This window comes from Carcharhinus amblyrhynchos, unplaced genomic scaffold (assembly GCF_965287045.1).
Source record: "Carcharhinus amblyrhynchos unplaced genomic scaffold, sCarAmb.v2.hapA chromosome_361, whole genome shotgun sequence".
NCBI classification, from domain to species: Eukaryota; Metazoa; Chordata; class Chondrichthyes; order Carcharhiniformes; family Carcharhinidae; genus Carcharhinus; species Carcharhinus amblyrhynchos.
In genome coordinates this window covers 46989-116992 of record NW_027650101.1, presented here as the reverse complement: position 1 = coordinate 116992, position 70004 = coordinate 46989, and the positions used below count along the sequence as shown (strand labels likewise).

Sequence of the window (70004 nt, the reverse complement as noted above, 5' to 3'; positions counted from 1 at the left end):
GTGCTCTGGTTTCCTCCCACAGTTTGAAAGATGTGCTGGTTAGGGTGCATCAGCTGTGCTAAGTTCTCCCTCAGTGTATCCAAACAGGTGCCAGAGTGTGGCATAGGGAATTTTCACAGTAACTTCATTGCAGTGTTAATGTAAGGCTACTTGTGACACTGATAAATAAATTTAAACCTCATCTCAGCCACATACTTACTGTCAACAACATCACGTGTCTGTCCTTGGATGTGCAGGTACAAAGCTCGATCTCTGTAGGGGAGAAATAAGAAACAGAATTGCAAATACAATCTCAGAATCTCTGCAGTACAAAAGGAGGCCATTCAGCCCATCAAATCTGCACCAGCTCTCCGACAGAGCATCCTACCCAGGCTCTAGCCCTGTATCCCTCCTTATTTACCCTGCCAATCCCCCTAACCTGGCAACTAGGGGATTTTCACAGCACCTTCATTACACTGGTAATGTAAGCCTACACCTGACACTGATAAATTAACTTTAAACTATCTAACCTACACATCGTGGGACACTAAAGGGGAAGTTTAACGTGGCTAATCCATGTCTTTGTGGGCCTAGAATGCAGGACTGAGTGGCATAGTGGGTTAGCACTGCTGCCTCACAGCACCCGGGTTCAATTCCTGGTTTGGGATCACTGTGTGCAGAGTCTGCACATTCTCCCCGTGTCTGTGTGGGTTCCTCCGGATGCTCCGGTTTTCTCCCACAGTCCGAAAGACGTGAGTTAGGGTGCATCAAGTGTGACGACTAGGGGAATATCACAGTAAGTTGTTGCAGTGTTAGTGTAAGTCTAACTGCCAGCGAGCAAGTTTTACGATAGTCGGGGTGGTACTGAGGTAGAGCAGTTTCCAAAGAGTCAGTTACAACCAGCCCAAGTACGGGAAGGGAGAGCACTGAAGCACAATGCTCTCTGCTGCCAAACGTGTCCTATTCCCTGTCAGGAATCAGACACAGAACAGCGGCTCAGTATCAGCAGCACACCGAGGGCCCCCGGCACGGCAGCGGCACAGCGAGGGCCCCCGGCAGCCAGAGTCAGCACCTCTCTTCCCCCAGGAGAAACAGCAATCTCATCAGCTCAGGACCTGGCCACAGTGGGTGAAGAACATTGTGAAGTATCACACTGAAGGAGGCCTGGCAACCAAATTCCGCACAGGGAGATCCCGCAAAACACAGGGCCACCAGACAATTTGATTTTAGTAAGATCAGTGGCAGAGGAAGTAGTATTGGCCCAGGACATGGTGGATAATCTCCTGTTCTCCCTATAGTGGCCGTGGGATGATTCACATCTGCCTGAGGAAGCAGAATGGCAGAGAAATCAGCACTCTGACCATGCGCCATTCCCTCCGCGTTGCAGTGGGTGCCTCAACCCAGGGGGTCTCCAAGGTAGCCCTTACTGCCTTGAAGATGGGAGAGAGAGAAAAAGACAGAACCCCGCTCAGTAAGTCACAGTTGACAGTAAAGGGAAAATAAAGGAGAGGAATGGTGGTAGGGTCCAGGTAGTGAGGGGTGTGTTATTCACTAGTACATACCCCGGTGTAGCTTGTACTTTCTCCTCTGGAGCCATGAACCTGCCACGTGTGGAAACTGCAGCCCCAGTCAGCCGACTCACCTGTTTGAGACAGAAAACACAGCTTCATTAACAAATCTGACCAAAATATACATAAGTTCAAACTCCTAAAGCAAAGGAATTTAACCATAAAATGAGAGTCAGGAAGTGGATGTTCGACAGGATGCCACGGGGGAGGTGGTGGCATGGTGTTATTGTCACTAAACTGGAGACACAAAGGCCAACGGGGGCTCCTTACACTCCATTAGAGAACTGCTGCAGTCAGACTGAAATGTGTGTGTGTGTGTGTGTGTGGGGTGGGGGCGCAACACGGCGGGGGGGGGGGGGAACCCTCCAAGATGGCACAGCCATAACCCTGCTACCCCAGGGAGTGAGAGTGCGGTTACACAGAAGCTTCTCCCCCTGCCACACAGTGTATTATAGGGGCATTTCTCTCTCTCACCTCGTCCTGGGTCTGCCCACGGGTCAGCAGGTTCCGACAGTTGATGGGAACATCGTTGATTTCTACCTCCGCCACCACCAAGTCATCCTTGTTTTTCCCTCCAGCTGCCATCTTGCCTGGGATGGAGGTCTGTAAACAACAGGATATCAGCACAGGGTGACAGCAAGAATAACAGGAGGTGGAGAAGACGACCAGACAGCTCCTCATGCCCAGATCACCCACCACCATTCAACAACAACACCCCCTAATTCAAAGTGCAGCCTGCAGATGTGGGCCAAGAGGGACTGGCGCTGTGAGGCAGCAGTGCTAACCCACTGTGTCACCGTGCTGCTGGGAATCGAACCCGGGTCCCTGGCACTGTGAGGCAGCAGTGCTAACCCACTGTGTCACCGTGCTGCTGGGAATCGAACCCGGGTCCCTGGCACTGTGAGACAGCAGTGCTAACCCACTGTGTCACCGTGCTGCTGGGAATCGAACCCGGGTCCCTGGGGCTGTGAGGCAGCAGTGCTAACCCACTGTGTCACCATGCTGCTGGGAATCGAACCCGGGTCCCTGGTGCTGTGAGACAGCAGTGCTAACCCACTGTGTCACCGTGCTGCTGGGAATCGAACCCAGGTCCCTGGCGCTGTGAGGCAGCAGTGCTAACCCACTGTGTCACCGTGCTGCTGGGAATCGAACCCGGGTCCCTGGCGCTGTGAGACAGCAGTGCTAATCCACTGTGTCACTGTGCTGCTGGGAATCAAACCCGGGTCCCTGGCACTGTGAGACAGCAGTGCTAACCCACTGTGTCACTGTGCTGCTGGGAATCGAACCCGGGTCCCTGGCACTGTGAGGCAGCAGTGCTAACCCACTGTGTCACTGTGCTGCTGGGAATCGAATCCGGGTCCCTGGCGCTGTGAGACAGCAGTGCTAACCCACTGTGTCACTGTGCTGCTGGGAATCGAACCTGGGTCCCTGGCACTGTGAGGCAGCAGTGCTAACCCACTGTGTCACCGTGCAAGCCCTGAATAAATGAATTATACACATTCTGCTCCTCCTATCAGTCCAAATAATCAACCCCTTCATTCAGAGACTGTGATTTCAGTGTTCAGGACACTCCAGCCACAGAGAAACAGCACCCTGCTCCCCAGCACTTCAACCTGTCAAACCCTCTCAGAATCCCATGAGATCAACTCCCATTCTTTTAAACTCCAGACAGTACAGGCTCATCAATCTCAATCTCTTCCCATAGGATAACTCTTATCTAGCAATAATCTGGTAATCTCCCCCACCTGGGAGCCCCTCTCATTCTATAGATTCAGAGTGAAACTGCTCACACTACTGGAGGAGTGGTCTCACTAAAAGAGTAATATGATCACAGCAGGACTTCTTTTCATTCTTTCAATGGATTCCTTCATTTCCTTGCTGCCCACCTCCAATTGCCCTTGAACTGAGTGTTTCGCTCAGCCGTTCCAGAGAGGCAGTTAAGAGCCATCCACATTGCTGTGGCTCTGGAATCACATGTAGGCCAGACCGGGGTAAGGGCAGCAGATTCCCTTCCTAAAGGAGGCATTAGTGAAGCAGATTATCGATGACAGTGTCACAGTCACCGTTACTGAGAGTAGCTTTATACTCCAGAATTTTCATAATTTAAATTCCCACCAGCTGCCCGTGGTGGAATTTGAACCCAGGTCTCTTCCCCGCCCTGTCCCCACCGCGGCTTAGCACAAGCCTCTGGATCACTAGCCCACTGACATTACTCTAATACGCCAATCCCCTTGCAATGAAGGGTGGCATAACGTGTGCCTAAATTGTTTGAATTGTACGTTACAATGTTAGGGTACAGAAAAGATTTACCAGGATGTTGCCCTGGTATGGAGAGCATTAGCTATGAGGAGAGGTTGGAGAAACTTGGTTTGTTCTCACTGGAGCGACGGAGGTTGAGGGGAGACCTGATAGAAATCTACAAGATTATGGAGGGGCATGGACAGGATGGATAGTCAGAAGCTTTTTCCCAGGGTGGAAGAGTCAATTACTAGAGTCATAGAGGTTTACAGCATGGAAACAGGCCCTTCGGCCCAACTTGTCCATGCTGCCCTTGTTTTTTAAAACCCTTAAGCTAATCCCAATTACCCGCATTTGACCCATATCCCTCTATGCCCATCTTACCCATTTAACTGTCTAAATGCTTTTTAAAAGACAAAATTGTACCCGTCTCTACTACTGCCTCTGGCAGCTCGTTCCAGACACTCACCACTCTCTGTGTGAAAAAATTGCCCCTCTGGACCCTTTTGTATCTCTCCCCTCTCACCTTAAACCTGTGCCCTCTAGTTTTAGGCTCCCCTGCTTTGGGAAAAGATATCACTATCTAGCTGATCTGTGCCCCTCTATTTTATAGACCTCTAAAAGATCACCCCTCAGCCTTCTACGGTCCAGAGAAAAGAGTCCCAGTCTATTCAGCCTCTCCTTATAATTCAAACCATCGAGTCCTGGTAGCATCCTAGTAAATCTTTTCTGCACTCTTTCTGTTTAATAATATCCTTTCTATAATAGGGTGACCAGAACTGTACACAGTATTCCAAGTGTAGCCTTACCAATGTCTTGTACAACTTCAACAAGACGTCCCAACTCCTGTATTCAATGTTCTGACCAATGAAACCAAGCATGTCGAATGCCTTCTTCACCACTCTGTCCATCTGTGACCCCACTTTCAAGGAGCTATGAACATGTATCCCTAAATCTCTTTGTTCTGTAACTCTCTTCAACACCCTACCATTAACTCACCAAGTCCTGCCCTGGTTCAATCTACCAAAATGCATCACCTCATATTTACCTAAATTAAACTCCATCTGCCAGGATGCCCACTGGCCCAATTGATCAAGATCCCGTTGCAATTGGAGATAATTTTCTTCACTGTCCAATATGCCATCAATCTTGGTATCATCTGTAAACTTACTAACCATTCCTCCTACATTCTCATCTAAATCATTAATATAAATGACAAATAACAGTGGGCCCAGCACTGATCCCTGAGGCACACCGCTGGTCACAGGCCTCCAGTTTGAAAAACAATCCTCTACAACCACCCTCTGGCATCTGTCATCAAGCCAGTTTTGTATCCATTTAGTTACCTCACCGTGGATCCTGTGAGATTCAACTTTATGCAACAACCTACCATGTGGTACCTTGTCAAAGGACCTTGCCAACATCAACTGCGCTGCCCTCATCTACCTTCTTGGTTACCCCTTCAAAAAACTCAATCAAATTTGACAGACACAATTTTCCACTCACAAAGCCGTGCTGACTGTCCCTAATCAGTCCTTGTGTCTCTAAATACCGACTGGGGACATAGGTTTAAGGTACGAGGGACAAAGTTTAAAGGAGATGTACGAGGCACATGTTTTTTTTTACAGGGGGTGGTGGGTGCCTGGAATTTGTTGCTGGGGGAGGTAGTGGAAGCGGATACAACAGTGAGTTTTCAGGGGCATCTGGGCAAATCCATGAATAGGATGGGAATAGAAGGGTAGGGAGTTTTAGTTCATTTGGGAAGCATGGTTGGTGCAGGCTTGGCCAAAGGGCCTGTTCCTGTGCTGTAATTTTCTTCATTCTAACAAGGACACCTCTCTGCATGCCAACAACATGGGCTTCAGTCTGTCATTAGTCCCTTCCCCAGCCCACACACACCGAGCTGCGGTCTATACCTGTTCAGGCGCAATCTGACTGGGTTTCAACTTCCCTTTGGCTACCAGCATGGCGTTGATCTTGGCTGCGACAGCAGCTGCAGCATCCAGAGCCCCGGAGGCTGGGGCAAAGGCTCCAACACTCATCGACACGCCGGTAGCAGCAGCAGCTCCTGTCCCGAGGGGCAGAGAGACTGGCACTGAACCAGCAGGGAAGCTAGCTGATGGCATGGAGACTTGTGGAGGCATCACCCCAGGGAGCGAGCCATTCATGCCAGGCCCGGGCTGGTCCCACTTGCTGCGTCGTCTGCAAGACAAAGAATTATACTCAAACCATCGTGTTGTCAACATTAAGCAAGAGCAAAGGAGAGAGATGGAAATGAGGGACATGACCAAACATGCCTACTTCCTCAAATTCCTTCACCACTGGATATACCTCACTCCGAGCCCAACCCAGCGGACTTAATAAATATTCCCTCTCTCTGGGTATTTACCGCTCGCCCCCTCTCCCTCTGGGTATTTACCGCTCTCTCTCTCTCTCTCTGGGTATTTACCGCTCGCCCTCTCCCTCTCTCTCCCCCTGGGTATTTACCGCTCGCCCTCTCTCTCTCTCTGGGTATTTACCGCTCTCTCTCTCTCTCTCTGGGTATTTACCGCTCTCTCTCTCTCTCTCTCTGGGTATTTACCGCTCGCTCTCTCTCTCTCTGGGTATTTACCGCTCGCTCTCTCTCTCTGGGTATTTACCGCTCTCTCTCTCTCTGGGTATTTACCGCTCTCTCTCTCTCTGGGTATTTACCGCTCTCTCTCTCTCTGGGTATTTACCGCTCTCTCTCTCTCTGGGTATTTACCGCTCTCTCTCTCTCTGGGTATTTACCGCTCTCTCTCTCTCTGGGTATTTACCGCTCTCTCTCTCTCTCTGGGTATTTACCGCTCTCTCTCTCTCTCTCTGGGTATTTACCGCTCTCTCTCTCTCTCTCTGGGTATTTACCGCTCTCTCTCTCTGGGTATTTACCGCTCTCTCTCTCTCTGGGTATTTACCGCTCTCTCTCTCTCTCTCTCTGGGTATTTACCGCTCTCTCTCTCTCTCTCTCTGGGTATTTACCGCTCTCTCTCTCTCTCTGGGTATTTACCGCTCTCTCTCTCTCTGGGTATTTACCGCTCTCTCTCTCTCTGGGTATTTACCGCTCTCTCTCTCTCTCTCTGGGTATTTACCGCTCTCTCTCTCTGGGTATTTACCGCTCTCTCTCTCTCTCTCTGGGTATTTACCGCTCTCTCTCTCTCTCTCTCTCTGGGTATTTACCGCTCTCTCTCTCTCTCTCTGGGTATTTACCGCTCTCTCTCTCTGGGTATTTACCGCTCTCTCTCTCTCTCTCTGGGTATTTACCGCTCTCTCTCTCTCTCTGGGTATTTACCGCTCTCTCTCTCTCTCTGGGTATTTACCGCTCTCTCTCTCTCTCTGGGTATTTACCGCTCTCTCTCTCTCTGGGTATTTACCGCTCTCTCTCTCTCTCTCTGGGTATTTACCGCTCTCTCTCTCTCTCTCTCTGGGTATTTACCGCTCTCTCTCTCTCTCTCTCTGGGTATTTACCGCTCTCTCTCTCTCTCTCTGGGTATTTACCGCTCTCTCTCTCTCTCTCTCTGGGTATTTACCGCTCTCTCTCTCTCTCTCTCTGGGTATTTACCGCTCTCTCTCTCTCTCTCTCTGGGTATTTATTACTTTATTTCTCTCTCTCTGGCTATTTATTGCTGTATTGTTTTCTCTGACTCTCTCTCTCTTTAGGTATTTATTGCTTTATTTCTCTCTCTCTCTGGGTATTTAATGGTTTACTTTTCTCAGTTTCTCACCCGCTCGTCGCCGCCGCCATTTTGCCGCTCGGTCGCTTCCAGAACAATCCCTCAACGTCTCTCGGACGTCATTTCCGGCGCGGTGACGTCAGATCTCGTGTCTGTCCAATAGACGTCGTCGTTTCTACGTCACTTCAGTCCGACCAGCCCCTCTCAGGGTCGCCTGCTAACGTCACGTCCGCCCTCAATGGCGGCCTAAAATGGGCCGCGTTAACAAGTCAAGTTCGCTCAGGCTGATCCAGACTCCAAATCCGGGCTCTAGTTTCTCTTCGCTTTTGCGGTCGGACCCAGCCTTTCCTGTTTGTTTCGGCCTTCGTTTCATCCGTTGCCTGACATCAGTCCTTCCCTCCTATGGTCGAAGGCTATCTCCGTCGTCACGTCCGTCTCCGATGGGCGGAGCGTGATGACGGAACGTCAGTGGCCTGGGCGCGTTGACGTCACTTCGCCTCGCACCAGGTGGGCGGGGCGCGGTGTCGTCATCCCAGATGAGCGGGGCGCCATGACGTCACATCCGCCCAGGTGCTCAGCGTCTCTGCACTGTCGTGTGTCGTGACAAGATCCTCTTCCGGGATCTTGGGTGAATGTTACAGTATGTGTAAGCCCCACAACTTGACTGGGCTTGCAAAGTCTCAGTATTTGTCCCAGCTGGAGACAATACACATCTCTTTAACCTGTTCTTAACCCTCTCTCTGCTCACACTGTCTGTACATGTAAAGACTTGGTTACCTGTAAAGACTTGCATTGCATTCATTATTCTGTAAATTGAGTTTGTGTCTTTATGCCCTGTTTGTGAACAGAACTGCCACCCACCTGATGAAGGGGCAGTGCTCTGAAAGCGAGTGGATTTTGTGACAAATAAACCTGTTGGACTTTAACCTGGTGTTGTGAGACTTTTTACTGTGTTTATCCAAGTCCAACGCCGGCATCTCCACATCACCTCTGCACCTGGCCACCCAAATCCAAGGCAAACCCCTCACTCCCACCTTCCCCCAGGTCCACAATAAAGGCCAATTCATGTCCGCTCTCAGTGTTGGCATGTTTGGGAAGAGAGCTCACCACAGTGCCTCTGGGTGCTCCCCCCATGTAATCATGGCAGCCAATTTGTGCACAGCAATATCCCAATGGCCACATGGTCCCTCCCTTTCACCCTGGTTGGGGGAGATTTGATCGAGGGATGCAACATTACGAGATTCTGGATAGACAGAGAGGGTCTGTTCACTTTAACAGAGAATTCAGTGACTGGGTGCTTAGAATGAATGTGATTGCAGGAGGCGAGGAAACCTGCCCTTCAGCCAGAAGGTTGTGTGGATTTGGACCTCGCTGCCTGCAACTGAGCCCTCAACTCATGGAGAGGTTATCTGAATAGTCACATTGGCATGGCACAGTAGCACTGTGGTTAGCAATGCTGCCTCTCAGTGCCAGGGACCCGGGTTCGATTCCCAGCTTGGGTCACTGTCTGTGCGGAGTCTGCATGTTCTCCCCTTGTCTGCCTGGGTTTCTTCCAGGTGTTCCGGTTTCCTCCCACAGTCTGAAAGACGTGCTGGTTAGGGTGCATTAGCCGTGCTAAATTCTCCCTCAGTGTACCCAAACAGACACCAGAGTGTGGCGACTAGAGGACTTTCACGGTAACTTCATTGCTGTGTTAATTTCAGCCAACTTGTGACACTAATAAATAATTTTAACCTGCTGAGCAACAGACTAAACACTAGAAAGTGGGATCAGGCTGGCTGGCACAGAGATTCATTCAGGGTCATCTGGACTCAAAACGTCAGCTCTTTTCTCTCCTTACAGATGCTGCCAGACCTGCTGAGATTTTCCAGCATTTTCCCTTTTGGTTTCATTCATGGGCCTTGCTGGCTAGGCCAGCGTTTAATGCCTGCCCCTTGTTGCCCTTGTTCAGAGGGTATTTGAGAGTCAACTACACATTGCTAAGGCTCTGGAGTCATATGTAGGCCAGACCGGGTAAGGATGGCAGATTTCCTTCCCTAAAGGACATTCATGAATTCCTCACAGGCAGTTGGATAATTACTAGGAGAGAATAATCTGCAAGGAGATTATAAATATATGAAAAGGAGGAGGCAGGCTAGGATGAATGTTGGACCCTTAGAGGGTGAGAGGGGGGATTTAGTGGTGGGGGATGGGGAAATGGCTGAGGCCTTGAATAACTTTTTTGCTTCGGTCTTCATGGAGGAGGACGCGAATAGTTTGCCGGGTGTTAACGATGGAAAGATGGTAGGAGTGGAGGGCCTGAATGAGATCATTGTTACTAGAGAGGCAGTGCTCGACAGACTAGTGGGACTGATGGTGGACAAGTCCCCAGGACCGGATGGAATGCATCCAAGGGTTCTGAAGGAAATGGCAGAGGTGATAGTGGATGCCTTGGTGATTATTTTCCAAACCTCGCTGGATTCCGGGGAAGTGCCGGAAGATTGGAAAACGGCTAATGTTACGCCGCTGTTTAAAAAGGGTAGCAGGCAAAAGGCAGGGAATTATAGGCCGGTTAGTTTAATGTCTGTTGTAGGAAAAATGCTTGAATCCGTAATCAAAGAGAAAATAGCGAGGCATCTTGAGAAGAATTGTTTGATAGAGCAGACGCAGCACGGTTTCGTTAAGGGGAAGTCGTGTCTGACAAATTTATTGGAATTCTATGAGGATGTGACGAGTGCGGTGGACGGAGGGGAACCGGTGGACGTGGTGTTTCTCAATTTTCAGAAGGCGTTTGATAAGGTGCCGCACAAAAGGTTGTTACAGAAGGTTAGGGGGCATGGAGTTGGTGATAGGGTGTTAGCTTGGATAGGGGATTGGCTGTCAAATAGGAAGCAGAGAGTGGGTGTCAATGGGTGCTATTCGGATTGGCGGTTGGTGACTAGTGGAGTGCCCCAGGGATCAGTGCTGGGGCCTCAGCTATTTACCATTTATATAGATGATCTGGAGGAGGGAGCCGAGTGTAGGGTGTCGAAATTTGCTGATGACACAAATATAAGTGGAACAGCAAATTGTACAGAGGGTGTGGAAAGTCTGCAGAGGGACCTAGATAGGCTGAGCGAGTGGGCAAGGACCTGGCAGATGGAATACAATGTTGGCAAGTGTGAGGTTATCCACTTTGGTAGGAATAATGGTAGGAAGGACTACTACTTACAGGGTGAAAAGCTGCAGCATGCTACGGTGCAGAGGGACCTGGGGGTCCTTGTGCATGAGTCGCAAAAACCCAGTCTGCAGGTGCAGCAGGTGGTCAGGAAGGCGAATGGGATGCTGGCCTTCATAGCGAGGGGGATTGAATATAAAAGTAGGGAGGTCTTGCTGCAACTGTACAGGGCACTGGTGAGGCCGCAGCTGCAGTACTGTGTGCAGTTTTGGTCGCCGCACTTGCACAAGGATATTTTGGCCTTGGAGGGAGTGCAGAGGAGGTTCACTAGGCTGATACCGGAGTTGAGGGGGTTGAGCTATGAGGAGAGGCTGAATAAACTAGGCTTGTACTCGTTAGAGTTTAGAAGGATGAGGGGAGATCTCATTGAGACGTATCAGATGATGAAAGGGATGGATAGGGTAGAGGTGGAGAGGTTCTTCCCGCTCAGAAAGGACAGCAGGACTAGAGGGCACAGCCTCAAGATAGGGGGGGGGGGGGCGGTTTAGAACGGAGTTGAGGAGGAACTTCTTCACTCAAAGGGTGGTGAATCTCTGCCCGTTGAAGTGGTGGAGGCTACCTCGCTAAATATATTTAAGACATGGGTAGATAGGTTTTTGGTAGGCAAGGGGATTAGGGGTCATGAGGAGAAAGCGGGAAAGTGGAACTGAGCCACTTCAGATCAGCCATGATCTTATTGAATGGCGGGGCAGGCTCGAAGGGCTAGATGGCCTACTCCTGCTCCTATTTCTTATGTTCTTATGATTGTTCCACCCAAACGTCAGTCCTTTCTGCTGTCGGTCCACTCTCAGCCCCGGGTCCCCGGACAGGGAAATGCGTGGGCTCAGGTGTCTCTGGAGAAGTGTTGTGGGGAAATTTCAAAAGGTGGCAAATCACATCTTAAACTAAGACAACTCAAAACCCGCAAGGCAAATATCTCTGTGGAAATCTTGTTACAAATTTATTCAACATAAAATAAGACAATATAAATGTTTACTTAGTTATTTATTAATGTCACAAGTAAGGCTTAGACTAACTCTGCAATGAAGTTACTGTGAAAATCCCCTAGTCGCCACACTCCGGTGCCTGTTCGGGTTACACTGAGGGAGAATTTAGCACAGCCGATGCAGCCTAACCAGCACGTCTTTCAGACTGTGGGAGGAAATAGACAGGAGCTTTAGAGACGTGGTCACACCCAAGGTGCAGGCAGATAGATGGGTAACCGCTAGAAGGAGTAGGCAGTCAGTGCAGGAATCCCCTTTGGTCGTTCCCCCTCTCTAACAAGTATACCGTTTTGGATATTATTGTGGGGGTATGGCCTGTCAGGGGGTAACAACAGTCAAAGCAGTGGCACCATGGCAGGCTCTGTTGTTAAACGGGGAGGGACAGAGAGCACTAGAGCAATAGTTATAGGGGACTCTATAGTTAAGGGAATGGATAGGCGCTTCTTGGATGTGAAAGAGATGGTATATTACCTCCCTGGTGCCAGGGTCCAGGATGTCTCTGAATGGACAGAAAGCATCCTGAAGGGAGAGGGTGAGCAGTCAGAGGTTGTGCTACAAATTGATACTAACAACATAGGCAGGAAGAGCGATGAGATCCTGCAGCAGCAGTTTAGGGAGTTAGGTAGAAAGTTAAAAAGCAGGTTCTCAAGGGTTGTAATCTCAGGATTACTTCCTGTGCTACATGCCAGCTCAACACATGGCTAAAGAGCTGGTGTAGGAGGGAGGGGTTCAAATATCTGGACCATTGGGATCTCTTCTGGGACAGGTGGGACCTGTACAAGGACAGGTAGCACCTAAACTGGAAAGCACAAATATTCTGGCTGGGAAGTTTTCAAGTATCACATGGAGAATTTAAACTCAGAACCAAAGCAAAGGTGAATTAACTGAAGGGGAACCAGTGAGTAGAGCCAGTAAGACTCAGAGTTGTGGTTGCTAATCAAAGTGGGCCAAGTGGACTGAAGTGCGTTTATTTTAATACGAGAAGTGTAACAGATAAGGCCGATGAACTCAGCTTGGATTAGTACAGGGAACTATGATGTTGTTGCCATTAGAGACTTGGTTAAGGGAAGGACAGGATTGGTAGCTTAACATTCCAGGATACAGATGTTTCAAGCAGGATACAGTAAGATGTAAAAGGGCTGGGGGAGTTGCACTACTGGTTAAGGAGAATATCACAGCTGTACTCCAGGAGGACACCTCAGAGGGCTCATACAGTGAGGCAATATAGGTAGAGCTCAGGAATAGGAAGGGTGTAGTCACAGTGTTGGGCGTTTACTATAGGCCACCCAACAGCCAACGTGAGATAGAGGAATAAATATGTAGGCAGATTTTGGCAAGGTGTGAAAGTATCAGAGTTGTTGTGGTGGGAGATTTTTAACTTCCCCAGTATTGACTAGGACTCACTTAGTGCTCAGGGTGTGGATGAGGCAGAGTTTGTAAGGAGCCATGCTAGACCTTTTTATACAAGACTTTTTATACATATAGAAAGAGCAAGAGGGTAGCGAGGTTGAGAATCTATGTGTGGAGCCAGAGGAAACGGGCGAGGTATTAAATGAGTACTTTGTGTCAGTATTCATCAAAGAGAAGGATGGAAAAGTTTGAGTCATGTTGAGATCAAGAAGTAGGAGGTATTGGCGTTCTTGAGAAGCATGAAGGCAGACAAGTCCCCAGGGCCTGATGGAATATACTCCAAAATACCGAGAAGCAAGGGAAGAAATTGCTGAGGCCTCGAGAGAAATCTTTGTATCCTCACTGACTGCATGGGAAGGTCCCAGAAGATTGGAGAAAAGCCAATGTTGTTCCTTTGTTTAAGAAGGGTAGCAAGAATAATCCAGGCGATTAGAGGGAAGAGAGTCTTACGTCAGTGGTAGGGAAATTATTGGTAAGGATTCTTCGAGATAGGATTTATTTTCAATTGGAAATAAGTGGACATATTACCTAGAGGCTATATGGTTTTGTGAAGGGAAGGTTGTGTCTCACAACTTGATCGAGTTTTTCAAGGAAGTGACGAAGATGGTTGATGAGGGGAGGGCAGTGGCTATTGTCGACATGGACTTTAGTAAGGCCTTTGACAAGCTCCCTCATGGCAGACTGGTGCAGAAGGTGAAGTCACGTGGGATCAGAGGTGAGCTGCAAGGCAGATATAAAACTGGCTCGATCAAAGACAGAGGGTAGCAGTGGAAGGGTGCATTTCTGAATGGAGGGCTGTGATAAGTGGCGTTCTACAGGGATCAGTGCTGGGATCTTTGCTATTGGTAATAATATATATATAAATGATTTGGAAGAAAATGTAATTGATTTGATTAGTGAGTTTGCAGATGACACAAATGTTGGTGGAGTTGCAGATAGCGCTGAGGACCATCAGAGGAGACAGGATATAGATCAGTTGGAGACTGGGGCGGAGAGATGACAGATGGAGTTTAATCCAGACAAATGTGAGGTAATGCATTTTGGAAGGTCTAATACAGATAGGAAATATACAGTAAATGGCAGGATCCTTAAGAGTATTTATAGGCAAAGGGATCTGGGTGTACAGGTACACAGGTCACTGAAAGTGCCAATGCAGACGGAGAAGGCAGTCAACAAGGCATATGGTACGTTTGCATTCATTGGCTGGGGCATTGAGTTTAAAAATTGTCAAGTCATGTTGCAGCTTTATAGAACCTTAGTCAGGCCGCACTTGGAATATAGTGTTCGATTCTGGTCACCACACTACCGGAAGGATGTGGAGGCTTTGGAGAGGACACAGAAAAGATTTACCAGGATGTTGCCCCTGGTATGGAGAGCATTAGCTATGAGGAGAGGTTGGAGAAACTTGGTTTGTTCTCCCTGGAACAACAGAGGTTGAGGGGAGACCTGATAGAAATCTACAAGATTATGAGAGACATGGACAGAGTGGATAGTCAGAAGCTTTTTCCCAGGGTGGAAGAGTCAATTACTAGGGGGCACAGGTTTAAGGTGCGAGGGGCAAAGTTTAAAGGAGATGTACGAGGCAGGTTTTTACACAGAGGGTGGGTACCTCAAACTTGTTGCCGGGGGAGGTAGTGGAAGCGGATGTGCTAGTGAGTTTTAAGGGGCATCTGGACAAATCCATGAATAGGATGGGAATAGAGGGATATGGTCCCCGGAAGGGTAGGGGGTTTTAGTTCAGTCGGGCAGCATGGTCGATGCAGGCTTGGAGGGGCCGAAGGGCCTGTTCCTGTGCTGGAATTTTCTTTGTTCTTTGAAACCAGAGCATCCAGAGGAAACCCACGCAGACACGGGGAGAATGTGCAGAGTCTGCACAGATAGTGACCCAAACTGGGAATTGAACCCGGGTCCCTGGTGCTATGAGGCAGCAGGGCTAACTCACTGTGCCACCGTAAAGGGTTAAATCACTCTATGGACAGAGTGACAGAACTTCTCCGAAAGAACTAAATTAGAGTTAGATACAGATCAATTGTATTGTTTTCATGATCAATAATTCTGCCTTTCATTAGCTTACCATCAATTCCATTTAACAATTATACAGCAATACAAATCTCTGTACCTCGGCCAACCGTATGATACTAAATAGCATGGTGATATCTTATTCACCCAACTAATTCCAGACAGTCTCCCCTTTAGCATTAACTTCCTCCCTGTTGCCAAGTAACAAAAGAAGGCAAGGTCGTACTGGACATTCCACCAGCTCACTGCCAAGTTAAATAGACACGTATTCCCACGTCCAGGTTCATATCTATTCAGTGTCTGGGCAATGAATGCATCTATTCATTAATATTGCCTAATGTGTACCCTCTCAGGAATTCCCCCTGATAAGACTTGCTGACTAACCAGTTCCCAGACCTTTGGCTTTGAACTACTGACTTCAACTGCATCCCTTTCAGTAATTGTCTCTTCCACCCTGAGGAAAAAGCTTCTGACTATCCACTTTGTCCATGCCCCTCATAATCTTGTAGACTTCTATCAGGTCTCCCCTCAACCTCCGTCATTCCAGTAAGAACAAACCAAGTAACTTTGCTTGGCTGAAGCTTACAATACATTGAAATACATTTAAAATATCAGCATATTTGTTTTAAAATTAATTACTTGTTGATTCATTTACATAATCATTTAACTCCTTACCAATTTCCTGTCCTCCGAAAGATTGCATTCTGCCACTAATCCTTATCATCTGGTTAGAAACCCCTCCCACAACAGGGGTCAGGTGTCCCGGGGAGGGAACGGGTGGGGTCAGGGGTCCCCGGGGAGGGGACGGGTGGGGTCAGGGGTCAGGTGTCCCCGGAGGGAACGGGTGGGGTCAGGTGTACCTGGGGAAGAAACGGGTGGGTTCAGGGGTTCCCAGGGAGGGAACGGGTGTGGTCAGGGGTCAGGTGTCCCCAGGGAGGGAACCATGGGGTCGGGGTCCCCGGGGAGGGAATGGGTGGGGTCAGGTGTCCCTGGGGAGGGAATGGGGGGGTCGGGGTCCCCAGGGAGGGAATGGGTGGGGTCAGGGGTCCCTGGGGAGGGAACGGGTGGGGTCAGGGGTCCCCAGGGAGGCAATGGGTCGGGTCAGGGGTCAGGTGTACCTGGGGAGGAACGTCAGGGTCAGATGCCCCAGGAAGGGTGGGGGGGGGGGTTGTTGGGAGGGTGTGGGGGAGATCACCCTCAGGAGAAATACAAGTTCTGGGATTCTAGTTGTTTTGGCTGCAATCAGAGAGGCCACGTCTGAATCAGGTGCCAAAACAAGCAGAATATACCTCACTTCAACAAAAAATACCTAAGTCCAGTACACAATTTAGAACATGATTCAGAAGAGGAACCAGAGATATATCAATTGAAGAATGTGTTAGGGACCATACCAGAAACTTCGGAAGTTAGCCTGGATCCCAGTTATTTCTGATTTTGGCATTAGTGTGAGGGTAAGGTGTTTTACTCCAGGTGGGATTCTATTAACCCACGTGGAAGCTAAGTTTAGGCTTACACGTAGGCTTACTGCAACGCAGCTACTGTGAAATCCCCCAGTCGTTATATTCCGGCGCTTGTTCGGGTACACTGAGGGAGAATTTAGCACGGCCAATCCATCTAATCAGTGCATCTTTGATCTGTGGGATGAAACCGGAGCACCCAGAGGAAACCCATGGAGACACGGGGAGAACGTGCAGTCTCCACACGGACAGCGACCCAAGCCGGGAACCAAACCGGGATCCCTGGTGCTGTGAGGCAGCAGCGCTAACCTCTGTGCCATCATGCCATCCCTTTTTTCAAAACAAACTTTATTTAACAACACAGTTTAACTATTACTACAGGGGGTACAGGGGATAGGATCTGGGTGGGATTGTGGTCGGTACAGGCTCGATGGACCGAATGGCCTCCTTCTGCACTGTAGGAATTCTTTTACCAGTTGAAATAATTAAACATGACTCAGTATAATTCTGAACATCTCCATTAGTTTCAATTTAAGCATTATCTCCATAGATGTAAATCCCTCTTCAGAGTGCGGAATGGCAGAGGGGAAGGCGATGGCCCAGTGGTATTATCACTAGATTATTAATCCAGAAACTCAGCTAATGTTCTGGGGGACCCAGGTTCGAATCCCACCACAGCAGAAGGTGGAATTTGAATTCAATAAAAAATATCTGGAATTAAGAATCTACTGATGACATAAGAACATAAGAACATAAGAAATAGGAGCAGGAGTAGGCCATCTAGCCCTTCGAGCCTGCCCCGCCATTCAATAAGATCATGGCTGATCTGTCGTGGCTCAGTTCCACATTCCCGCCCTCTCCCCATAACCCTTAATCCCCTCTCTTATCAAAAACCCATCAACCCGTGTCTTAAAAATATTTAGCGAGGCAGCCTCCACCACTTCAACGGGCAGAGAATTCCAGAGATTCACCACCCTTTGAGTGAAGAAGTTCCTCCATTGTCAATTGTCAGAAAAACCCATCTGGTTCACGAATGTCCTTTAGGGAAGGAAATCTGCCGTCCTTGCCCCGGTCTGGCCTACATGTGACTCCAGAGCCACAGAAACGTGGTTGACTCTCAAATGCCCTCTGAACAAGGGGCAACTAGGGATGGGCAATAAATGCTGGCCCAGCCAACGACGCCCATGTCCCACAAATGCATAAAAAAAGCTAAACACGGCTCCAATCTAGAAACACGAGTCAAAGCTTGTCTTGTGCATGGGAAGAGCGTGGGTCTGAGCTTGCATAGTGTGCAGGAAGAGCGCGGGGCCGAGCTTGCATTGTGCGCGGGAGGAGCGCGAGGCCGAGCTTGTGTTGTGTGCAGGACCGAGCTTGCGTTGTGCACAGGAAGAGCGCGGGACCGAGCTTGCGTTGTGTGCAGGACCGAGCTTGCGTTGTGCACGGGAAGAGTGCGGGACCGAGCTTGCGTTGTGTGCAGGACCGAGCTTGCGTTGTGCACGGGAAGAGTGCGGGACCGAGCTTGCGTTGTGTGGAGCTGGAAATGTGGCTCGAGGTTGTGGGGAATGAAGGTCAGCAGTTGGGTTTGGCAATTGACCCTGGGGAATTGAAGAGTTTGGAGATTTTTGTTGTCCTTTTCTGTAAATAATTCCTTCCTAATAAATCAATCAATTCCTTTCTAAATAAAAGCAAATTACTGCAGATGCTGGAATTGGAAGCCAAATAAGAAGACACTGGAAAATCTCAGCAGGACTGGCAGCATCTGGAAGGAGAGAAAAGAGCTGATGTTCTGAGTCCCGATGAGTCTTTGTCAAAGCTAAAAGGCACAGAAAGCGGGAGATATTTATACTGCAGGGGGAGGGAATGAAAGATGAGGCATAGCCACAGAAACCAGGGGAAAGGCTGCTAATGACAGCCCAGAGAGAGAATAAAGGGTGTGAATGGCCAAATGGCAGAGAAGCTGTGGCAGATGGAGATGTTGGGGGAGGGGGAATGGGACAGAGATAGAATGTAGAAAAGGGAAAGTGGGGGGGGAGAAAAGGGAAGGGAAGGGGGATGAAGTGGGGGGAAGAAAAAAATGAAGAAAATAAAGAAATAAAAGGTAGAAAACAGGAAGAAATGAAATAAAATAGAATGAAAGCATTCTATTAGAGGTCGAGCAATGATCTGAATTGGATGTTGAGTCTGGAAGACTGTAACGTGTCTCGCCGGAAGTTTGCATTGAGCTTCACTGGAACATTGCAGCAGGCCAAGCACAGACGTGTGGGCATGGAAGCAGGATCGGGTGTTAAAATGGGCAAACGACAGGGAAGGTCAGGGTCCTGATTGTGCACAGACCGAAGGTGCTTGGCAATGTGTTCGCCCAATCTACACTTGGCTCTCTCCGATAGAGAGAAGACCACGCTGGGAGCAGCGAGTGTAATAGATCAAATTGAAAGAGTTGCAAGTGACACACTGCTTAACCGGGAATGAATGTTTTGGACCTCAGATGGCAAGCGTGGAAGAGGTAAAGGGACAGGAGTTACACCTCCTGCAATCACACAGGAAGGTGCGATGGGTGACGGGAGAGGTGTTGGGTATAGTGGAGGAGCGGACTAGTTTATCCCGGGGGGAACAGGCTCTGTGGAATGCTGACAGAGGGAGTGAAGGGAAGATGTATTTGATGGTGGCGTCACACTGGGGGCTGACGAGGTGAAATGTGGAAATAATTCCTTCCTCCTGCTGAGTAATTGGAGAGATTCACGGCAACAGCAGCGGTGATGGAGAGACAGGGAGAGGGGAAGAAAACGGTAAAACAATTCTATCCTTTGTTTTTGAGGGCAAATCGAATAAACACTTCTCCAATCAGAGGCGGATAGCTCACGGTTTAGAGATATATCAAGGTTTTTTATTTATTGACACAATCTCAACTTTCTCAGTCACCCGTCTCCCTCTCTGCTGCCTCACATCATCCCACCAAACAGGGAGAGAATGGAACCAAACATACTCCAGAGCCACACTCCCAAAACATTCCCAATCCCACTCTCCCATCCCAAAACATTCCCCGTTCCACTTTCCCACCCCAAAACATTCCCCGTTCCACTTTCCCACCCCAAAACATTCCCCGTTCCACTTTCCCACCCCAAAACATTCCCCGTTCCACTTTCCCACCCCAAAACATTCCCAATCCCACTCTCCCACCCCAAAACATTCCCTGTTCCACTTTCCCACCCCAAAACATTCCCAATCCCACTCTCCCACCCCAAAACATTCCCCATTCCACTCTTCCACCCCAAAACATTCCCCGTTCCACTTTCCCACCCCAAAACATTCCCCGTTCCACTTTCCCACCCCAAAACATTCCCCGTTCCACTTTCCCACCCCAAAACATTCCCCGTTCCACTTTCCCACCCCAAAACATTCCCAATCCCACTCTCCCACCCCAAAACATTCCCTGTTCCACTTTCCCACCCCAAAACATTCCCAATCCCACTCTCCCACCCCAAAACATTCCCCATTCCACTCTCCCACCCCAAAACATTCCCCGTTCCACTTTCCCACCCCAAAACATTCCCAATCCCACTCTCCCACCCCAAAACATTCCCCGTTCCACTTTCCCACCCCAAAACATTCCCAATCCCACTCTCCCACCCCAAAACATTCCCCATTCCACTCTCCCACCCCAAAACATTCCCCGTTCCACTTTCCCACCCCAAAACATTCCCCGTTCCACTCTCCCACCCCAAAACATTCCCAATCCCACTCTCCCACCCCAAAACATTCCCAATCCCACTCTCCCACCCCAAAACATTCCCAATTCCACTCTCCCACCCCAAAACATTCCCCGTTCCACTCTCCCACCCCAAAACATTCCCAATTCCACTCTCCCACCCCAAAACATTCCCAATTCCACTCTCCCACCCCAAAACATTCCCAATTCCACTTTCCCACCCCAAAACATTCCCAATCCCACTCTCCCACCCCAAAACATTCCCAATCCCACTCTCCCACCCCAAAACATTCCCCATTCCACTCTCCCACCCCAAAACATTCCCCATTCCACTCTCCCACCCCAAAACATTCCCCGTTCCACTTTCCCACCCCAAAACATTCCCAATCCCACTCTCCCACCCCAAAACATTCCCCGTTCCACTTTCCCACCCCAAAACATTCCCAATCCCACTCTCCCACCCCAAAACATTCCCCGTTCCACTTTCCCATCCCAAAACATTCCCAATCCCACTCTCCCACCCCAAAACATTCCCCGTTCCACTCTCCCACCCCAAAACATTCCCTGTTCCTCTTTCCCACCCCAAAACATTCCCAATTCCACTCTCCCACCCCAAAACATTCCCAATTCCACTCTCCCACCCCAAAACATTCCCAATTCCACTCTCCCACCCCAAAACATTCCCAATCCCACTCTCCCACCCCAAAACATTCCCCGTTCCACTTTCGCACCCCAAAACATTCCCAATTCCACTCTCCCATCCCAAAACATTCCCCATTCCACTCTCCCATCCCAAAACATTCCCAATTCCACTCTCCCACCCCAAAACATTCCCAATCCCACTTTCCCACCCCAAAACATTCCCAATCCCACTCTCCCACCCCAAAACATTCCCCGTTCCACTTTCCCACCCCAAAACATTCCCAATCCCACTCTCCCACCCCAAAACATTCCCCGTTCCACTTTCCCATCCCAAAACATTCCCAATCCCACTCTCCCACCCCAAAACATTCCCCGTTCCACTCTCCCACCCCAAAACATTCCCTGTTCCTCTTTCCCACCCCAAAACATTCCCAATCCCACTCTCCCACCCCAAAACATTCCCCGTTCCACTTTCCCACCCCAAAACATTCCCAATTCCACTCTCCCATCCCAAAACATTCCCCATTCCACTCTCCCATCCCAAAACATTCCCAATCCCACTTTCCCACCCCAAAACATTCCCCATTCCACTTTCCCACCCCAAAACATTCCCAATCCCACTCTCCCACCCCAAAACATTCCCAATTCCACTCTCCCACCCCAAAACATTCCCAATCCCACTCTCCCACCCCAAAACATTCCCCATTCCACTCTCCCACCCCAAAACATTCCCAATCCCACTCTCCCACCCCAAAACATTCCCCGTTCCACTCTCCCACCCCAAAACATTCCCCATTCCACTCTCCCACCCCAAAACATTCCCAATTCCACTCTCCCACCCCAAAACATTCCCAATCCCACTCTCCCACCCCAAAACATTCCCAATTCCACTCTCCCACCCCAAAACATTCCCCGTTCCACTCTCCCACCCCAAAACATTCCCCATTCCACTCTCCCACCCCAAAACATTCCCAATCCCACTCTCCCACCCCAAAACATTCCCAATTCCACTCTCCCACCCCAAAACATTCCCAATTCCACTCTCCCACCCCAAAACATTCCCAATCCCACTCTCCCACCCCAAAACATTCCCCATTCCACTCTCCCACCCCAAAACATTCCCAATTCCACTCTCCTACTCCAAAACATTCCCAATTCCACTCTCCCACCCCAAAACATTCCCAATTCCACTCTCCTACTCCAAAACATTCCCAATTCCACTCTCCCATCCCAAAACATTCCCAATTCCACTCTCCTACACCAAAACATTCCCCATTCCACTCCCCCATCCCAAAACATTCCCAATCCCACTCTCCCACCCCAAAACGTTCCCCATTCCACTCTCCCATCCCAAAACATTCCCAATCCCACTCTCCTACACCAAAACATTCCCCATTCCACTCCCCCATCCCAAAACATTCCCAATCCCACTCTCCCACCCCAAAACGTTCCCCATTCCACTCTCCCATCCCAAAACATTCCCAATCCCACTCTCCTACCCCAAAACATTCCCCATTCCACTCTCCCACCCCAAAACATTCCCAATCCCACTTTCCCACCCCAAAACATTCCCAATCCCACTCTCCCACTCCAAAACATACCCCATTCCACTCTCCCACCCCAAAACATTCCCAATCCCACTCTCCCATCCCAAAACATTCCCAATTTCACACTCCCACGCCCCCAATATCAAACCCCTTCCTTCAAACACAACTAACAATCCAATGGAGTTCAATTGACTCAAACCAACACAGTGCAAAGCAGATTCTCCCACCGTTCCTCTACACTGTCCCCCCATCAAACACTCCCAGGACAGGTACAGCATGGGGTTAGATACAGAGTAAAGCTCCCTCTACACTGTCCCCATCAAACACTCCCAGGACAGGTACAGCATGGGTTAGATACAGAGTAAAGCTCCCTCTACACTGTCCCCCCCATCAAACACTCCCAGGACAGGTACAGCACGGGGTTAGATACAGAGTAAAGCTCCCTCTACACTGTCCCCCATCAAACACTCCCAGGACAGGTACAGCATGGGGTTAGATACAGAGTAAAGCTCCCTCTACACTGTCCCCCCATCAAACACTCCCAGGACAGGTACAGCACGAGGTTAGATACAGAGTAAAGCTCCCTCTACACTGTCCCCATCAAACACTCCCAGGACAGGTACAGCACGGGGTTAGATACTGAGTAAAGCTCCCTCTACACTGTCCCCCCATCAAACACTCCCAGGACAGGTACAGCATGGGGTTAGATACAGAGTAAAGCTCCCTCTACACTGTCCCCATCAAACACTCCCAGGACAGGTACAGCACGAGGTTAGATACAGAGTAAAGCTCCCTCTACACTGTCCCTCCAACAAACACTCGCAGGGCAGGTACAGCACGGGGTTAGAGTAAAGCTGGGACAGTGTGTGTTGACTCATTCTGGGGTTGGTTCTGAGTTGTGTGGTTGAAGGGTTTTGGATTCATTCTCTCCTCAGTGATCTCTCCAGTGGATTGAATCATTCCCTCCCAGAACCGGCAGCAGAGTGAGTAACCTCTCTCACACACCCCGCACACATCTATACCACCCCAATCTACTCAGCACCATCCTAAGCAATCCAAAGATGCCCAGAGCCAATGCTAGACCCTCAGTGCAGACCCTCAGCGCAGATCCCCAGTGCAGACCCCCAGCGCAGACCCCCACCTCAGACCCTCAGCACAGACCCGCAGCGCGATCCCCAGCGCAGACCCTCAGCACAGACTCCCAGCACAGACCCTCAGCGCAGGTCCTCAGAGCAGACCCCCAGCGCAGACCCTCAGAGCAGGCCCTCAGCGTGATCTCCAGCGCAGATCCTCAGCGCAGACCCGCAGTGCAATCCCCAGCACAGACCTCTAGCACAGACCCCTAGCGCAGACCCCCAGTGCAGACCCCCAGCACAGACCCCTAGCACAGACCCCTAGCACAGACCCCCAGCACAGACCCCCAGCACAGACCCCCAGCGCAGGCCCCCAGAGCAGACCCCCAGAGCAGACCCCCAGAGCAGACCCCTAGCACAGACACCCAGCACAGACCCCCAGCACAGAACCGCAGTGCGATCCCCAGCGCAAACCCCCAGCACAGACCCGCAGCACAGACCCCCAGCACAGACCCACAGCGCTATCCCCAGCACAAACCCCCAGCGCAGACCTGCAGCACAGATCCCCAGCGCAGACCCCCAGCACGGACCCCTAGCACGGACCCCCAGCGCAGACCCGCAGCGCGATCCCCAGCACAGACCTCCAGTGCAGACCCGCAGCGCAGACCCGCAGCGCAATCCCCAGCACAGACCCCCAGCACAGATCCCCAGCACAGATCCCCAGCGCAGACCCGCAGCGCAGACCCGCAGCGCAGACCCGCAGCGCAGACCCCCAGCGCAGACTCGCAGCGCAGAGCTCTGGCCCCCCTAGCCAGCTGGATAGTCCACTGCTTTATGACTCACATCCCGACCAGTGACGGTGTAGAAAGTTCTGTCCAGGGTTTGGTTATAAATTGCCTATTTACAGTAAATTCTTTCACATCAGCATCATGCAGTATTAGTGTCCAGAATCAGCTCCTCCACACATGCCTCCAGTCACTGCCAGGTTTTCCAGGGGGGATTGTCCTCGAGTTCCTCCCTCCAAACTCCCAAATTCTTTGTCCATTCTCACAGCCCTAGGGCGGGGAGGCTCAGAGTCCCAGTACTCCCACACCCATTCACCACAACCAGTGTCTGCTGTTCCTCAGCATCCCAGCGCTGACCAGCCTCTGGACACTGACCGTCCTGGGCCACACTCCAGCCACTGACCGTCCAGGGCCACTCTCCAGCCTCCAGCCACTGACCATCCAGGGCCACTCTCCAGCCTCCAGCCGCTGACCAGCCTCCAGCCACTGACCGTCCAGGGCCACTCTCCAGCCTCCAGCCACTGACCGTCCTGGGCCACTCTCCAGCCTCCAGCCGCTGACCGTCCCGGGCCCCTCTCCAGCCGCTGACCGTCCCGGGCCCCTCTCCAGCCGCTGACCGTCCCGGGCCCCTCTCCAGCCGCTGACCGTCCCGGGCCCCTCTCCAGCCGCTGACCGTCCCGGGCCCCTCTCCAGCCGCTGACCGTCCTGGGCCCCTCTCCAGCCGCTGACCGTCCCGGGCCCCTCTCCAGCCGCTGACCATCCCGGGCCCCTCTCCAGCCGCTGACCGTCCCAGGCCCCTCTCCAGCCGCTGACCATCCCGGGTCCCTCTCCAGCCGCTGACCGTCCCGGGCCCCTCTCCAGCCGCTGACCATCCCGGGTCCCTCTCCAGCCGTTCCAAGTTTTCTCTTTCTTCCTATAAATGAGGGCAGGCAGTGCTCTGCACAGACCCTCCCCTCAGTCATATCCCCCACTGAACGGGGCTGCGGGGCCAGTGTACACACACAGGGAGTCAGTGCAAACACACAGGGCTGTGATAGGGAGTGTACACACAGGGCTGTGATAGGGAGTTAATGTACACACAGGGAGTTAGTATACACACAGACAGGGGATGTGATCAGGAGTCAGTGTACACACAAGAGTTGTGATAGGGAGTCAGTGTACACACAGGGGATGTGATAGGGAGTTAGTGTGCAGATGCAGAGTTAGTGTACTCACAGGGAGTTAGTGTACACTCAGGGAGTTAGTGTGCACTCAGGGAGTCAGTGTACACTCAGGGAGTTAGAGTACAGACAGGGAGTTAGTGTACAGACAGGGAGTTAGTGTACAGACAGGGAGTCAGTGTACACTCAGGGAGTTAGAGTACAGACAGGGAGTTAGTGTACAGACAGGGAGTTAGTGTACAGACAGGGAGTTAGTGTACAGACAGGGAGTCAGTGTACACTCAGGGAGTTAGTGTACAGACAGGGAGTTAGTGTACAGACAGGGAGTTGTGTACACACAGGGAGTCAGTGTACACTCAGGGAGTTAGTGTACACACAGGGAGTTAGTATACCGAGGACAGTCTGCAAACCCTGATCAAACTAAGCGCTGGCAGGAAGTGTGGGAGGCTGATTGGTCACAGGACTGTCTCTCTGTAAACCCCGATCAGACTGTGTGGCCGACTGCTTTCCAGGCGGTGTGTGGAGAACAGTCTCCGCAGGCTGAAGGTGGAGGAGCTGAGATCCCCGCAGCTCCGTAAGTGGATGCCTTCGTGTCGCCGGAGACGCTGCCGCAAACTGCTCTGTAACTGAGAGCGGGCGGTCTGGGAAAGAACAGCAGAACAAGAGAATATACCAAACAACCTCCTCTTCCATACCATCCCCACATCCCTCTACACTGTCCCCCCCATCAAACACTCCCAGGACAGGTACAGCACGGGGTTAGATACAGAGTAAAGCTCCCTCTACACTGTCCCCCCATCAAACACTCCCAGGACAGGTACAGCACGGGGTTAGATACAGAGTAAAGCTCCCTCTACACTGTCCCCCCATCAAACACTCCCAGGACAGGTACAGCATGGGGTTAGATACAGAGTAAAGTTCCCTCTACATCACCAATGGTGGATTGGGGTTGCCATTGACATTTGGATTGGTGGTGTTGTGTCAGGGTTCAGGGGATCTGGGCTGTAGTCAGGCTGTGGGGTCGGAGATGGGAGTCAGGGGTTGGGGTCAGGGTCATGGACCAGGGTCAGAGTGCGGGGTCAAAGGTTGGTGACAGGATTAAGAGGCGGTGTCGGAGTGCAGGTTCAGAGATGGGGTCAGGGTGCGAGGTTAGGGGTCGGAGACAGGGTCAAGGGGTAGTATCGGGGCAAGGTCGGAGACAGGGTCAGGGGTCAGAAACAGGGTCAGGTGTGAGAGCTGGGGTCAGGGTCCGGAGCCGGGGTCAGGGTGGGGAGCCCAGGTCAGGGGTGAGAGCCGGGGTCAGGGTGGGGAGCCGGGGTCAGGGTGGGGAGCCGGGGTCAGGGTGGGGAACCGGGGTCAGGGTGGGGAGCCCGGGGTCAGGGTCGGGAGCCCAGGTCAGGGTGGGGAGCCCAGGTCAGGGTGGGGAGCCGGGGTCAGGGTGGGGAACCGGGGTCAGGGTGGGGAGCCCGGGGTCAGGGTCAGGAGCCCGGGTCAGGGTGGGGAGCCCAGGTCAGGGTGGGGAGCCGGGGTCAGGGTGGGGAGCCCGGGGTCAGGGTGGGGAGCCCGGGGTCAGGGTGGGGAGCCCGGGGTCAGGGTGGGGAGTCCGGGGTCAGGGTCAGGAGCCCGGCTCAGGGTCAGGGTCAGGAGCCGGGCTCAGGGTGGGGAGCCGGGGTCAGGGTGGGGAGTCCGGGGTCAGGGTGGGGAGCCGGGGTCAGGGTGGGGAGCCGGGGTCAGGGTGGGGAGCCCGGGGTCAGGGTGGGGAGCCCGGGGTCAGGGTGGGGAGTCCGGGGTCAGGGTGGGGAGTCCGGCTCAGGGTTAGGGTCAGGAGCCGGGCTCAGGGTGGGGAGCCGGGGTCAGGGTGGGGAGTCCGGGGTCAGGGTGGGGAGCCGGGGTCAGGGTGGGGAGCCGGGGTCAGGGTGGGGAGCCGGGGTCAGGGTGGGGAGCCCGGGGTCAGGGTGGGGAGCCGGGGTCAGGGTTAGGAGCCGGGGTCAGGGTGGGGAGCCGGGGTCAGGGTGGGGAGCCGGGGTCAGGGTGGGGAGCCCGGGGTCAGGGTGGGGAGTCCGGGGTCAGGGTGGGGAGCCCGGGGTCAGGGTGGGGAGCCGGGGTCAGGGTGGGGAGTCCGGGGTCAGGGTCAGGAGCCCGGCTCAGGGTCAGGGTCAGGAGCCGGGCTCAGGGTGGGGAGCCGGGGTCAGGGTGGGGAGTCCGGGGTCAGGGTGGGGAGCCCGGGGTCAGGGTGGGGAGCCCGGGGTCAGGGTGGGGAGCCCGGGGTCAGGGTGGGGAGCCCGGGATCAGGGTGGGGAGCCCGGGGTCAGGGTGGGGAGCCCGGGGTCAGGGTGGGGAGCCCGGGGTCAGGGTGGGGAGCTGGGGTCAGGTTGGGGAGCCGGGGTCAGGGTCAGGAGCCCGGGGTCAGGGTGGGGAGCCCGGCTCAGGGTCAGGGTCAGGAGCCCGGGTCAGGGTGGGGAGCCGGGGTCAGTTGGCTGGCTGGCTGTCCTTGGTCCTGAATCACTCTGAGCTGTAACCTATCTGAGCTACAGGAAACATCGAGGTGCTGACCTGCTCCAGACTGCTCGTGGCGCTGCCTCTCTCCGCCCTCCGCTTGTTCCCCGCTGCTGCAGACAGCGGGTGTGGCGGCTCCACATTCAGGTTACGCTTCGAGCGCTGCAGAAACCTCGCCACCAGCACCCTGGTACCACGACACATTTTCAGATCCCCCAGCGAGCGGGTACCCTCCTTGGACAGTGTCTGCTGGGCTTTGCCTTTGATGGATGGTCTGAGTTTACCCAGCGGAGTCCTGCGGAGGAGTTCGGGAGTGCCGTGCCGGGAATTGGGCAGCAGGCAGGCCTCTGAGCAAGGAGCTGTGAATAAAACAACACCACATCATCAGCATGACTCTATCCCCAACTCACAGCCAGGTCCATGAGCCACAGCGAGGCCAGGCTCAGCCACAGAGAGCCAGAGCCCACAGTCTCAGGGAGCCAGGGCCTAGAGCCGCAACGAGCCAGGGCCCAGAGCCTCAGCGAGCCAGGGCCCAGAGCCTCAGCGAGCCAGGGCCCAGAGCCTCAACGAGCCAGGGCCTAGAGCTTCAACGAGCCAGGGCCTAGAGCCTCAACGAGCCAGGGCCCAGAGTCTCAGCGAGCCAGGGCCCAGAGCCTCAGCGAGCCAGGGCCCAGAGCCTCAACGAGCCAGGGCCTAGAGCTTCAACGAGCCAGGGCCTAGAGCCTCAACGAGCCAGGGCCCAGAGTCTCAGGGAGCCAGGGCCCAGAGTCTCAGGGAGCCAGGGCCTAGAGCCGCAACGAGCCAGGGCCCAGAGCCTCAGCGAGCCAGGGCCCAGAGCCTCAGCGAGCCAGGGCCCAGAGCCGCAACGAGCCAGGGCCCAGAGCCTCAACGAGCCAGGGCCCAGAGCCTCAGCGAGCCAGGGCCCAGAGCCGCAACGAGCCAGGGCCTAGAGCCGCAACGAGCCAGGGCCCAGAGCCTCAGCGAGCCAGGGCCCAGAGCCTCAGCGAGCCAGGGCCCAGAGCCGCAACGAGCCAGGGCCCAGAGCCTCAACGAGCCAGGGCCCAGAGCCTCAACGAGCCAGGGCCCAGAGCCTCAACGAGCCAGGGCCCAGAGTCTCAGCGAGCCAGGGCCCAGAGTCTCAGCGAGCCAGGGCCCAGAGTCTCAGCGAGCCAGGGCCCAGAGTCTCAAGGAGCCAGGGCCCAGAGTCTCAGCGAGCCAGGGCCCAGAGCCTCAGCGAGCCAGGGCCCAGAGTCTCAGCGAGCCAGGGCCCAGAGCCTCAGCGAGCCAGGGCCCAGAGTCTCAGCGAGCCAGGGCCCAGAGCCTCAACGAGCCAGGGCCCAGAGCCTCAGCGAGCCAGAGCCCTGAGCTTCAGCGAGCCAGGGCCCAACTGCAGTGAGTCAGGGCCCAGAGTCTCAGGGAGCCAGGGCCCAGAGCCTCAGGGAGCCAGGGCCCAGAGCCTCAACGAGCCAGGGCCCAGAGCCTCAGCGAGCCAGGGCCCAGAGCCTCAGCGAGCCAGGGCCCAGAGCCGCAACGAGCCAGGGCCCAGAGCCTCAACGAGCCAGGGCCCAGAGCCTCAACGAGCCAGGGCCCAGAGCCTCAACGAGCCAGGGCCCAGAGTCTCAGCGAGCCAGGGCCCAGAGTCTCAGCGAGCCAGGGCCCAGAGCCTCAGCGAGCCAGGGCCCAGAGCCGCAACGAGCCAGGGCCCAGAGCCTCAACGAGCCAGGGCCCAGAGCCTCAACGAGCCAGGGCCCAGAGCCTCAACGAGCCAGGGCCCAGAGTCTCAGCGAGCCAGGGCCCAGAGTCTCAGCGAGCCAGGGCCCAGAGTCTCAGCGAGCCAGGGCCCAGAGTCTCAAGGAGCCAGGGCCCAGAGTCTCAGCGAGCCAGGGCCCAGAGCCTCAGCGAGCCAGGGCCCAGAGTCTCAGCGAGCCAGGGCCCAGAGCCTCAGCGAGCCAGGGCCCAGAGTCTCAGCGAGCCAGGGCCCAGAGCCTCAACGAGCCAGGGCCCAGAGCCTCAGCGAGCCAGAGCCCTGAGCTTCAGCGAGCCAGGGCCCAACTGCAGTGAGTCAGGGCCCAGAGTCTCAGGGAGCCAGGGCCCAGAGCCTCAGGGAGCCAGGGCCCAGAGCCTCAGGGAGCCAGGGCCCAGAGCCTCAGTGAGCCAGGGCCCAGAGTCTCAGGGAACCAGGGCCCAGAGCTTCAGCAAGCCAGAGCCCAGAGCCTCAGCGGGCCAGGGCCCAACTGCAGTGAGCCAGGGCCCAGAGTCTCAGCGAGACAGGGTCCAGAGCCTCAACGAGCCAGGGCCCAGAGTCTCAGCGAGCCAGGGCCCAGAGTCTCAGCGAGACAGGGCCCAGAGCCTCAGCAAGCCAGAGCCCAGAGCCTCAGCGAGCCAGGGCCTCGAGCCTCAGCGAGCCAGGGCCCAGAGCCTCAGCGAACCAGGGCCCAGAGCCTCAGCGAGCCAGGGCCTAGAGTCTCAGGGAGCCAGGGCCCAGAGTCTCAGCGAGCCAGAGCCAGATCCTCAGCGAGCCAGGGCCCAGAGTCTCAGCGAGCCAGGGCCCAGAGCGTCAGCGAGCCAGGGCCCAAAGCCTCAGCGAGCCAGGGCCCAGAGTCTCAGCGAGCCAGGGCCCAGAGTCTCAGGGAGCCAGGGCCCAGAGTCTCAGCGAGCCAGGGCCCAAAGCATCAGCGAGCCAGGGCCCAGAGTCTCAGCGAGCCAGGGCCCAAAGCCTCAGCGAGCCAGGGTCCAAAGCCTCAGGCTCACTGGGATCCAGGCCCCCATGGTCCAGCCAGGGAAACCCCTGGACCTGGGTACAGGCTGCAGTCTGCAACAGGGAAGATGGGAATTGCGTCTTTACCCGTGTCAGTGGAAGTCTGTGACATCTCACAGTCGGATGTTTTGGAATTTCTGCTTCCTTCACCTGCGAATAAGTCACAAATAATTTTGTGAGAAAACATTCTCCATCTCAGATAAACGGATGAGGTGATGGCCTAGTGCTATCATCACTACACTGTTTATCCAGAAACCCAGCTCATGTTCTGGGGACCCGGGTTCGAATCCTGCCGTGGCAGACGGTGGAATTAAAAATATCTGGAATTAAGAATCTACTGATGACCCATTGTCGGAAAAACCCATCTGGTTCCCTTTAGGGAAGGAAATCTGCCGTCCTTACCCCGGTCTGGTCGACATGTAACTCCAGAAGAGTGGTAAGCGGGGTTCTCATTGAAACTTACAGGACACTGAAAAGTCTGGATAGAGTGGACATGGAGAAGATGGGGGAGAGACTGAGAGCCAAGGATGCAGCCTCAGGCTAAAGGGACGACCCTTTAAAACAAAGATGAGGTGGAATTTCTTTAGCCAGAGTGGGGAATCCGTGGAATTCATCGCCACAGAGGAGGCTGGGTCATTGAGTATGTTTCAGACAGAGATAGATAGGTTCTTGATTGGTAAGAGGATCAAAGGTGATGGGGAAAAGGCAGGAGAATGGGTTTGAGAAACTTATCAGCCATGGTGGAGCAGACTCGATGGGCCAAATGGCCTAATTCTGCTCCTCAGGGAATAGTGCCCATAGCCCTGCGGGGCGGCACGGTGGCACCGTGGTTAGCACAGCTGCCTCGCAGCGTCAGGGACCCGGGGTTCAATTCCCGGCTTGGGTCACTGTCTGTGTGGAGTCTGCACGTTCTCCCCGTGTCTGTGAGGGTTTCCTCCGGGTGCTCCGGTTTCCTCCCAATGTCTGAAAGAAGTGCTGGTTAGGGTGCATTGGTCGTGCTAAATTCTCCCACAGTGTAACCCAAACAGGCAGTGGAGTGTGGCGGCCCAGAGATTTTCACAGTAACTTCATTGCGGTGTTAATGTAAGCCAACTTGTGACGAATAAATTAACTTTATAAATCTACATATTATTACAAATGCCATTCTGTGCTAACCCTGAACACTACATGGTTACAGGGAGAGGGGCCTGGGCGGGATGCTCTGTCAGAGCGTCAGTGCCGACTCAAGGGGCCGAATGGCCTCCTTCTGCACTGTAGGGATTCTATAAAGCATGTCCCATGGCAATCTTGTATGTACAGTAAAAAGTCTGACAACACCAGGTTTTAGTCCAACCTATTTATTTGATAATATACTCACAAGCTTTCGGGGTTAGCCCCTTCGTCAGGTGAATGGAGAGTTCTGACCTCAGACAGAGCATATAAAGCACAGGCAGTTTAGAGATTACTGATTAGAATGCGAATCCTTACACCTAACCTGCTGTTCAAGACCTGAAGTGGCTGATAATAGTAAAAAGTCTGACAACACCAGGTTTTAGTCCAACCTATTTATTTGATAATATAAATTCACTCTCCATTCACCTGACGAAGAGGCAGTCCCCTCGAAAGCTTGTGAGTATATTATCAAATAAATAGGTTGGACTAAAACCTGGTGTTGTCAGACTTTTTACTGTGTTTACGCCAGTCCAACGCCGGCATACCCACATCGTGGCTGATAATGTGAGTGGAAGGAGCACTGATCACAGTTTAAAGAGATGTGTATTGTCTCCAGACAGTACAGTAAGTGAGGTTTTGCAAACCCAGGCAAGTCACGGGGGTTACAGATAGTGCGACATGAACCCAAGATCCCTGTTGAGATCGTCCTCATGTGTGCGGAACTTGGCTATCGCACTATCTGTAACCCCCGTGACTTGCCTGGGTTTGCAAAACCTCACTTACTGTGCTGTCTGGAGACAATACACATCTCTTTAAACTGTGATCAATGCTCCTTCCACTCACATTATCAGCCACTTCAGGTCTTGAACAGCAGGTTAGGTGTAAGGATTCGCATTCTAATCAGTAATCTCTAAACTGTCTGTGCTTTATATGCTCTGTCTGAGGCCAGAACTCTCCATTCACCTGACGAAGGGGCTAACCCCGAAAGCTTGTGAGTATATTATCAAATAAATAGGTTGGACTAAAACCTGGTGTTGTCAGACTTTTTACTGTGTTTACGCCAGTCCAACGCTGGCATACCCACATCAATCTTGTATGCAAACAGCAACCTGTCACGGTGTAGTAAGGGCAGCGGACACTGGGTGGTGGGATGGGGTCGGTTTCTGGAATTTCTCTGACTGTTCCGCCAACTCTTTCCTTTGACCCTCGACCCCTATCTGCCCGCTCCCCTCCATCCTTCATCCCCTCATTCCCGTGCCTGATGCACCTACTGCGGAGGTGGAGGGGGAAAGCCTGGTCACTCACCTGTGCCACTCGTTGAACAGAGAGCAGGATCACTATTTGACCTGGTTATAGGACAGGCAGCCATACTCCGGAGGGGGCTTTGTGGCCTGGAATTCTCACTGTATCGCCGGTTCGGTAAGCGTTGGCAGGAAGCCTGAGGTGCCTGGAAGGTGGATGTATCGGAGGAGACGGAGCAGTTCCTGTCTCGGACCAGCCAGTCCTCCTGGCTCTGACCCCGGCCACAGGTTGCCGTCTCTAACCGCAGGCAGCTCTGAGTGGCAACCTCTTCCCCGGCGGGCAGCCTGGGGCAGTAGCGGTTGGAGGAGCCGCAGGAGAAGGAGCGGCCGCTCCTGATGTAGGGTCTGCGAGGGGCCGTGGGCAGCTCGGAGTCCAGGCCCGAGGCCCAGCCCTCGCCAGCCCTCTGCCCAGTGGCCCCACCGCAGACCCGCTCGACGGAGCCCTGCACCCCCATCAGGCAGGAGTCTTCGGAACAGCTACTGTCATCCGGAATATCCATGATCTCCGACATCATCAGCGATCCGCTATCCATGGAACCTGCGGAAAAGACCGGAAACAGGCCCATCAGATCCCAGTGCCAGGCTTCAGGAGGGAGCGGAGGGACTGAGGGGAGAGGTGAGGAATGATAGGGTGAGGAGTGAGAGAGGGAGAGAGGAGGGAGGGAGGAGGGAGGGGGAGGGAGGGAGAGGGGAGGGAGGGAGGGAGGGTGAGGAGGGAAAGGAGGGAGGGAAGGAGAGAGGGATGGAGTGAGGTAGTGAGGGAGGGAGGATGAGGAGGGAGGGAGGGTGGATGAGGAGGGAGGGGGTGGGGCGGAAGACGAGGAGGGAGGGGGTGAGGGACGGAGGGAGGATGAGGAGGGAGGCGGTGAAGGAGGGAGGAAGGATGAGGGAGGGGGTGAGGGAGGGAAGGAGAGAGGATGAGGATGGAGGGGGTGAGGGAGGGAGGGAAGATGAGGAGGGAGGGGGTGAGGGAGGGAGGGTGGATGAGGAGGGAGGGGGTGAGGGGGAAGTTGTGGAAGTGCAGGGGGAGGGGATGGGTAATTGTGGGGGACGGGGTGTGGTTTTTGGCAGAAGGGGGTAAAGCTTTGAGGGGAAGGGTTGTTTAGGGGCAGTTTCAGGGTCAGTTTTGGGTCAAGTTCAGGGTCAGTTTGGGGTTGGTTTTGGGGTCAGTTTGGATTTGATTTCAGAGTAGTTTAGGTTCAGTTTTGGGGTCAGTTTCAGGTCAGTGTGGGGTCAGGTTGAGGTCAGTTTTAGGTCAGTGTGGGGTCAATTTTAGGTCAGTGTGGGGTCAGGTTGAGGTCAGTTTTAGGTCAGTGTGGGGTCAGGTTGAGGTCAGTTTTAGGTCAGTGTGGGGTCAGGTTGAGGTCAGTTTTAGGTCAGTGTGGGGTCAGGTTGAGGTCAGTTTTAGGTCAGTGTGGGGTCAGGTTGAGGTCAGTTTTAGGTCAGGTTGAGGTCAGTTTTAGGTCAGTGTGGGGTCAGGTTGAGGTCAGTTTTAGGTCAGGTTGAGGTCAGTTTTAGGTCAGTGTGGGGTCAGGTTGAGGTCAGTTTCGAGATTGGTTTTGGGGTCAGTTTGGAAGTCAGTTTTGGGGTTAGTTTTGGGGGTGTATTGTCAGGGGTGGGGTACAGTCAGGGGATATTTTGGGGTTGGTTTGGTGAGATATTTTCAGGGGTGGGGTATATTCAGGGGAGTGGGGATATTTTGGGGTTTGGGGAGGGTATTTTGGGGGTGGGGTATATTCGGAGGAGTGGGGATATTTTGGGGTTTGAGGAGGGTATTTTCAGGGGTGGGATATATTTGAAGGGAGTGGAGATATTTTGGGGGTAGTTTGGAGAGGGTATTTTTGGGGTGGGGTATATTCGGGGAAGTGGGGGTATTTTGGGGTTAGTTTGGGGAGGGTATTTTTGGGAGTGGGGTATATTCGGGGGGAGTGGGGATATTTTGGGGTTAGTTTGGGGAGGGTATTTTCGGGGGTGGGGTATATTCAGGGACAGTGGGGATATTTTGGGGTTTGGGGAGGGTATTATATATTCAGGGGGAGTGGGGATATTTTGGGGTAGTTTGGAGAAGGTATTTTTGGGAGTGGGGTATTTGGGGGGATGGGGATATTTTGGGATTGGGGAGGGTATTTTTGGGGTGGGGTATATTTGGGGGTAGTTTGGGGAGGTATTTTTGGGGTGGGGTATATTTGGGGGTAGTTTGGGGAGGGTATTTTTGGGGTGGGGTATTTTGGGGGGATGGTTATATTTTGGGGTTTGGGGAGGGTTATTTTGGGGCTGGGGATATTTGGGAGTAATTTGGGGAGGGTATTTTTGTGTTGGGGTATTTTGGGGGCTGTGGGGATATTTTGGGGTTAGTTTGGGGAGGGTATTTCTGGGGCTGGGGTATATTCGGAGTGAGTGGGGATATTTTGGGGTTTGGGGAGGGTATTTCTGGGGCTGGGGTATATTCGGGGGGAGTGGGGATATTTTGGGGTTTGGGGAGGGTATATTCGCGGGTACTTTGGGGAGGGTATTATCAGGCAGGGGGTAGATTGGGGGTCTCTGGCCAGGTGTTACCTTCTCCACTGAAAGCTGTCGAGAGGATTTGTTCACAGAAGCTGGAGTTGGAGATCTCGGTGAGCTGTGATTAAAAACCAATCAGAACATGGGGAGAGTTCCACACACACAGACTGAACCCCAATACTCCCCCACACACAGACTGAACCCCAATATTCCCCACACACAGACTGAACCCCAATATTCCCCACACACAGACTGAACCCCAATACTCCCCCCACACAGACTGAACCCCAATACTCCCCACACACACAGACTGAACCCAATACTCCTCAAACACACAGACTGAACCCCAATACTCCCCCCACACAGACTGAACCCAATACTCCCCACACACACAGACTGAACCCAATACTCCCCACACACACAGACTGAACCCCAATACTCCCCACACACAGACTGAACCCAATACTCCCCACACACACAGACTGAACCCCAATACTCCCCCCACACAGACCGAATCCCAATATTCCCCCACATAGAGACTGAATCCCAATACTCCCCTCACACAGAGACTGAACCCCAATATTCCCCCATTACCCCAATAACTCCCATTACACCACTACTTCCCTATTGCCCGGTTTAATACTTCCCCAGCACCCTGATACTCTCTCCGTTACCCCGATATTGCCCCCAGCACCCTGATATTTCCCTACTGCCCTCTTTAATACTCCTCCCAGTCACAAAGAGTATCACTCCTCCATTCCAAAGGCTCCATTGTCCTACCTGACTATTGGTGCTATTGCCAATGACAGCTTCGTACGGTGGGGGGAAATCCGTGGGGTACAGGGGGACTGGACTGTCCATCGAGCCATTATAAGTAATACTGTGAAAGAGAGAGACACAGCAGGTCAGGACTGGGCCAGGGATCCATGGCGGGAATCTGAAGCGAAGCAGAACGAGTATGTTCTTACCTCTGTGCGTCTGTCTCTGAGCTGCAGGTGTATTCCGGGGGGTAGTACGGTGGAGGAGGCACAGGAGGTACAAACTCATCTGGGTCTGTCATGTGCTGTAGGAAGTTATCATGAGGAGACAGGCATTCCGGGTTCAAGGATCGAGATCGCTGTGGAACCAGCTTTTGGGAATTAAAGGAGTGATTTACCCACACATCAGCCCGTTCCCCAAATTTATCTCCCACATCTGCACCATCCCCCAATTTAACCCCTCACATCTGCACCATCCCCCAATTTACCCCCTCACATCTGCATCATCCCCCAATTTACCCTCTCACATCTGCACCATCCCCCAATTTACCCTCTCACATCTGCACCATCCCCCAATTTACCCCCTCACATCTGCATCATCCCCCAATTTACCCTCTCACATCTGCATCATCCCCCAATTTACCCCCTCACATCTGCACCATCCCCCAATTTACCCCCTCATATCTGCACCATCCCCCAGTTTACCCCCCCACACCTGCACTGTTCCCCAGTTTACCCCCTCACATCTGCACCATCCCCCAGTTTACCCCCTCACATCTGCACCATCCCCCAATTTACCCCCTCACATCTGCACCATCCTCCAATTTACCCCCTCACATCTGCACCATCCCCCAATTTACCCTCTCACATCTGCACCATCCCCCAATTTACCCCCTCATATCTGCACCATCCTCCAGTTTACCCCCCCACACCTGCACTGTTCCCCAGTTTACCCCCTCACATCTGCACCATCCCCCAGTTTACCCCCTCACATCTGCACCATCCCCCAATTTACCCCCTCACATCTGCACCATCCTCCAATTTACCCCCTCACATCTGCACCATCCCCCAATTTACCCTCTCACATCTGCACCATCCCCCAATTTACCCCCTCATATCTGCACCATCCTCCAGTTTACCCCCCCACACCTGCACTGTTCCCCAGTTTACCCCCTCACATCTGCACCATCCCCCAATTTACTCTCTCACATCTGCACCATCCCCCAATTTACCCCCTCACATCTGCACCATCCCCCAATTTACCCCCTCACATCTGCACCATCCTCCAGTTTACCCCCGCCACACCTGCACTGTTCCCCAGTTTACCCCCTCACATCTGCACCATCCCCCAATTTACTCTCTCACATCTGCACCATCCCCCAATTTAACCCCTCACATCTGCACCGTCCCCCAATTTACCCCCTCACATCTGCACCATCCCCCAATTTACCCTCTCACATCTGCACCATCCCCCAATTTACCCTCTCACATCTGCACCATCCCCCAATTTACTCTCTCACATCTGCACCATCCTCCAATTTACCCCCTCACATCTGCACCATCCTCCAATTTCACCCCACACACCTGCACTGTCCCCCAGTTTACCCCCTCAGATCTGCACCACCCCCCAATTTACCCCCTCATATCTGCACCGCCCCCCAATTTACCCCCTCACACCTGCACCGTCCCCCAATTTACCCCCTTACATCTGCACCGTCCCCCAATTTACCCCCTCACATCTGCACCATCCTCCAATTTACCCTCTCACATCTGCACCATCCCCCAATTTACCCCCTCACATCTGCACCATCCCCAATTTACCCTCTCACATCTGCACCGTCCCCCAATTTACCCCCTCACATCTGCACCATCCCCAATTTACCCCCTCACATTTGCACCGTCCCCCAATTTACCCCCTCACATCTGCACCGTCCCCCAATTTACCCTCTCACATCTGCACCATCCCCCAATTTACCCCCTCACATCTGCACCATCCCCCAATTTACTCCTTCACATCTGCACCATCCCCCAATTTACCCTCTCACATCTGCACCATCCCCCAATTTACTCCCTCACATCTGCACCATCCCCCAATTTACCCTCTCACATCTGCACCATCCCCCAATTTACTCCCTCACATCTGCACCATCCCCCAATTTACCCCCTCACATCTGCACCATCCCCAATTTACCCTCTCACATCTGCACCGTCCCCCAATTTACCCCCTCACATCTGCACCATCCCCAATTTACCCCCTCACATTTGCACCGTCCCCCAATTTACCCCCTCACATCTGCACCGTCCCCCAATTTACTCCTTCACATCTGCACCATCCCCCAATTTACTCCTTCACATCTGCACCATCCCCCAATTTACTCCTTCACATCTGCACCATCCCCCAATTTACCCTCTCACATCTGCACCATCCCCCAATTTACTCCTTCACTTCTGCACCATCCCCCAATTTACTCCTTCACATCTGCACCATCCCCCAATTTACCCTCTCACATCTGCACCATCCCCCAATTTACTACTTCACATCTGCACCATCCCCCAATTTACCCTCTCACATCTGCACCATCCCCCAATTTACTCCCTCACATCTGCACCATCCCCCAATTTACTCCTTCACATCTGCACCATCCCCCAATTTACCCTCTCACATCTGTATCATTCCCCAATTTACCCCCTCACATCTACACTATTCCCCAATTTACCCCCTCACACCTGCACCGCCCCCCAATTTACCCCCTCACATCTGCACCATCCCCCAATTTACTCCCTCACATCTGCACCATCCCCCAATTTACCCTCTCACATCTGTATCATTCCCCAATTTACCCCCTCACATCTGTATAATTCCCTTCTTTACCCCCATACATCTGCATTGTCCCCAAATTTACCCACTCACACCTGCACTGACCCCAATTTACCCCCTCACATCTACACTATCCCCCAATTTACCCTCTCACATCTGCACTATCCCCCAATTTACCCTCTCACACCTGCACCGTCTCCCAATTTACCCCCTCACATCTGTATCATTCCCCAATTTACCCCCTCACACCTGCACTGTCCCCCAATTTACCCCCTCACATCTGTATCATTCCCCAATTTACCCCCTCACACCTGCACTGTCCCCCAATTTACCCCCTCACATCTGCACCATCCCCCAATTTACCCCCTCACATCTGTATCATTCCCCAATTTACCCCTTCACATCTGCACCACCCCCCAATTTACCCCCTCACATCTGCACCATCCCCCAATTTACCCCCTCACATCTATATCATTCCCCAATTTACCCCCTCACATCAGCACCATCCCCCAATTTACCCCCTCACATCTGCACCATCCCCCAATTTACCCCCTCACATCTGTATCATTCCCCAATTTACCCCCTCACACCTGCACTGTCCCCCAATTTACCCCCTCACACCTGCACTGTCCCCCAATTTATCCCCTCACATCTGTATCATTCCCTATCCCTATTGAGCTTCCCCAAGCAGAGACCCCAGGGGTTACTCACAATGTGCAGGACATCCACGGTGAACATCTGGATGCAGCAGACGACAGTGGAAAGGGTACAGATAACGGTGGACAGGATGCTGAGCCCACACACACTAAACAACAAGTCCTGAAAGACAGCAAGATTCCCAGTTAGAAACCCCTCCCCAATAACGGCACCATCAGCCTTAGACCAAGGAGTGACTGAGAGAGGAACAGAGCAAAGAGAGCCCTGACCCCAGCCTGTGTCCATGGGTCAGTGCTCCGGCCCCTGTGTGTGTCCCTGGGTCAGTGCTCCGGCCCCTGTCTGTGTCCCTGGGTCAGTGCTCCGGCCCCTGTCTGTGTCCCTGGGTCAGTGCTCCGGCCTCTGTCTGTGTCCCTGGGTCAGTGCTCCAGCCCCTGTCTGTGTCCCTGGGTCAGTGCTCCGGCCCCTGTCTGTGTCCCTGGGTCAGTGCTCCAGCCCCTGTCTGTGTCCCTGGGTCAGTGCTCCGGCCCCTGTCTGTGTCTCTGGGTCAGTGCTCCGGCCCCTGTCTGAGTCCCTGGGTCAGTGCTCCGGCCCCTGTCTGTGTCCCTGGGTCAGTGCTCCGGCCCCTGTCTGTGTCCCTGGGTCAGTGCTCCGGCCCCTGTCTGTGTCCCTGGGTCAGTGCTCCGGCCCCTGTCTGTGTCCCTGGGTCAGTGCTCCGGCCCCTGTCTGTGTCCCTGGGTCAGTACTCCGGCCCCTGTCTGTGTCCCTGGGTCAGTGCTCCAGCCCCTGTCTGTGTCCCTGGGTCAGTGCTCCGACACCTGTCTGTGTCTCTGGGTCAGTGCTCCGGCCCCTGTCTGTGTCCCTGGGTCAGTGTTCCGGCCCCTGTCTGTGTCCCTGGGTCAGTGCTCCGGCCCCTGTCTGTGTCCCTGGGTCAGTGCTCCGGCCCCTGTCTGAGTCCCTGGGTCAGTGCTCCGGCCCCTGTCTGTGTCCCTGGGTCAGTGCTCCAGCCCCTGTCTGTGTCCCTGGGTCAGTGCTCCGGCCCCTGTCTGTGTCCCTGGGTCAGTGCTCCGGCCCCTGTCTGAGTCCCTGGGTCAGTGCTCCGGCCCCTGTCTGTGTCCCTGGGTCAGTGCTCCGGCCCCTGTCTGTGTCCCTGGGTCAGTGCTCCGGCCCCTGTCTGTGTCCCTGGGTCAGTGCTCCGGCCCCTGTCTGTGTCCCTGGGTCAGTGCTCCGGCCCCTGTCTGTGTCCCTGGGTCAGTGCTCCGGCCCCTGTGTGTGTCCCTGGGTCAGTGCTCCGGCCCCTGTCTGTGTCCCTGGGTCAGTGCTCCGACACCTGTCTGAGTCCCTGGGTCAGTGCTCCAGCCCCTGTCTGTGTCCCTGGGTCAGTGCTCCGGTCCCTGTCTGTGTCCCTGGGTCAGTGCTCCGGCCCCTGTCTGTGTCCCTGGGTCAGTGCTCCGGCCCCTGTCTGAGTCCCTGGGTCAGTGCTCTGGGTCAGTGCTCCGGCCCCTGTCTGTGTCCCTGGGTCAGTGCTCCGGTCCCTGTCTGTGTCCCTGGGTCAGTGCTCCGGCCCCTGTCTGTGTCCCTGGGTCAGTGCTCCGGCCCCTGTCTGTGTCCCTGGGTCAGTGCTCCGGCCCCTGTCTGTGTCCCTGGGTCAGTGCTCCGGCCCCTGTCTGTGTCCCTGGGTCAGTGCTCCGGCCCCTGTCTGTGTCCGTGGGTCAGTGCTCCAGCCCCTGTCTGTGTCTCTGAGTCAGTGCTCCAGCCCCTGTCTGTGTCCCTGGGTCAGTGCTCCGGCCCCTGTCTGTGTCCCTGGGTCAGTGCTCCGGCCCCTGTCTGTGTCCCTGGGTCAGTGCTCCGGCCCCTGTCTGTGTCCCTGGGTCAGTGCTCCGGCCCCTGTCTGTGTCCCTGGGTCAGTGTTCCGGCCCCTGTCTGTGTCCCTGGGTCAGTGCTCCAGCCCCTGTCTGAGTCCCTGGGTCAGTGCTCCGGTCCCTGTCTGAGTCCCTGGGTCAGTGCTCCAGCCCCTGTCTGTGTCCCTGGGTCAGTGCTCCGGCCCCTGTCTGTGTCCCTGGGTCAGTGCTCCGGCCCCTGTCTGTGTCCCTGAGTCAGTGCTCCGGCCCCTGTCTGTGTCTCTGGGTCAGTGCTCCAGCCCCTGTCTGTGTCCCTGGGTCAGTGCTCCGGCCCCTGTCTGTGTCTCTGGGTCAGTGCTCCAGCCCCTGTCTGTGTCCCTGGGTCAGTGCTCCGGCCCCTGTCTGTGTCCCTGAGTCAGTGCTCCGGCCCCTGTCTGTGTCTCTGGGTCAGTGCTCCGGCCCCTGTCTGAGTCCCTGGGTCAGTGCTCCGGCCCCTGTCTGTGTCCGTGGGTCAGTGCTCCGGCCCCTGTCTGTGTCCCTGGGTCAGTGCTCCAGCCCCTGTCTGTGTCCCTGGGTCAGTGCTCCGGCCCCTGTCTGTGTCTCTGGGTCAGTGCTCCGGCCCCTGTCTGTGTCCCTGGGTCAGTGCTCCGGCCCCTGTCTGTGTCTCTGAGTCAGTGCTCCAGCCCCTGTCTGTGTCTCTGAGTCAGTGCTCCAGCCCCTGTCTGTGTCTCTGGGTCAGTGCTCCAGCCCCTGTCTGTGTCTCTGAGTCAGTGCTCCAGCCCCTGTCTGTGTCTCTGAGTCAGTGCTCCAGCCCCTGTCTGTGTCTCTGAGTCAGTGCTCCAGCCCCTGTCTGTGTCTCTGGGTCAGTGCTCCAGCCCCTGTCTGTGTCTCTGGGTCAGTGCTCCAGCCCCTGTCTGTGTCCCTGGGTCAGTGCTCCGGTCCCTGTCTGTGTCCCTGGGTCAGTGCTCCGGCCCCTGTCTGTGTCCCTGGGTCAGTGCTCCGGCCCCTGTCTGTGTCCCTGGGTCAGTGCTCCGGCCCCTGTCTGTGTCCCTGGGTCAGTGCTCCGGCCCCTGTCTGTGTCCCTGGGTCAGTGCTCCGGCCCCTGTCTGTGTCCCTGGGTCAGTGCTCCGGCCCCTGTCTGAGTCCCTGGGTCAGTGCTCTGGGTCAGTGCTCCGGCCCCTGTCTGTGTCCCTGGGTCAGTGCTCCGGCCCCTGTCTGTGTCCCTGGGTCAGTGCTCCGGCCCCTGTGTGTGTCCCTGGGTCAGTGCTCCGACACCTGTCTGAGTCCCTGGGTCAGTGCTCCGGCCCCTGTCTGAGTCCCTGGGTCAGTGCTCTGGGTCAGTGCTCCGGCCCCTGTCTGTGTCCCTGGGTCAGTGCTCCGGCCCCTGTCTGTGTCCCTGGGTCAGTGCTCCGGCCCCTGTCTGTGTCTCTGAGTCAGTGCTCCGGCCCCTGTCTGTGTCCCTGGGTCAGTGCTCCGGCCCCTGTCTGAGTCCCTGGGTCAGTGCTCCGGCCCCTGTCTGTGTCCCTGGGTCAGTGCTCCGGCCCCTGTCTGTGTCCCTGGGTCAGTGCTCCGGCCCCTGTCTGTGTCCCTGGGTCAGTGCTCCGGCCCCTGTGTGTGTCCCTGGGTCAGTGCTCCGGCCCCTGTCTGTGTCCCTGGGTCAGTGCTCCGGCCCCTGTCTGTGTCCCTGGGTCAGTGCTCCGGCCCCTGTGTGTGTCCCTGGGTCAGTGCTCCGACACCTGTCTGAGTCCCTGGGTCAGTGCTCCGGCCCCTGTCTGAGTCCCTGGGTCAGTGCTCTGGGTCAGTGCTCCGGCCCCTGTCTGTGTCCCTGGGTCAGTGCTCCGACACCTGTCTGAGTCCCTGGGTCAGTGCTCCGGCCCCTGTCTGAGTCCCTGGGTCAGTGCTCTGGGTCAGTGCTCCGGCCCCTGTCTGTGTCCCTGGGTCAGTGCTCCGGTCCCTGTCTGTGTCCCTGGGTCAGTGCTCCGGCCCCTGTCTGTGTCCCTGGGTCAGTGCTCCGGCCCCTGTCTGTGTCCCTGGGTCAGTGCTCCGGCCCCTGTCTGTGTCCCTGGGTCAGTGCTCCGGCCCCTGTCTGTGTCCCTGGGTCAGTGCTCCGGCCCCTGTCTGTGTCCGTGGGTCAGTGCTCCAGCCCCTGTCTGTGTCTCTGAGTCAGTGCTCCAGCCCCTGTCTGTGTCCCTGGGTCAGTGCTCCAGCCCCTGTCTGTGTCTCTGGGTCAGTGCTCCGGCCCCTGTCTGTGTCTCTGGGTCAGTGCTCCGGCCCCTGTCTGTGTCCCTGGGTCAGTGCTCCGGCCCCTGTCTGTGTCCCTGGGTCAGTGCTCCGGCCCCTGTCTGTGTCCCTGGGTCAGTGCTCCGGCCCCTGTCTGTGTCCCTGGGTCAGTGTTCCGGCCCCTGTCTGTGTCCCTGGGTCAGTGCTCCAGCCCCTGTCTGAGTCCCTGGGTCAGTGCTCCGGTCCCTGTCTGAGTCCCTGGGTCAGTGCTCCGGCCCCTGTCTGTGTCTCTGGGTCAGTGCTCCAGCCCCTGTCTGTGTCCCTGGGTCAGTGCTCCGGCCCCTGTCTGTGTCCCTGGGTCAGTGCTCCAGCCCCTGTCTGTGTCTCTGAGTCAGTGCTCCGGCCCCTGTCTGTGTCTCTGGGTCAGTGCTCCGGCCCCTGTCTGTGTCCGTGGGTCAGTGCTCCGGCCCCTGTCTGTGTCTCTGAGTCAGTGCTCCAGCCCCTGTCTGTGTCCCTGGGTCAGTGCTCCGGCCCCTGTCTGTGTCTCTGGGTCAGTGCTCCGGCCCCTGTCTGTGTCCCTGGGTCAGTGCTCCGGCCCCTGTCTGTGTCCCTGGGTCAGTGCTCCGGCCCCTGTCTGTGTCTCTGAGTCAGTGCTCCAGCCCCTGTCTGTGTCTCTGAGTCAGTGCTCCAGCCCCTGTCTGTGTCTCTGGGTCAGTGCTCCAGCCCCTGTCTGTGTCCCTGGGTCAGTGCTCCGGCCCCTGTCTGTGTCCCTGGGTCAGTGCTCCGGCCCCTGTCTGAGTCCCTGGGTCAGTGCTCTGGGTCAGTGCTCCGGCCCCTGTCTGTGTCCCTGGGTCAGTGCTCCGGCCCCTGTCTGTGTCCCTGGGTCAGTGCTCCGACACCTGTCTGAGTCCCTGGGTCAGTGCTCCGGCCCCTGTCTGAGTCCCTGGGTCAGTGCTCCGGCCCCTGTCTGAGTCCCTGGGTCAGTGCTCTGGGTCAGTGCTCCGGCCCCTGTCTGTGTCCCTGGGTCAGTGCTCCGGCCCCTGTCTGTGTCCCTGGGTCAGTGCTCCGGCCCCTGTCTGTGTCCCTGGGTCAGTGCTCCGGCCCCTGTCTGTGTCCCTGGGTCAGTGCTCCGGCCCCTGTCTGTGTCCCTGGGTCAGTGCTCCGGCCCCTGTCTGAGTCCCTGGGTCAGTGCTCCGGCCCCTGTCTGTGTCCCTGGGTCAGTGCTCCAGCCCCTGTCTGAGTCCCTGGGTCAGTGCTCCGGCCCCTGTCTGTGTCCCTGGGTCAGTGCTCCGGCCCCTGTCTGTGTCCCTGGGTCAGTGCTCCGGCCCCTGTCTGTGTCCCTGGGTCAGTGCTCCGGCCCCTGTCTGTGTCCCTGGGTCAGTGCTCCGGCCCCTGTCTGTGTCCCTGGGTCAGTGCTCCGGCCCCTGTCTGTGTCCCTGGGTCAGTGCTCCGACACCTGTCTGTGTCCCTGGGTCAGTGCTCCGGCCCCTGTCTGAGTCCCTGGGTCAGTGTTCCGGCCCCTGTCTGTGTCCCTGGGTCAGTGCTCCGGTCCCTGTCTGTGTCCCTGGGTCAGTGCTCCGACACCTGTCTGAGTCCCTGGGTCAGTGCTCCGGCCCCTGTCTGAGTCCCTGGGTCAGTGCTCCGGCCCCTGTCTGTGTCCCTGGGTCAGTGCTCCGGCCCCTGTCTGTGTCCCTGGGTCAGTGCTCCGGCCCCTGTCTGAGTCCCTGGGTCAGTGCTCCGGCCCCTGTCTGTGTCCCTGGGTCAGTGCTCCGGCCCCTGTCTGTGTCCCTGGGTCAGTGCTCCGGCCCCTGTCTGTGTCTCTGGGTCAGTGCTCCAGCCCCTGTCTGTGTCCCTGGGTCAGTGCTCCGGCCCCTGTCTGTGTCTCTGAGTCAGTGCTCCAGCCCCTGTCTGAGTCCCTGGGTCAGTGCTCCGGCCCCTGTCTGAGTCCCTGGGTCAGTACTCCGGCCCCTGTCTGAGTCCCTGGGTCAGTGCTCCAGCCCCTGTCTGTGTCCCTGGGTCAGTGCTCCGGCCCCTGTCTGTGTCCCTGGGTCAGTGCTCCGGCCCCTGTCTGTGTCCCTGGGTCAGTGCTCCGGCCCCTGTCTGTGTCCCTGGGTCAGTGCTCCGGCCCCTGTCTGTGTCCCTGGGTCAGTGCTCCGGCCCCTGTCTGTGTCCCTGGGTCAGTGCTCCGGCCCCTGTCTGTGTCTCTGAGTCAGTGCTCCAGCCCCTGTCTGTGTCTCTGAGTCAGTGCTCCAGCCCCTGTCTGTGTCCCTGGGTCAGTGCTCCGGCCCCTGTCTGTGTCTCTGAGTCAGTGCTCCAGCCCCTGTCTGTGTCTCTGGGTCAGTGCTCCGGCCCCTGTCTGTGTCCCTGGGTCAGTGCTCCGGCCCCTGTCTGTGTCTCTGAGTCAGTGCTCCAGCCCCTGTCTGTGTCTCTGGGTCAGTGCTCCAGCCCCTGTCTGTGTCCCTGGGTCAGTGCTCCGACACCTGTCTGAGTCCCTGGGTCAGTGCTCCAGCCCCTGTCTGTGTCCCTGGGTCAGTGCTCCGGCCCCTGTCTGAGTCCCTGGGTCAGTGCTCCAGCCCCTGTCTGTGTCCCTGGGTCAGTGCTCCGGCCCCTGTCTGAGTCCCTGGGTCAGTGCTCCGACACCTGTCTGAGTCCCTGGGTCAGTGCTCCAGCCCCTGTCTGTGTCCCTGGGTCAGTGCTCCGGCCCCTGTCTGTGTCCCTGGGTCAGTGCTCCGGCCCCTGTCTGTGTCCCTGGGTCAGTGCTCCGGCCCCTGTCTGTGTCCCTGGGTCAGTGCTCCGGTCCCTGTCTGTGTCCCTGGGTCAGTGCTCCGACACCTGTCTGTGTCCCTGGGTCAGTGCTCCGGCCCCTGTCTGAGTCCCTGGGTCAGTGCTCCGGTCCCTGTCTGTGTCCCTGGGTCAGTGCTCCGACCCCTGTCTGTGTCTCTGAGTCAGTGCTCCGGCCCCTGTCTGTGTCCCTGGGTCAGTGCTCCGGCCCCTGTCTGTGTCCCTGGGTCAGTGCTCCGGCCCCTGTCTGAGTCCCTGGGTCAGTGCTCCGGCCCCTGTCTGTGTCCCTGGGTCAGTGCTCCGGCCCCTGTCTGAGTCCCTGGGTCAGTGCTCCGGTCCCTGTCTGTGTCCCTGGGTCAGTGCTCCGGCCCCTGTCTGTGTCTCTGAGTCAGTGCTCCAGCCCCTGTCTGTGTCTCTGAGTCAGTGCTCCGACACCTGTCTGTGTCCCTGGGTCAGTGCTCCGGCCCCTGTCTGTGTCCCTGGGTCAGTGCTCCAGCCCCTGTCTGTGTCTCTGAGTCAGTGCTCCAGCCCCTGTCTGTGTCTCTGAGTCAGTGCTCCAGCCCCTGTCTGTGTCTCTGAGTCAGTGCTCCAGCCCCTGTCTGTGTCTCTGAGTCAGTGCTCCAGCCCCTGTCTGTGTCTCTGAGTCAGTGCTCCGGCCCCTGTCTGTGTCCCTGGGTCAGTGCTCCAGCCCCTGTCTGTGTCTCTGAGTCAGTGCTCCAGCCCCTGTCTGTGTCTCTGAGTCAGTGCTCCGGCCCCTGTCTGTGTCCCTGGGTCAGTGCTCCAGCCCCTGTCTGTGTCTCTGAGTCAGTGCTCCGGCCCCTGTCTGAGTCCCTGGGTCAGTGCTCCGACCCCTTTCTGTGTCCCTGGGTCAGTGCTCCGGTCCCTGTCTGTGTCTCTGAGTCAGTGCTCCAGCCCCTGTCTGTGTCTCTGAGTCAGTGCTCCGGCCCCTGTCTGTGTCCCTGGGTCAGTGCTCCAGCCCCTGTCTGTGTCTCTGAGTCAGTGCTCCAGCCCCTGTCTGTGTCCCTGGGTCAGTGCTCCAGCCCCTGTGTGTGTCCCTGGGTCAGTGCTCCGACACCTGTCTGAGTCCCTGGGTCAGTGCTCCAGCCCCTGTCTGTGTCTCTGAGTCAGTGCTCCAGCCCCTGTCTGTGTCCCTGGGTCAGTGCTCCAGCCCCTGTCTGTGTCTCTGAGTCAGTGCTCCAGCCCCTGTCTGTGTCCCTGGGTCAGTGCTCCAGCCCCTGTGTGTGTCTCTGGGTCAGTGCTCCAGCCCCTGTCTGTGTCCCTGGGTCAGTGCTCCAGCCCCTGTGTGTGTCCCTGGGTCAGTGCTCCGGCCCCTGTCTGTGTCCGTGGGTCAGTGCTCCAGCCCCTGTCTGTGTCTCTGAGTCAGTGCTCCAGCCCCTGTCTGTGTCCCTGGGTCAGTGCTCCAGCCCCTGTCTGTGTCCCTGGGTCAGTGCTCCGGTCCCTGTCTGTGTCCCTGGGTCAGTGCTCCAGCCCCTGTCTGTGTCCCTGGGTCAGTGCTCCAGCCCCTGTCTGAGTCCCTGGGTCAGTGCTCCGGTCCCTGTCTGTGTCTCTGAGTCAGTGCTCCAGCCCCTGTCTGTGTCCCTGGGTCAGTGCTCCTCTGTCTTCAATGGCCAATCCCCTTACTCTGAGACTCTGAAGGAGAGATGCCGGTGTTGGACTGGGATAGGCACAGTCATTAGTCTCACAACACCAGGTTAACGTCCAACAGGTTTATTTGGCAGCACAAGCTTTCGGAGTCTCAAGCTCCATCCTCAGGTGAGTGAGGAGTTGTATTCACAAACAGGGCATATACAGACACAAACACAATTTACCAGATAATGGCTGGAATGCGAGTCTTTACAGGTAATCAAGTCTTTACAGGTACAGATAACGTGAGTGGAGAGAGGGCTCAGCATAGATTAAAGAGATGTTTATTGTGTCCAGCCAGGATAGTTAGTGAGATTTTGCAAGTCCAAGTGACAACGGATGAATGAACATCGCTCGACAATCACCAGGCAAGTGTTCTCTTTCTGTTGGCGAACACTTCAGCGGTCACGGGCATTTGGCCTCTGATCTTTGGGTAAACATTCTCCAAGGCGGCCTTCATGACACATGACAGCGCAGAGTCGCTGAGCAGAAACTGATAGCCAAGTTCCGCACACATGAGGACAGCCTCAACCAGGAATTTGAGTTCACGCAACACTATCTGTAACCCCCATGACTTGCTTGGGCTTGCAAAATCTCTAACTGTCCTGTCCGGAGACAATACCCATCTCTTTAACCTGTGTTTAACCCTCTCTCCACTCACACTGTCTGTACCTTTGACTGGATTACCCGTAAAGACCCACATTCCAACCATTATTTTGTAAATTGAGTTTGTGTCTGTCTCTGCCCTGTTTGTGAACACAACTCCTCACTCAGCTGATGAAGGAGCAGCACTCTGAAAGCTCGTGCTACCAAATAAACCTGTTGGACTTTCACCTGGTGTTGTGAGACTTCTTATCTGAGATTCTGCCCTCTGGTTGCAGACTCTCCCACAAGGGGAAACAGCCTCTCAGCATCGACCCTGTCAAACCGGCCCCCCCTCAGAGTCCGATACACCTCAATAAAGTCACCTCTCAGTCTTCTAAACTCCAAACTCAGGCCCAAACTACTCAACCTCTCCTTATTCCCTCCCGAGTGAAGCTCCTCTGGATGGTCTGTTGTGGTCTCCTCCGTAATGTGTTGCAGTAATCTCCCCCAGGTCCCGAGCTGCCTTACCCGCAATGCCATCCGAACTGTGCGACAGTCCTGGAAATGATGCAATTTGAGAAGCTCGCCAAGCGCTCCGCACAGCTTGGGGCGGTCTCGCTGAGTCTCCCGGTCACAGCACATGCACAGACCCTCCCGGTCAAATCCAATCTGCAGGACAGGAGAGAGAGAGAGAGAGGGAGGGAGAGAGAGGGAATGAGAAAGGGAGAGAGGGGAGAGAGAGAGGGGGACAGAGTGGAGGGAGAGAGGGGAAAGGGAGAGGGGAGAGGTGGAAGAGAGGGACAGAGGGAGAGGGAGAGGCAGGGGGAGAGAGAAAGAGGGAGAGAGAGTGAGGAGAGAGGGAGGGAGAGAGAGGGGAAGAGGAGGGAGAGAGGGGGTTGGGGGCAGAGAGATTGAGGAGGGAGAGAGGGAGGTTAGAGGGCAGAGAGATTGAGGAGTGAGAGAGGGAGTGAGGGGAGAGAGAGGGAGAAGGAGGGAGAGAGAGAAAGAGGGAATGAGAGACGGGGAGAGAGAGGGACGGGGGGGAAGGGAGAAGGGGGAGGTGGGAGAGAGGTAGAGGGAGACAGAGAGGGAGAGAGAGTAAGGAGGGAGGGAGGGAGAGATGGGGGGTTAGGGGGTAGAGAGATTGAGGAGTGAGAGGAGAAGAGAGAGCGAGGAAGAGAGGGAGGTGGAGGGACGGGAGAAGAGAGGGAGGTGGAGGGGTAGGTGAAGAGAATGGGTGAAATGGTCAGTTGCGAGTGTGCTCCACCCTGACTGTTCCAGTATTAATCACTACAGCCCCATCGCCTCTTTCCCCCATTAACCCCCACACCCCCCTCCCCTTCAACTCTCCCACACACCGACCAACTGCTCCTCCCTCCCATCTATCCCCCTCTCTCTCCCCTTCCATCCTCTCCCCCCCTCCACCCTCTCCCCCCTCCCCCATCTCCAGAAAAGCAAATTCCTGCGATGCTGGAAATCTGAACCCAAAAGAGAAAATGTTGGAAAATCTCAGCAGGTCTGGCAGCATCTGTAAGGAGAGAAAAAGAGCTGACGTTTCGAGTCCAGATGACCCTTTATCAAAGTCCTCCCTCCGCGTCCCACCCACGTAAACCCTCCCCCCTCCCTCCTGAACCCTCCTCTCCCGAGGGGGAGGTGGGGACGCACCATCTGACAGGCCTCCAGTGATTTGACAGTCTGGGCGTTCTGACAGGACAGGATGGAGCCAGCCAGACTCAGCATCACACACAGCACAGACAGCAGGGTGAAGAAGGTCACCTGTGGAGAGAGGCAAATACATCACAGCGTATACACTCACACCGTGAGATACAGACTGCAGAGGGGGGAACACACACTCACACCATGAGATACAGACTGCAGAGGGGGGAACACACACTCACACCATGAGATACAGACTGCAGAGGGGGGAACACACACTCACACCATGAGATACAGACTGCAGAGGGGGGAACACACACTCACACCGTGAGATACACACTGCAGAGGGGGGAACACACACTCACAGTGAGATACACACTGCAGAGGGGGGAACACACACTCACACCATGAGATACACACTGCAGAGGGGGGAACAGACACCGTGAGATACACACTGCAGAGGGGGGAAACACACACTCACACCATGAGATACAGACTGCAGAGGGGGGAACAGACACCGTGAGATACACACTGCAGAGGGGGGAACACACACTCACACCATGAGATACAGACTGCAGAGGGGGGAACAGACACCGTGAGATACACACTGCAGAGGGGGGAACACACACTCACGCCGTGAGATACACACTGCAGAGGGGGGAACACACACTCACACCGTGAGATACACACTGCAGAGGGGGGAACACACACTCACACCGTGAGATACACACTGCAGAGGGGGGAACACACACTCCCTGTGAGATACACACTGCAGAGGGGGGAACACACACTCCCTGTGAGATACACACTGCAGAGGGGGGAACACACACTCACACTGTGAGATACAGACTGCAGAGGGGGGAACACACACTCACACCGTGAGATACACACTGCAGAGGGGGGAACACACACTCACACTGTGAGATACACACTGCAGAGGGGGAACACACACTCACACCGTGAGATACACACTGCAGAGGGGGGAACAGACACCGTGAGATACACACTGCAGAGGGGGGAACACACACTCACGCCGTGAGATACACACTGCAGAGGGGGGAACACACACTCACACTGTGAGATACACACTGCAGAGGGGGGAACACACACTCACACCGTGAGATACACACTGCAGAGGGGGGAACACACACTCACACCGTGAGATACACACTGCAGAGGGGGGAACACACTCACACTGTGAGATACAGACTGCAGAGGGGGGAACACACACTCACACTGTGAGATACACACTGCAGAGGGGGGAACACACACTCACACCGTGAGATACACACTGCAGAGGGGGGAACACACACTCACACCGTGAGATACACACTGCAGAGGGGGGAACACACACTCACACTGTGAGATACACACTGCAGAGGGGGAACACACACTCACACTATGAGATACACACTGCAGAGGGGGGAACACACACTCACACTGTGAGATACACACTGCAGAGGGGGAACACACACTCACACTATGAGATACACACTGCAGAGGGGGGAACAGACACTCACACCATGACATACACACTGCAGAGGGGGAACACACACTCACCGTGAGATACAGACTGCAGAGGGGGGAACACACACTCACACCGTGAAATACAGACTGCAGAGGGGGGAACACACACTCACTGTGAGATACACACTGCAGAGGGGGGAACACACACTCACTGTGAGATACACACTGCAGAGGGGGGAACACACACTCACACCGTGAAATACAGACTGCAGAGGGGGGAACACACACTCACACTGTGAGATACACACTGCAGAGGGGGGAACACACACTCACACCATGACATACACACTGCAGAGGGGGAACACACACTCACCGTGAGATACAGACTGCAGAGGGGGGAACACACACTCACACCGTGAAATACAGACTGCAGAGGGGGGAACACACACTCACTGTGAGATACACACTGCAGAGGGGGGAACACACACTCACCGTGAGATACAGACTGCAGAGGGGGGAACACACACTCACTCCGTGAGATACACACTACGAGGGGAGGCATATACACACTGTGAGATACAGACCGCAAGGAGAGGTGTATACACACTGTGAGATACAGACCGCAGGGAGAGGTGTATACACACTGTGAGATACAGACCGCAAGGAGAGGTGTATACACACTGTGAGATACAGACCGCAAGGAGAGGTGTATACACACTGTGAGATACACACTGTGAGGGGATACACACCACAAGGGAGGGGGTTCTCGGCAGGAGGTTGGGTGTTCTCGGGGGGGGGGGGGAGGTTAGGGGTTCTCGGGGGGAGGTTGGGAAGGATCTGGGGAGTTGTGGGAGCTTGGGGGGAGGTTGGGGGGCTTGAGTGGGTTTGGGGGACTCAGGGGAGCGTGGGGGAGACCCGAGGGAGCTGGGGGTGCTCCAGTAGTTGGGGGGGCTCGGAGGGAGTTAGGGAGGCTTGAGAAGAAGTTGGGGGCTCGAGGCAGGGGTTGGGGGGGCTCCAGGGGAGGTTGGGGGTGCTCGGGGGGTTTGAGATGGCTCAGGGGGTTGGGGGGGCTTGGGGGGGTTGGGGTGGATCGTGGGGAGACTGGGGGGGAGTTGGGGGGCTCAGGGGAGTTGGGGGGCTCAGGAGATGTTGGGGTGTTCAGGAGGTGTTGGGGGGCTAGGAAGGGGTTGAGGGCTTGCGGGGAGTTTGTGAGGCTTGGGAGGAAGTTGGGGGCACGAGGTGGGGGCTGAGGTGCCTCAGGGGGAGGCTGGAGGTGTGGGGGGGGAATTAGGATGGCTTGGGGGAGTGGTTGGGGGCTCGGGGGAGTTGGGGGTTTGGAGGGCTCAGGAGATCTTAGGGAGGTTTGGGAGGTGTTGGAGGGGGTCTCAGGGGGGTTTGGGGGGTTTCGGGAGGGGCTCGGGGTCCCTGGGGATTCACTTACCACCAGGGAGAGGGGCCGCTTCCAGGAAATTACACCAATGAGACCAGCCAATAGCACCTGCCAATGAGAAGGAAGCTTATTGGTTAGTCTATCTACTGCTAGCAACCTATCAGAGTTCCCAACGTCCCCACCAATTCCCTCCAAACGCACCCCCCCTCCCGAGTCCGCCAACTCCTCCAGGTCCCTCCAACCGCGCTCAGGGGGGGCAGAAAGCGCCAGCATCACTGGGGGCACAGAACACCCCCCTCACTGGGACACACAGCACCCCACCCCTCACTGGGGGCACAGAGACCCCCTCACTGGGGGCACAGAGCCCCATCCCCTCACTGGGGGCACAGAGCACCCCCCTCCCCTCGCTGGGGGCACACAGCCTGCCCTCGCTGGGGGCACAGAGCACCCCCTCACTGGGGGCACAGAGCCCCATCCCCTCACTGGGGGCACAGAGCACCCCCCTCCCCTCGCTGGGGGCACACAGCCTGCCCTCGCTGGGGGCACAGAGCACCCCCTCACTGGGGGCACAGAGCCCCCCCCACTCACTGGGACACAGAGCTCCCCCCTCACTAGAACACAGAGCCCCCCTCTCACTGGGGCACAGAGCCCCACCTCCTCGCTGGGACACAGAGCCCACACTCACTGGGCACAGAGCCCCCCCCCCCCCCCCCCCACTGGGACACAGAGCACCCCACCCCTCACTGGGACACAGAGCCCCCCCTCTTACTGGGACACAGAGCCCCCTCACTAGAACACAGAGCCCCCCCCCCCCCACTGGGACACAGAGCACCCCACCCCTCACTGGGACACAGAGCCCCTCCCCTCACTGGGACACAGAGCCCCCCCTCTTACTGGGACACAGAGCCCCCTCACTAGAACACAGAGCCCCCCCCTCCTCACTGGGACACAGAGCACCCCCCTCACTGGGGCACAGAGCCCCCCCCCTCACTGGGGCACAGAGCCCCTCCCCTCACTGGGACACAGATCCCCCCCCTCACTGCGACACAGAGCCCCCTCACTAGAACACAGAGCTCCCCCTCACTGGGGCACAGAGCCCCACCTCCTCGCTAGGACACAGAGCCCTCTCCTCACTGGGGCACAGAACCCCCCTCACTGGGGCACAGAGCCCCCCTCACTGGGGCACAGAGCCCCCCTCACTGGGGCACACAGCACCCCACCTCACTGGGACACATAGCCCCACCCTCTCACTGGGACACAGAGGCCCCCCCTCACTGGGACGCAGAGCACCCCCCCTCACTGGGACACAGAACCCCCCTCGCTGGGACACAGAGCCCCCCCCTTGCTGGGACACAGAGCCCCCCCTTCACTGGGACACAGAGCACCCCCCCCTCACTGGGACACAGAGCTCCCCCCCCACCTCGCTGGGACACAGAGCCCCCCCCCTTGCTGGGACACAGAGCCCCCCCCCCCCACTTCACTGGGATACAGAGCACCCCCCCTCACTGGGACACCGAGCCCCCCCCCACCCCACTGGGACACAGAGCCCCGCCCCCCCCCCTCGCTGGGACACAGAGCCCCCCCACCCATTCACTGGGATACAGAGCACCCCCCCTCACTGGGACACCGAGCCCCCCCCCCCACCCCACTGGGACACAGAGCCCCCACCTCACTGGGACACAGAGCCCCCGCCCCACTGGGACACAGAGCCCCCCGCCTTGCTGGGACACAGAGCCCCCCCCTCACAGGGAGACAGAGACCCCCCTCGCTGAGATGCTGAGTGCTGAGCTGTGTGTAGGTTACAGGGACAGAGTTGCTGCTAATATTAGAAGGTGTGCATGCGGCTTTTCTAACCTCAGCCCCTGCGCAGCACTGCAGTAATGCATTTCTGCTGAGGCTGCTATTCGATTCTTGCCATTCTGTAACCCAATTCTACACCCCACGCCCCCCCAACACAAAAAGCCAGCACAATTCTTTATTGACCCGCCTGGAAACAGTGAGAGCACCATGGGAGCAAAAAAGGCTCATCTTCGACACAGGAGGAGGAGGTGGAGATTTACTCAGTACTCAACTCCTAACTCTCAAAGCAGCCTCGCCACAGAGATATTTATAGACTTCTCAAGGTGAAGGGAACATCAATGGAATATTTCACACAGTCTGAGCGTCAAACACTCCCAGGACAGGTACAGCACGGGGTTAGATACAGAGTAAAGCTCCCTCTACACTGTCCCCCATCAAACACTCCCAGGACAGGTACAGTACGGGGTTAGATACAAGTAAAGCTCCCTCTACACTGTCCCCCATCAAACACTCCCAGGACAGGTACAGTACGGGGTTAGATACAGAGTAAAGCTCCCTCTACACTGTCCCCATCAAACACTCCCAGGACAGGTACAGCACGGGGTTAGATACAGAGTAAAGCTCCCTCTACACTGTCCCCCCATCAAACACTCCCAGGACAGGTACAGCACGGGGTTAGATACAGAGTAAAGCTCCCTCTCTGCTGTCCCCCATCAATCACTCCCAGGACAGATCCAGCATGGGGTTAGAAGTAGGGTAAAACACCCTCTTGATGTGAACCTACTCCTCCTGGGTACAGTGAAGAGATCAGGATGAGAATTGCAGAAGGAATAAGTAAAACACAATCTGAATTATTAATATGGCTTTTATAACTCAGCTTCTAGATCCCATCATTCAAATGAAATGAGTGTATATTGGTAAGTGCCCAGTTTAGATGTGAGGCACCTTGAGCAGGAATCATAAACAGGATCTCAACTCACACACTCTCTCCCACTCTCTGATCTCACACACACTCTCCCTTGCTCACACACATTCTCCTCCTCTCATTGAATCCCTACAGTGCAGAAGGAGGCCATTCAGCACATCAAGTCTGCACTGACCACAATCCCACCCAGGGCCCTACCCCACAACACCAAGTATTTACCCTATCTGGTCCCTGACACTAAGGGGCAATTTAACATGGCCAATCCACCTGACCTGTTCATCTTTGGACACTAAGGGGCAATTTAACATGGCCAATCCACCCTAACTTGCACATCTTTGGACACTAAGGGGCAATTTAGCATGGCCAATCCACCCTAACTTGCACATCTTTGGACACTAAGGGGCAATTTAGCATGGCCAATCCACCCTAACTTGCACATCTTTGGACACTAAGGGGCAATTTAGCATGGCCAATCCACCTAACCTACACATCTTTGGACACTAAGGGGCAATTTAGCATGGCCAATCCACCTAACCCACACATCTTTGGGCTGTGGGAGGAAACTGGAGCACACAGAGGAGACATCGCTGAGTTAGTGATGGGGAGAACTTGCAGACTCCACACAGACAGTGACCCAAGCTGGGAATCGAACCCAGGACCCTGGCACTGAGAGGCAGCAGTTCTAACTACTGTGCCACTATGCCGCTCATGTCCCTCTCTCACACACACTCTCTCTCTCTAACAGACACTCTCTCTCTCACACACACACACTGTGTCACTCACACACTCTCACTCATACACACACTCTCTCACACACTGTGTCACTCGCATATTCTCTCACTCATACAAATACTCTCTTGCAAGCACACACACACTCTCTATCAGACACTCTTTCTCACACACACCCTCTCACACTCACCCTCTCTCACACGCACACACACAGACTCTCTCTCACACATTCTCTCTCATTCACACAGTCTTTCACGCACACTCTCTCACAGGCACACTCTCACACACGCACTCTCACACACAGTCTCTCTCACACGCACACTCACAAGCATAGTCTCTCTCACACGCACACTCCCTCACACATGCACACTCTCTCACACACGCACACTCCCTCACACATGCACACTCTCTCACACACGCACTCTCTCTCACACACACTCCTCACACACACACTGTCACACACACTCTCTTTCTTACACGCACACTCACTCTCTCACACACTCTCGCTCTCACACACACTCTCTTGTAATAGTGAGACACACACACACCCTCTTGTAATAGTACAACACACACTCTTGTAATAGTGTGATATATACACACTCTGTAATAGTGTGACACACACACCCTCTTGTAATAGTGCAATGCGTACACACGCACACACGACCTGTAGAAATGACAACACATGATCTATATGCAGTAATTGTGTAACACAGATCCACCAGGTCTATAACTAACTGTGAGAGTCTGTACTCACCGAGAATCCAGCCCAGAAAGGACAGGAATGCCTGATCTTCGCTGAGTTAGTGATGGCCAGAGCAGCAAAGCTAACAGCAACAAGCCTTGACAAACTCCGCGAAACCCCAGGACTCAGGGACGGGATAGAGTCCGAAGAAACCGGCATATCTCAGCTGGCTGTCGCATCCAGGGAAGAGGCGAGAATCCGAGTTCCAGGGACTGGAGCCGGGAGTCACTCCGGAGTAAGGAGCCAGCCACGTCCAGGGACTGATGTGGGACATCTCCCGCTCTCAGGAATTCGCAACAGGAAACGATCCTTGATATCCAAGGGGCTGGAAGGCTGACGCCAAATCATTGGTCCAGGGAAGAAGAAATCAAAGGGAAAGGTGGAAGAAGCTGGGAGGAGAGGGAAAACACGGAGGAGGGAAAGGGGGAAAAGAGGAATGGAGAGAGAGATTCAGAGATAGAGAGAGACAGAGACAGAGAGGGAGATAGAGAGAGAGACAGAGAGAGAGAAAGAGAGAGAGAGAAAACAGAAAGGAGGGAAAGGGGAGAGGGGACGGATGGGGAGACTGAAGAAAAAGTTGGAGATGGAACAACAAGGGGAAAGGTGGAAAGGGAGAGATGGAGGGAAAGGGGAGGAGAGGTGGAGGGCAAGAGTGAGAGGGGCAGGAGAGGTGGAGGGCAAGAGTGAGAGGGGAGGAGAGGTGGAGGGCAAGAGTGAGAGGGGAGGAGAGGTGGAGGGCAAGAGTGAGAGGGGAGGAGAGGTGGAGGGCAGGAGAGGTGGAGGGCAGGAGTGAGAGGGCAGGAGAGGTGGAGGGCAGGAGTGAGAGGGGAGGAGAGGTGGAGGGCAGGAGTGAGAGGGGAGGAGAGGTGGAGGCAGGAGTGAGAGGGGAGGAGAGGTGGAGGGCAGGAGAGGTGGAGTGCAGGAGTGAGAGGGGAGGAGAAGTGGAGGGCAGGAGTGAGAGGGGAGGAGAGGTGGAGGGCAGGAGTGAGAGGGGAGGAGAGGTGGAGGGCAGGAGTGAGAGGGGAGGAGAGGTGGAGGGCAGGAGAGGTGGAGGGCAGGAGTGAGAGGGGAGGAGAAGTGGAGGGCAGGATTGAGAGGCTGATGAGGAGGGAGGGAAAGAGGGAATGAGAAAAAGCGAGGGATGGAGGACGGAATGGGCAAGGATGGAGAGAGAGAGGAAATGAAGGGGGGAGCAATAGAGAGGAGATGTAGAAAGAGGGGCAAGGGGTAGAAGGAGGGATACAGGGAGAGGTGGAGAGAGAGCGGGAACAGTGTGAAAGGGAGGGATGAGGGAGAGGGAGGGACAGGGATGGGAGGAAAGCGTGGGATGGAGAGAGATGAAGCAGGGAGGGATGGAGAGAAGGGAAGGGAGAGGGAGGAGTAGATGGAGGGGGAGGGGGAGAGGGCGAGGGGGAGAGGGGGAGGAGGAGAGGAAAAGACGGGGAGGGATGGAGGAGAAGAGGGGAACGGGGAGAGTGGAGGGGGGGAGAGGGGGAAAGGGGGAGAGGGGGATGGATGGAGGGAGAAGGATGGAGGAGGACAGGGGGAACGATGGAGGAGGAGAGGGGGGATAGTGAGAGGTGGAGGGGGAGATGGAGAGGGAGGTGGGAGGAAGGAGGGGGGGACAGATGGAGGGAGAGAGGGATGGAGGGAGAGAGGAGGGATGGAGGGAAAGGGGGAACAAAGGGAGGTGGAGGGAGGGGTGAGGGGAGGAGCAGGATGGATGGAGGGAGGGGGATGAGGGGGTGGAGGAGGGTTAAGGGGGATGGAGAGGAGGAGGAAAGGGAGGAAAGGGAGGGGAGGGAGGGAGGGTGAGGAGGGGATGGAGGGGAGAAAGAGGGGGAGGGGAGAAAGAGGGGGAGGGGAGAGGAGGGGAGGGGAGAGGAGAGGAGGGGGAGAGGAGGGGGAGGGGAGAGAAGGGGAAGGGAAGGGAGAGGGGAGAGGATGGGGGAGGGGAGGGGAGGGGATGGGGGAGGGGAGAGGAGGGGGAGAGGAGGGGAGAGGAGGGGTAGGGGAGAGGAGGGGAGAGGAGGGGGAGGGGAGAGGGAGGGGGAGGGGAGAGGAGGGGGAGGGGAGAGGAGGGGGGAGGGGAGAGGAGGGGGAGGGGGGAGGGGGGAGGGGAGGGGAGGAGAGGAGGGGAGGGGATGGAGGGGAGGGGATGGAGGGGAGGGGGAAGGGGTGGGGAGTGGATGGGGGGGGAGTGGATGGGGGAGGGGAGAGGAGGGAGAGGGGAAGGGGATGGAGGGAGAGGAGGGAGGGGGGAGGGGATGGAGAGAGAGGGGGAGGGGATGGAGAGAGAGGGGGACCGGATGGAGGGAGGGGGGAGTGGATGGAGGGGAGGGGGGAGTGGATGGAGGGGAGGGGGGAGTGGATGGAGGGGAGGGGGGAGGGGGATGGAGGAAGGAGGGGGGGGGGGATGGAGGATGGAGGGGAGGGGGTGGAGGGGATGGGGAGGAGGTGGAGGGGATGGGGAGGAGGTGGAGGTGGAGGGGGAAGGGCAGAGGGAGGGGTGATGAGGGGGAGAGAAGGGTGAGGGGGGAGAGGGGTGAGGAGGGAGTGGGGTGAGGAGGGAGTGGGGGGAGGGGGAGGGGAGGAGGGAGTGGGGGGAGGGGGAGGGGGAGGAGGGGTGGGGGAGGGGAGAGGGGGGAGGAAAGAGAGGAGGGAAAGAGGAGGGAAGGGAGGAGGGAGAGGAGGGAGGGAGGAGGGAAGGGAGGAGGGGAGGGGGGATAGGGAGGGGTGGAGCGGAGGGGAGTGGGATAGAGAGATGGAGGGAGGAAGAGAAAGGGAGGGAGGCAGAAAGGGAGGGAGGTAGGAACAGGAGGGAGGGAGGAGGAAGGGATGGAGGGAGAGGGGGAGGGTTAGAGGGATGGACGGAAGAAAGGATAGAGGGGTGGAAGGAAGGAGAGATGGAGGAATAGAGGGCGGAAGGAGGGAGAGGGAGGGAGAGAGGCGGGAGGGGGACGGAGGAGGTGATGGGGTGCGGGATTGGGGAAGGTTAATGGGAGCAGCGCTGCCCTACCCTCGGACCTACCCGGGCAGATCACTCTCTCCCCGGGATGGTCACTCTCTCTCCAGCCTCCCCCGGGCATGGTCACTCTCTCTCCAGCCTCTCCGGGCTGGTCACTCTCTCTCCAGCCTCCCCCGGGATGGTCACTCTCTCTCCAGCCTCTCCGGGATGGTCACTCTCTCTCCAGCCTCCCCCGGGCTGGTCACTCTCTCCCCGGGATGGTCACTCTCTCTCCAGCCTCTCCGGGATGGTCACTCTCTCTCCAGCCTCCCCCGGGATGGTCACTCGCTCCCCGGGCTGGTCACTCTCTCTCCAGCCTCCCCCGGGCTGGTCACTCTCTCCCCGGGCTGGTCACTCTCTCTCCAGCCTCTCCGGGCTGGTCTCTCCTGCACCAAGTCCCGGTCCTGATGCTGCCTCTGCGGCTGACGTAAGGTAACAAGTCACTGTCAGTCAACATTCGGCCCATCCTCCCCCGAACAGCCCAAAGAGAGAGAGGGAGAGCGGCAGAGAGAGAGAGACAGGGAAAGAAAGAGAGCGAGAGAGAGAAACAGAGAGAGAGAGAAACAGGGAGACAGAGAGAGAGAGAGACAGAGAGATTCAGAGAGAGACAGAGGCAGAGAGAGACAGAGGCACAGAGAACCAGAGAGAGACACACACACAGACAGAGAGAGAGATATAGAGGGAGAGGGGGAGAGAGAGAGAGAGGCATCGAGAGAGGAAAAGAGAGAGAGACAGAGATACAGAGGGAGAGAGAGAGGGAAAGAGAGACAGACAGACAGAGAAAAACACAGACACAGTGCAGGTTAGGGGGATGGACCATGCTAAATTGCCCCTCAGTGTCCAAAGATGTGCAGGTTAGGGTGGATTGGCCATGCTAAATTGCCCCTTAGTGTCCAAAGATGTGCAGGTTAGGGTGGATTGGCCATGCTAAATTGTCCCTTAGTGTCCAAAGATGTGTAGGTTAGGTGGATTGGCCATGCTAAATTGTCCCTTAGTGTCCAAAGATGTGCAGGTTAGGTGGATTGGCCATGCTAAATTGTCCCTTAGTGTCCAAAGATGTGCAGGTTAGGTGGATTGGCCATGCTAAATTGTCCCTTAGTGTCCAAAGATGTGCAGGTTAGGTGGATTGGCCATGCTAAATTGTCCCTTAGTGTCCAAAGATGTGTAGGTTAGGTGGATTGGCCATGCTAAATTGCCCCTCAGTGTCCAAAGATGTACAGGTTGGGTGGATTGACCACGCTAAATTACCCCTTCGTGTCCAAAGATGTGTGGGTTAGATGGATCGGCCATGCTAAATTGCCCTTTAACGTCCAAAGGTGTGCAGTTTAGATGGATTGGCCATGCTAAATTGTCCCGAAGTGTCCAAAGATGTGTAAATGAAGTGGAATGGTCATGCTAAACTCCCTCTAGTGTCCAAAGATATGTATGTTAGGGAGATTGGCCAAGCTAAATTGCCCCTTAGTGTCAGGGGGACTAGCAGGGTAAATATGTGGGGTTACAGGGGGAGATAGAGCTCTTTGCTGGTGCAGACCTGATGGGCTGAATGGTCTCTCTCTGCACTGTTGGATTCAATAGTTCTCAATGCATAGGGGTCTGCTCCCAGCAGCAGTGCAGGGTCAGGTGGGAGAGAGGGCAGAGAGAGAGAGACAGCTATATCCGATTGGAAGCTCCAAATATAACTCAGTCTGTTCTTATGTACCAGCTCTTTCAGCAGCGGAGAACAGGATGTCGATTATAAATGGACTCTTTAATCGGGGCTTAGAGTCCCCGGTGAGCAGCACTCTAGCTGTAGCTCCATTAACTCAAAGCACTCTCACTGCCTGTCCACCATCCAACAGCCCATTAGCCCAGGAGAAAGTGTGGGTGGGACAGGCAACATTCACACTCACTCACATCACCAGCCTATCACACAGCCTCAACACCTGCTCCCGTGTGTGTCCCCCAATCTCTCTCTGGACACCAGTCAGGAGAGGGGGAGACGTTGCCCAGGGGAGAGGGACAGAGGGGGAGACATTGACCAGGGGAAAGGGGTGGAGGGGGAGACATTGACAAGGGGAGAGGGGAGGAGAGGGGAGATGGGGAGACATTGATGAGGGGAGAAGAGGAGACATTGCCAAGTGGATGGGGGAAGACATTGCCAAGGGGAGAGGGTTGGGGGGAGACATTGCCAACGGGAGGGGAGAAGAGGGGAGGGGGGAGACATTGCCAAGGAGAGAGAGGCGACATTGATGAGGGGAGTAGGGGAGTGAGGGACTGGGCTGAGGAAGGCTCCACTAAGACACTGCGATTGGGTGGGCGCGAGTATAAAAAGGAGACAGGAAGAGAATGAGAGAAATGGACAGCGCCAGGAAGAGCGATGGTTGGGTTTAATGTAATTGTGTACAGTGCTTTCAGAGATCCAGTTTCCACTGTCAAGCAAAATTGTTTAATCTCCACACCAGGGAAATCAGAGTCCTGGAGTCTTCTGATACTCAGTGTAATGTGTTAGACTCACCCCCCACCCCCGGCAATGCTGGCAATGAGACTCTGGCAATAGCGGCAACAGGACCCTAGTAATGGTGGCAAAGAGACCCTGGCAACTGGACCCTGGCAATGCCAGCAATGAGCCCCTGGCAGCCATCCAGCAAAGATTCCTACCCCCAATCACCACTCACATCAGGTATCGAGAGTGATCAGCAGAGCAGGACAAAACAGGCAGCGTTTGATGGCAATGGGCAAAAGAAGTAGAGAACAAAGAACAGTACAGCGCAGGAACAGGCCCTTTGGCTCTCCAAGCCTGTGCCTATTGTAATGCCTTAACTCAACTAAAGAAAACCTTCTGTCCTTTCTCAGTCCCTCTACTCCCTCCCTATCCATGTACCCATCCAGATGTCTCTTAAATGTTACTAATGTGCTTGCTTCCATCACCTCCTCTGGCAGCGCGTTTCAGGCACCCACCACACTCTGTGTGAAAAACTTCCCCCGCACATCTCCCTTCAACTTTGATTGATCATTATCACGTGTATTAACATACAGTGAACAGTATTATTTCTTGCACACTATATAAAGCATACTGTTCATAGAGAAGGAAAAGACAGAGTGCAGAACGTAGTGTTACACTCATAGCTAGGGTGTAGAGAAAGATCAACTTAATGTGAGGTAGGTCCATTCAGAAGTCTGACAGCAGCAGGGAAGAAACTGTTCTTGAGTCGGTCGGTACATGACGTCAGGCTTTTGTATCTTTTTCCCAACGGAAAAAGGTGGAAGAGAGAATGTCCAGTGTGCACGGGGTCCTTGATTATGCTGGCTGCTTTTCCCAAGGCAGCGGGAAGTGTAGACACAGTCATTGGATGGGAGGCTGATTTGTGTGATGGATTGGGCTACATTCACGACCTTTTGTAGTTCCTTGTGGTTTTGGGCAGAGCAGGAGCCCAGACCAAGCTGTGATACAACCAGAAAGAATGCTTTCTATTGTGCAAGTATAAAAGTTGGTGAGAGTCGTAGCTGACATGTCAAATTTCCTTAGTCTTCTGAGAAAGTAGAGGCATTGGTGGGGCTTTCTTAACTATAGTGTTGGTGTGGGGGGGGGGGGGGGGGGGTCAGGCCAGGTTGTTGGTGATCTGGACACCTAAAATCTTGAAGCTCTTTCCCCCCTCACCTTGAATCTGTGCCCCCTTTGTAACTGACACTTCCACTCTTGGGAAAGCCAGGAGACGGATAATACTTTTATTTTTGTCTTTCAAATGCAGCGAATTGTTGTGATCTGGAAAGTGCTGACTGGAAGGGCAGTGGCAGTAGATTCAATAGGAACTTTCATTTTAATTTGATTTAATAATTGTTTTATTATTATTGTCACATATATTGGGATATAGTGAAAAGTATTGTTTCTTGCGCATGGCGCAGACAAAGCATACTGTTCATAGAGTACTTTTCCAGATGCCCCATAGAAAGCATTCTTTCTGGTTGTATCACAGCTTGGTCTGGGCTCCTGCTCTGCCCAAGACCACAAGGAACTACAAACGGGCCGTGAAGGTAGCCCAGTCCATCACACAAACCATCTTTCCATCCATTGACTCTGTCTACACTTCCCACTGCCTCGGGAAAAGCAGCCGGTATAATTAAGGACCCCACGCACCCCGGACATTCTCTCTTCCACCTTCTTCCATCGGGAAAATGATACAAAAGTCTGAGGTCACATACCAATCGACTCAAGAACAGCTTCTTCCCTGCTGCTGTCAGACTTTTGAATGGACCTACCTCGCATTAAGTTGATCTTTCTCTACACCCTCGCTGTGACTGTAACACTACATTCTGCACCCTCTCCTTTCATTCCCTATGAACGGTATGCTTTGTCTTTATAATGTGCAAGAAACAATATTTTTCAATATATCCCAATACGTGATAATAATAAATCAAATCAAAACACTGGGGATAAGGAAAGGAGAGGGCGCAGAATGTAGTGTTACAGTCATAACTAGGGTGTAGAGAAAGATCAACTTCGTGTAAGGTAGGTCTATTCAAAAGTCTGACAGCAGCAGGAAAGAAGCTGTTCTTGAGTCAGTAAGTGACCTCAGACTTTAGTATCTTTTTCCCCGACGGAAGAAGGAGGAAGAGAGAATGTCCGGGGTGTGTGGTAAAGGAATTGGATAAACACACGAAGGTGAAAGCTCTACAAGGTGTGGGGAGAGTGCAGGGGAGCGAGTCAGATCAAATCAAGGAGAGCTAGCACATGCAAGATGGGCTGAAGGGCCTCCCCTCTGTGCCTTGCGATGAGATGACATTTTCCCAGCTCTCCCCCCAGTGACTGAGCTCACCTCTGGCAGATTGCGTGCTGTGGTTAAGGAGCTCTCAGAGGGAGATTTAGAGATCCTGCCCTCAAATAAAGCAGCATCTGGTTAACGGGATGCTTTTTTCCCCACATTTCAGCCCAATTCTCACACTTTGCCAGCAGTCACAGGACCTGTGTAGCCAGTGCTGGATTTAGGCATAAGCTAAACAAGCTACAGCTAAAGGCCTCACAATCTGCAGGGGCCTCGTAAAATTTCAGAAGGTTTACAGTGAAGAGAACATTTAAGAGCGGATACCAGCAAAGAAAAAGAAAGCACCAGCTTGAGGAGCATCTCAAAAAAAATTACCAAAAGTTGGCATTTACTCCAGAAACAGATAAGGATCCACTAACCCAAGGTGATCAGCAAAGTTCAAAACAACTACAGCCTAGTACCTCTGCTACAGAGTCTGGAATCTCAGCTGAGGAAAAGACTGGAAGTGATACAAATGCAAGCGTTGCACAGCCGACATCTATGGTTGAAACAACTTTTTAAAAATGGGCCCTCAAGTTTTAATAGCTTAGGGCCTAAGCAGGTTTAAATCCGGCACTGTGTGCAGCTAAAGCAGGCTGGGTGATTTAATTGATGAGGGTCCAAGTGGGGTGACTGCTTTGATTATTCATTCCCAGGGGTGTGGGTGTCGCTGGCCTGGGGGTCAGCATTTATTATCCATCCCTCAGGTGATGAGTGAGCCGCCTTCCTGAACCCAGCACAGTCCCTGCACTGTAGGTACACCCACAGTGCTGTTAGGGAGGGATTTTGATTCCAGTGACAGTGAAGGAACAGCCAATATATTCTCAACTTGGGATGGTGATTGGCTCGGAGGGGGAGCTTGGTGTTCCCCATGTGTCTGCTGCCCCCCCTTGTCCTTCTAGACAGTAGAAGTGGTGGGTTTGGAAGGTGCTGTTGAAGGAGTCTTGGTGAGTTACTGCAATGCATCTTGTAGATGGTACACACGGCTGTGTCGGTGGTGGAGAGAGTGTATGTTTGTGGATGTGGTACCAATGGAGCAGGGCTGCTTTGTCCTGGGTGGTGTCAAACTTCTTGAGTGTTGTTAGAGCAGCATCCATCCAGACAAGTGGGGAGTATTCCATCACACTCCTGACCTGTGCCTTATAGACAGTGGACAGGCTTTGGGGAGTCAGGTGAGGTTTTCTCTGCAGGATTCCCAGCCTCTGACCTGCTCTTGGAGCCACTGTGTTTATGTGGTGAGTTTCTGGTCAATGGTAACCAGAAGGATGTTGATAGTGGGAGATTCAGTGATGGTTACATCATTGAATCTCAAGGGGTAGTGGTTAGAGTGTCTCTTATTGGTGATGGTCATTCTCTGGCATTTATATGGTGCAAATGTTACTTGTCACTTGTCCAGATCTTGTTCATTTGGACATGCATTGTTTCAGTATCTGAGGAGTTGTGAATGGTGCTGAACATTGTACAATCATCGGCAAACATCCCCACTTCTGACCTTATGGTGGAGGGAAGGTCATTGATGAAGCAGGTGAAGATGATTGAGCCTCAGACACTACCCTGAGGGACTCCTGCAGAGATGTCTTGGAGATGACTGACCCTCCACAACCACAACCATCTTCCAATGTGCCAGGTATGACTCCAACCAGCAGAGTGTTTGCCCCCTGATACCCACTGATTCCAGTTTTACCAGGGCTCCTTGATGCCACACTCAGTCGAATGTGGCCTTGATGTCAAGGGCTGTCACTCTCATCTCACCTCCGGAATTCAGCACTTTTGTCCATGTTTGAACAACGGCTGTAATGAGTTCAGGAGTTATGACCCTGGGCGTCACTGAGCAGGTTATTGCTGAGCAGGTGTTGCTTGGGAGCACTGTTAAAGGAACATTTGTGATTATAGACAACTTTAATCTGTATATAGATTGGGAGAGTCAAATTAGTCACAGTGCAATAGAGGAGAAATTTCTGGAGTGCATACAGGATGCATACGGCAATACAGCGAGAGAACTAGCCATCTTGAACTGGGTGTTGTGCAATGAGAAAGGATTAGTTGACAATCTAATTGTGAGAGAACCCTTGGGGATGAGTGACCATAATATGGTCGAATTCTTGTCAAGGTGGATAATGATGGAGCTGATTCTGAGAGCAGGGTCCTGAATCTCAGTAAAGAGAACTATGATGGTATGAGGCATGAATTGGTCAGGATGGACTGGGAAACATTACTGAAAGGACAGACTGTGGACAGGCAATGGCAGACATTTCAAGGACTAATAGGTGAACTCCAGAAGTTGTTTATTCCTGTTTGGTGCAAGATTGGAAAGGGAATTGTGACCAAACCATGGCTTACAAGGGAAATTAGTGATGGTTTCAGATTCAAGGAAGAAGCCTACAAATTGGCAAGAAAAAGCAACAGGCCTGAGGATTGGGAGCAGTTTAAAATTCAGCAAAGGGATTGATTAAAAGGGAAAAATAGAATATGAAAGTAAGCTAGCGGGAAACAGAAAAACTGACTGTAAAAGTTTCTATAGATATGTAAAGAGAAAGAGATTGACAAAAACACATGTCGGCCCCTCACAGTCAGAAACAGGAGAATTCATAACATAGAAACATAGAACATTACAGCACAGTACAGGCCCTTCGGCCTTCAATGTTGTGCTGAGCTACGTCCAATCCCAAGATCAAGCTATTCCCTCCCTATAATTCTGGAGTGCTCCATGTGCCTATCCAATAACCGATTGAAAGTTCCTGAAGTGTCCGACTCCACTATCACAGTAGACAGACTATTCCACACCCCAACCACTCTCTGAGTAAAGAATCTACCTCGGACATCCCTCCTATATCTCCCACCATGAACCTTATTGTTATGTCCCCTAGTAACAGCTACATCCATCCGAGGAAATAATCTCTGCACGTCCATTCTATCTATCCCTCTCATCATCTCATAAACCTCTATTAAGTCACCTCTTATCCTCCTCCGCGCTAAAGAGAAAAGCCCCAGCTCCCTCAACCTTTCCTCATAAGACCTACCCTCCAAACCAGGCAGCATCCTGGTAAATCTCCTCTGCACTCTCTCCAATGCTCCCACATCCTTCTTATAGTGAGGTGACCAGAACTGAACACAATATTCCAAATGTGGTCTCACCAAGGTCCTGTATAGTTACAGCATAACCCCACAGCTCTTAAACTCAAACCCCCTGTTAATAAACACTAACACACTATAAGTCTTCTTCATGGCTCTGTCTACTTGAGTGGCAACCTTCAGAGATCTGTGGATATGAATCCCAAGATCTCTCTGTTTCTCCACATTCCTTAGAACCCTGCCGTTGACCCTGTAATTCACATTCAAGTTTGTCCTACCAAAATTAATCACCTTGCACTTATCAGGGAATATATATATACATAACAGGGAATAAAGAAATAAAGAAATGGCTGAGGAATTAAATTTGTCCTTTGCTTCAGTCTTCACAAAGGAAGACATGAATAATGTACCAGGAGGTGCTGAGAGAGATGTGTTTTAGTGAGGAGCTGAAGGAAATCAGCACTAGGAGAGAAATGGTTTTGGGGAAATTGATGGGATTGAAGATGGATAAATCCTGATAATCTTCATCCCAGAGAACTTCAGGAAGTGGCCCTGGAAATAATAGATCCATTGGTGGTTATTTTCCAAAATTCTTTAGCCTCTGGACTGGTTCCTACAGATTGGAAGATAGCTAATGTAAGCTCGCTATTCAAAAAGGGAGATAGAGAGAAAACAGGGAACTATAGACCAGTGAGACTAACGCCAGGACTGGGGAAGTTTCTGGGGTCCATTATCAAGGATTTTATACATCAGTATTTGGAAGGCAGTGGGATAATTAGACACAGTCAGCATGGATTTAAAAAAACATTGACTAATCTACTGCAATTCTTCAAGGATGTAACCAGTAGAGTTGACTAAGGAGAACCAGTGGATGTTGTTTATTTAGACTTTCAGAAGGCTTTTGACCAGGTCTCGCATAGCAGACTACTGTGTAAAGTTAAAGCATCGAGGTTGCAGGTAACGTCTTGCAATGGATAGAAAGCTGGTTAGCAGATAGGACTTGGCATAAATGGGTCTTTTTCTGATTGGCAGTCAGTGAGTAGTGGGGGGTTCCACAGGGATCTGTGCAAGGACCCCCAACTGTTTACATTATATATGAATGATTTGGAAGAGGGAACTGAATGTATTATCTCAAAATTTGCAGATGATACAAAGTTGGGTGGGAGGGTGAGCTGTGAGGAGGATGCAGAGAAGCTTCAGCGTGATTTGAACAGGCTGAGTGTGTGGGCATCTGCATGGCAGATGCAGTATAATGTGGATAAACGTGAGGTTATCCACTTTGGTAGCAATAATAGGAAGACAGATTATTACTTGAATGGGTGTAAACTGAGTGAGGTGCATACTCAGTGAGACCTTAGAGTCCTCGTGCATCAGTCACTGAAAGTAAGCACACAGGTACAGCAGGCAGTAAAGAAGGCAAATGGTATGTTGGCCTTCATAGCGAGAGGACGTGAGTATAGGGATAGGGAGGTTTTG

The 70004-nt window shown here is 54.6% G+C and overlaps 3 protein-coding genes across 4 annotated transcripts in view; 1 reads left to right on the top strand and 2 right to left on the bottom strand.

Annotated features, from left to right (window-relative positions):
• The window catches only part of khdc4 (KH domain containing 4, pre-mRNA splicing factor), a 31614-nt gene extending 23671 nt beyond the window's left edge, over positions 1-7943 (bottom strand). For both annotated transcript variants that reach the window (XM_080183659.1, XM_080183660.1), the window contains exons 1-5: positions 7526-7943; positions 5702-5987; positions 2022-2150; positions 1542-1621; positions 200-252 (exon numbers count right to left, since the gene is read on the bottom strand). In XM_080183659.1, coding sequence (XP_080039785.1) covers positions 200-252; positions 1542-1621; positions 2022-2150; positions 5702-5987; positions 7526-7545 — 568 coding nt within the window. In that variant the 5' untranslated portion in view covers positions 7546-7943. The remainder of the gene's footprint in view (positions 1-199; positions 253-1541; positions 1622-2021; positions 2151-5701; positions 5988-7525) is intronic.
• Positions 7944-25121: 17178 nt separating this feature from the next.
• LOC145339256 (protein ENTREP3-like) lies at positions 25122-57830 on the bottom strand. The gene is made up of 12 exons (XM_080183663.1): positions 57684-57830; positions 53527-53583; positions 50628-50738; positions 49491-49631; positions 39949-40056; positions 36630-36790; positions 36442-36541; positions 35716-35779; positions 33164-33697; positions 30794-30856; positions 28006-28307; positions 25122-26093 (listed from the first exon to the last, which is right to left on the bottom strand). Exons 1-12 carry the CDS (start codon positions 57828-57830, stop codon positions 25908-25910), a joined length of 1974 nt encoding a protein of 657 aa, XP_080039789.1. The 3' UTR covers positions 25122-25907.
• A 105-nt stretch (positions 57831-57935) lies between these two features.
• LOC145339255 (uncharacterized) lies at positions 57936-65696 on the top strand (the record flags this gene model as incomplete). Its single annotated transcript, XM_080183662.1, has 4 exons — positions 57936-58354; positions 61045-61105; positions 61222-61291; positions 65584-65696. Coding segments are annotated over 4 exons (663 nt in total), but the record flags the coding sequence as incomplete, so codon positions are not given.
• Positions 65697-70004: the final 4308 nt, after the last annotated feature.

Bases quoted from the DNA above. Each gene is read 5' to 3' on its own strand.
- LOC145339256 (XM_080183663.1), bottom strand. From the start codon at position 57,830: ATGCCGGTTTCTTCGGACTCTATCCCGTCCCTGAGTCCTGGGGTTTCG. The intron at 53,584-57,683 runs GTGAGTACAGAC...TCTCATTGGCAG, and splicing joins CTTTCTGGGCTGGATTCTCG to GTGCTATTGGCTGGTCTCAT. The intron at 30,857-33,163 runs GTGAGTGACCAG...ACTTATTCGCAG, and splicing joins CTGTTCAACGAGTGGCACAG to GTGAAGGAAGCAGAAATTCC.